This window comes from Ovis canadensis, chromosome 11, assembly GCF_042477335.2.
Source record: "Ovis canadensis isolate MfBH-ARS-UI-01 breed Bighorn chromosome 11, ARS-UI_OviCan_v2, whole genome shotgun sequence".
NCBI classification, from domain to species: Eukaryota; Metazoa; Chordata; class Mammalia; order Artiodactyla; family Bovidae; genus Ovis; species Ovis canadensis.
Window position 1 is genome coordinate 41,496,546 of NC_091255.1, and position 51,029 is coordinate 41,547,574.

Consider the following 51,029-nt stretch of genomic DNA (forward strand, 5'->3'; position numbering starts at 1 on the left):
GTGATAAAAAGCGTAGATGAATGTAAAATGGGAGCAAGGGCAAAGGTGGGAAAGTTCAGCCTGAAGAAATCCAGACAGACGTCGAGGAGGACCTGCTCTGACTTCTTACCACACACCCTGGGTCTGTTCAGACTTCTGGGCTCTCTCCCCAGCATGACATCTCAGTCCTGGCATCTCAAAGCTGGACAGACCACGTCCTAAGAAAACATGCACCAGGGGCACTTCCTAGGTCAGGCAGGAGTCAGGGATCTAGGTTGTTGTTCATTGTTCAGTCGCTAAGTGGTGTCTGATCAAGGCAGAATGTGCCTTAGGTCTGCAGCTCCGACCACAAACAGGCAAACAGGGCTTCCACTGACCCTGAGGTTATGTGCTCCCCTCCCGCTCTGGCTTTGTGTGGGTGCCTTCTGGATCGGTGTCAGGTTTGAAACTGGATCCTCCCTGGGACCCATCCTGACACCCATATGAACCTATCTTTTTGTTCCCTTGAACTGAGCATAGGGGTTTCTGAAGTTTCGTCTTTGAAATACAGTGTGGCTTCCTCTTAGGGACCAGGGAAAGGGTGTGTTCATTCTGCTCCCATAAACTAGAAACCCATGTGGATCCACAGGGCCAGGAACATCATGTCAGGCCCAGGCACAGAACACATGCCCTCCAGGGTTGCATAAGAGTGGTGGGGATTACTGATGTGAGCAGTGGAGACTTTAGTTCCGGAACCGCTGTTCATTCCAAAAAGTGAATGCATATGTTCCATAGAAAGTATATAAAAAGATCATAGGAGCTGGGTAGGACTGAAGGTCATCCACCCAACAAGGTTTGTTTGCTTCTGCCAAGCTGTTCTATTTGCTTTTCTAACTCATTCAAAACCAGTTACTCATTATTTAAAGGCATGAGGAAGGATCACAATATATTAAGTTTCTTAAAGGTTATATAAAGTGGATTGTACACTAGGAGACTATGTCAAAAAGAACAGCTTTAGTATATGTGTGTCACTGCAGGAAACACAGGTTCCACCCCTGGGTCAGGAAGATGCCCTGGAGGAGGAAATGGCAACCCACTCCAGTATTCTTGCCTAGAAAATCCCATGGACAGAGGAGACTGGTGGGCTACTGTCCATGGAGTCACAAAGAGTCAGACATGACTGAATGAATGAGCAAGCAGACCACATCTACATGTAGACAGCACGAATGAAGTTATTCCAGGTACTCCATCCAGAGATGCATGAAGTTCTTCCAGGTAGTTGCGCTTTCTACCTGGAATGTGCTTTCCCAAATTATCCAACTTTTAAAATAACAACTCATACCATACATTATCATAAAATAGTATTAATAACTTAAAAAAAAAAACCTGTTTGTTGACACGTCCCCTGTGGCAGCTCAGGGGTCATCTTCCAAGGAGAGATGTCCAAGAGTCGGGAATCAGAAGACAAGTCTGCACTCAACTCAGCCACTGGTTCATTAGCCACTTTTGCATGTCATTTGTCATCTAATCCTTTAGTTTCTTCACCTGAAAAACAAGAGTAGGACTTGCTTTGTCTAACTCTCAGGGTTATTGTAAGATTCTAAATTTTAAATCAAGAGAGCATAGCCGGTAACACCACATTGTAAATCAACTACATTTCAATAAAATAAAATTTAATAAGAAACAAGATAATGTAGTAGAAAACTGGGTAATGACTAGACAGCCTTCAAAGGACACTCCCCCTCTTTCTCCTGACTGCCCCGTCTCACGGCCACTACTTTCCCTTCTGCTCTTCTTGCTCCTCTCCCTCTCCCTGGCTGTAAAGACAAGAAATTCTTTGCAGTTCAAGCCAAGATCACTTTCTCTCCCAGCTGATGCTCTGCCCTCAATGAGTACATCCCTTCCTTAACCTTCAGTTACCAAGTGGACAAGTTGACATCTCCAGCTCACACTTTCGGATCTGTATCTCCAACTACATTCTAAATATAAAAACTTGGGATGTCCCTGGTTGTCCAGTGGTTACAACTCCACACTTCCATTGCAGTGGCCACAGGTTCAATCCCTGATCAGGGAACTAAGACCCTGTATGCCATGCACTGAGGCAAAAAAAAAAAAAATCACTCTAAAACCAGCACAAGATTAGATATAACAGAGTCCAAAATTAGACCCTGGGGATGCATGCATTTCATTACAATGGAAAGGCAGGAATTAAGTAATAAAGGTTGTTAGTTCAATTGGCTAGCTGTTTGACAAAATATTAAGTTTTATCCCTAACTCACCCCTTACTCTAAAAGGTCTTGTAGGTCTTCATAGAACCGTTCAACTTCAGCTTCTTCAGCATTACTGGGCAGAGCACAGACTTGGGTTACTGTGATATTGAATGGTTTGCCTTGGAAATGAACAGAGATCATTCTGTCATTTTTGAGACTGCATCCAAGTGCTGCATTTTGGACTCTTTTGTTGACTATGATGGCTACTCCATTTTTTCTAAGGGATTCCTGCCCACAGTAGTAGATATAATGGTCATCTGAGTTAAATTCACCCATTTCAGTCCATCTTAGTTCGCTGATTCCTAGAATGTTGACATTCACTCTTGCCATCTCCTGTTGGACCAATTCCAATTTGCCTTGATTCTTGGAGAAGGCAATGGCACCCCACTCCAGTACTCTTTCCTGGAAAATCCCATGGACGGAGGAGCCTGGTAGGCTGCAGTTCATGGGGTCGCTAAGAGTCGGGCACGACTGAGCGACTTCACTTTCACGCACTGGAGAAGGAAATGGCAACCCACTCTAGTATTCTTGCCTGGAGAATCCCAGAGACAGAGGAGCCAGGTGGGCTGCCGTCTATGGGGTTGCACAGAGTCGGACACAACTGGAGCGACTTAGCAGCAGCAGCAGCAGTGGACCTGACATTCCAGCTTCCTATGCAATACTGCTCTTTACAGCATCGGACCTTGCTTCCATCACCAGTCACATCCGCAACTGGGTGTTGTTTTTGCTTTGGCTCCATCCCTTCATTCTTTCTGGAGTTATTTCTCCACTGATCTTCAGTAGCATATCGGGCACCTACCCACCTGGGGAGTTCATCTTTCAGTGTCCTATCTTTCTTCCTTTTCATACTGTTCATGGGGTTCTCAAGGCAAGAATACTGAAGTGGTTTGCCATTCCCTTCTCCAGTGGACCACATTCTGTCAGACCTCACCATGACCCGTCCATCTTGGGTGGCCCCACATGGCATGGCTTAGTTTCATTGAGTTAGACAAGGTCTGTGTGATCAGATTGGCTAGTTTTCTATGATTGTGGAACAACAGACTGGTTCCAAATAGAAAAAGGAGTTCGTCAAGGCTGTATACTGTCATCCTCCTTATTTAACTTATATGTAGAGTACATCATGAGAAACGCTGGGCTGGAAGAAGCACAAGCTGAAATAAACTTTGCTGGGAGAAATATCAATAACCTCAGATGTGCAGATGACACCACCCTAATGGCAGAAAGTGATGAAGAACTAAAGAGCCTCTTGATGAAAGTGAAAGAGAAGAGTGAAAAAGTTGGCTTAAAGCTCAGTTCAGTTTAGTTCAGTCACTCAGTCGTGTCCAACTCTTTGAGACCCCATGAATCGCAGCACACCAGGCCTCCCTATCCATCACCAACTCCCGGAATTTACCCAAACTCATGTCCATTGAGTAGGTGATGCCATCCAACCATCTCATCCTCTGTCATCCCCTTCTCCTCCTGCCCTCAATCTTTCCCAACATCAGGGTCTTTTCCAAGGAGTCAGCTCTTCACATCAGGTGGCCAAAGTATTGGAGTTTCAGCTTCAACATCAGTCCTTCCAATGAATACCCAGGACTGATCTCCTTTAGGATGGACTGGTTGGATCTCCTTGCAGTCCAAGGGACTCTCAAGAGTCTTCTCCAACACCACAGTTCAAAAGCATCAATTCTTCTGCACTCAGCTTTCTTTATAGTCCAACTCTCACATCCATACATGACTACGGGAAAAACCATAGCCTTGACTAGATGGACCTTTCTTGACAAAGTAATGTCCCTGCTTTTTAATATGCTGTCTAGGTTGGTCATAACTTTCCTTCCAAGGAGTAAGCGTCTTCTCATTTCATGGCTGCAATCACCATCTGCAGTGATTTTTGAGGCCTAAAAAATAAAGTCAGCCACTGTTTCCCCATCTATTTGCCATGAAGTGATGGGACCAGATGCCATGATCTTAAGTTTTCTGAATGTTGAGCTTTAAGCTAACTTTTTCACTCTCCTCTTTCACTTTCATCAAGAGGCTTTTTAGTTCCTCTTCACTTTCTGCCATAAGGGTGATGTCATCTGCATATCTGAGGTTATTAATATTTCTCCCGGCAATTTTGATTCCAGCTTGTGCTTCTTCCAGCCCAGAGTTTCTCATGATGTACTCTGCAGAGAAGTTAAATAAGCAGGATGACAATATACAGCCTTGACGTACTCCTTTTCCTATTTGGAACCAGTCTGTTGTTCCATGTCCAATTCTAACTGTTGCTTCCTGACCTGCATACAGATTTCTCAAGAGGCAGGTCAGGTGGTCTGGTATTCCCATCTCTCTCAGAATTTTCCACAGTTTATTGTGGTCCAGTCAAAGGCTTTGGCATAGTCAATAAAGCAGAAATAGATGTTTTTCTGGAACTCTCTTGCTTTTTCCATGATCCAGCAAATGTTGGCAATTTGATCTCTGGTTTCTCTACCTTTCCTAAAACCAGCTTGAACATCTGGAAGTTCATACTTCACGTATTGCTGAAGCCTGGCTTGGAGAATTTTGAGCATTACTTTGCTAGCGTGTGAGATGAGTGCAACTATGCGGCAGTTTGAGCATTCTTTGGCATTGCCTTTCTTTGGGATTGGAATGAAAACTGACCTTTTCCAGTCCTGTGGCCACTGTTGAGTTTTCCAAATTTGCTGACATATTGAGTACAGCACTTTCCCAGCATCATCTTTTAGGATTTGAAATAGCTCAACTGGAATTCCATCACCTCCACTAGCTTTGTTCGTAGTGATACTTTCTTTTTTTTCTTCAGTCTCAGATACTTTTATTTTTAACACTAGAAATTACAAACACTGTCTGCATACAGGCATAAATTTGCAGTTGAACTAATGCAATGTAAAGTTTTCATTACGTTAAAAACTCAAATTCTAGAAGAATTAAGAATGTCTGCTCTTATTCCAATGTGAAGAGAAATAGAAAAATATGCACATACCAATGAAAAGGCTGCATGTGTGGCTACTTTAGAAACTAAAATATTTTTGTTTAATTCTTGTCTTTCCTCATTAATAATATCCATACCTTTACAAAAGATCCCCAAAATGAGGATTAAGAGTATTTAATCAATTATGAATCTGCCACTTTAGGTAGAGCTTTTCAATTAGCTCTCTCTCTCTCTCTCAAAGTGGATCATAACTCCAGAAAGGGGTTAGCAGTGGTTTTCCTGGGGGTGGGGTCTGCTGCTGCTGCTAAGTCGCTTCAGTCGTGTCCGTCTCTGTGCGACCCCATAGATGGTAGCCCACCGGGCTCCCCATCCCTGGGATTCTCCAGGCAAGAATACTGGAGTGGGTTGCCATTTCCTTCTCCAGTAGTGATACTTTCTAAGGCCCACTTGACTACACATTCCAGGATGTCTGGCTCTAGGTGAGTGATCACACCATCGTGATTATCTGGGTCATGAAGATCATTTTTGTATAGTTCTTCTATGTATTCTTGCCACCTCTTCTTAATATCTTCTGTTTCTGTTAGGTCCATACCATTTCTTAAAGCTCAACATTCAGAAAACTAAGACCATGGCATCTGGTCCCATCAGTTCATGGCAAATATGGCAATCAGATGGGAAAACAGTACAAACAGTGGCTGACTTTATTGGCGGGGGGGGGCCTCCAAAATCATTCCAGATGGTGATTGCAGCCATGAAATTAAAAGACACTTTTCCTTCCGTGGAAGGAAAGTTATGACCAACCTAGACAGCATATTAAAAAGCAGAGACATCACTTTGTCAACAAAGGTCCATTTAGTCAAGGATATGGTTTTTCCAGTGGTCATGTATGGATGTGAGAGTTGGATTACAAAGAAAGCTGAGTGCAGAAGAATTGATGCTTTTGATCTGTGGTGTTGGAGAAGACTCTTGAGAGTCCCTTGGACTGCAAGGAGATCTAACCAGTCCATCCTAAAGGAGATCAGTCCTGAGTATTCATTGGAAGGACTGATGTTGAAGCTGAAACTCCAATACTTTGGCCACCTGATGTGAAGAGCTGACTCATTTGAAAAGACCCTGATGCTGGGAAAGATTGAGGGCAGGAGGAGAAGGGGATGACAGAGGATGAGATGGTTGGATGGCATCACCTACTCAATGGACATGAGTTTGGGTAAACTCCGGGAGTTGGTGATGGACAGGGAGGCCTGGCATGGTGCAGTTCATGGGGTCTCAAAGAGTTGAACATGACTGAGTGACTGAACTGAACTGAACTGATCACCACTTACTCAAAATCAAAATTCAGACAAAGCAATAATAAGCAAAACATATAAAGAGCTACTTCAAATTGATTTTTCTAAATTGAATAGAAAATTGGGAAATGTACTGATAAACATTAGAAAATATTTTAAAAGATATGAAAAAAAATCCAACTTCAAAAGAATAATACAATAAAATATGAATTAAAGATAATCAAATATTGAGGACTTCCATGGCAGTCCAAGGGTTAAGATTCTGCACTTCCAATGCAGCAGGCTCAGGTTCCATTCCAGGTCAGGGAACTAAGAGGCCATATGTCACACAGCACAGCTAAAAAGTAAAAAAAAAAAAAAAAAGACAGTATTCAATATAGATATTAGATACTAATGGATACCAATATAGGTGAGACTATGGGGAAATGGATTCTCTCTGGCACTTTGGAGCACAAATCAGTGCTTCTGAGTCATCAAGATTCTACCTTTTATGCACTCTGACTCATCACATTTCTGGAACCTATCCTGCAGCAATAGCAGGATAATCACAGAATTGTTTGCATTTGGAAGAAAGGAAAAAAAAACTGGTAAGAACTCAAGTGCCCATCAATAAGTATATATATAAATAATTATAGTATTTATAATATAATTTTATATATAATATATAATAATATGTTGAGAAAAAATGAGTTGTAAAAAGAAACAGTACAATACTGGTGACATGCGTGTGTACATACATATATATACGTACACAGACACACATACATGAGGAAAGATTCTGAATAGGTACACAGATTCAAACTCAATTCTTTTTTATTTTCGGCTGTGCTATTTTATTTTTATCTTCGTTGCTGTGCGCAGCCTTTCTCTAGTTGTGGTGAGCAAGGGCTAGTCTCTAATTGTGGTGTGCAGGCTTCTCAGTGCAGTGACTCCTCTTGTTGCAGAGCATGAGTTTAGTTGCCCCGCGGCTGAGATCTTCCCAGACCAGGGATAGAACCTGTGTCCCCCCGCACTGGCAGCTGGATTCTTAACCCCTGGACCACCAAGTGAAAGTGAAGTCGCTCAGTCGTGCCCGACTCTTCGGGACCCCATGGACTGCAGCCTACCAGGCTCCTCCGTCCATGGGATTCTCCAGGCAAGAGTACTGGAGTGGGGTGCCATTTCCTTCTCCAGGGGATCTTCCTGACCCAGGGATCAAACCCAGGTCTCCCACATTGCAGGCAGACGCTTTAACCTCTGCACCACCAGGGAAGCCCTTAGGGCCACCAAGGAAGTCCCAAACTCCTTTCTTTAAGGGTAAGCCTTGCAGGGGAACAGAGGAACCCTTATATTGTACTTTAAGATCCCCTGGAGGAGGGCATGGCAACACACTCCAGTATTCTTGTCTGGAGAACTCCATGGACAGAGAAGCCTCGTGGGCTATACAGTCCGTGGGGTTGCAGAGTCAGACACAACTGAGCCCCAGGAGAATGCACCTGGGGCTGGCGAGCGCCTGTGATCTAACATCTTAGCAGCAGGCATGACTGCCACCTGGTGGTCATGTGCTGCCATGGCATGCCACCAACCTGAGGGTTTCTCAGCCTTGCACTGTTGCCATTGTGAGGGGGTAGGGGGCTGTTTTGTGCACACTATGGGAGGCTCAGCAGCACCCCATGGAAACCAGCACCTTCTGGAAACCAGTGACACTCTCTCCCCCAGTGGTGACAGCAAAAATGTCTCCAGACACTGGCAATTGTCCCCTCTGGGGGCAAAACCACTCCTGGCTGAGAACCTGAGTCTCGTGAATGCAAAGTAAATAACTAAACTGTTTGTTCATTCACTCAGGAACAGCTCACGTTAGGCAAAGGCTTTTGTTCCTAATGTCAGCTGGAAGGAGTGAGCTCTTGGCCAGGGTCACTCACACACAGAATGCTTCTCACAGCTTTGCGAGATTCTGAGCTTTAAATTCGGGAACAAGAAAATCCATTCTTACCCAGTGACTCCCCACCTGCCTCAGGCAGAAATAACAAGCATGGTGACTCCTGGCACACACACGACCCACACTCAGCTCAGACCTCCGGTGGGAACTCGCAGTGGACCACGCTGCAGCCTCATCATGGCACTTCAGCCAGCAACTGCCACCTCACCCAGACAGAAAGCTGCTTTACCCCTTGGACTTGAGTCTCCTCTCCCCCACCTAGAGCTGAAGTCAGGGTGAAGTGGGGGATCCTACTTGAGAACCCTCTTTGTCCCCCACAAACCTGAGACTCCACTAACCCGCAGAGAGAAACCAGGCTCCAGGTGGCACTGGCAGAGGTCCAGGAAGTATGCTCTGTCCCAGACGGTCCTGGGAGTCCCCACTGCCCCCCGAACACACACACATACACAAACACCCCTAGAGACACCGGCTGGCTGGGTGCTACTGGTACTGGCAGGGAGGTGCCACCAAACAAAGCACTCTCCCCAGGAAGTTCCTCTTCCTCACGGGCAGACGATCCCCTACCCATCCAGTTGCATTCCCTTTCCACCCACTCAGGCAGCATGGGCAGGGACCAGGTAGAGCTCCAGCAGCACCAGATCAACCAAGCTGACCAAAATAGTACTACAAAGGCTCTGAAGATTAAATTGCCATTGAAACCACGGTCCACAAAACTACACCGAGACCTACTATAAACAGGGTGACGATGCCCTAAAGCAGAAGTTTTAAATAGCACCCTCAGTTACATGAAAGTAACACGTAAAAGCCTAGATTGAAAGCTTTATCTTTTACAATTTGAAAAGATCCTTTTCTTTTTGTAGTCAGTGCTACTGACAAGTCAGATTTACTCAGTCAGTTATTCACTGAGGGACCACAAAATGCCAGGAACTGATTTTTTTTTAATTTTTTTAATTTAATTTTGCCTGTGCTGGGTCTTCATTATTGCCCACAGGCTTTTCTTTAGTTGTGATGAGAGGAAGCTACTCTGTAGTTGTGTGTGGGCATCTCATTGGGGTGGCTTCTACTGTGGAGCACAGGCTCCGGAGCACAGGCTTCAGGAGTTGTAGCACCTGTCCTGCAGGCATGTGGAATCTTCCCAGACCAGAAATCAAACCACTGTCCCCTACATCGCAGATGGAGTCTTAACCACTGGACCATCAGGGAAGTCCCAGGCATTGCTTTTGACACTGGGGTTTTAGCACTCATTGAACAAAACAAATCATTCTTTTTTTTTTTTTTTTGGTCTTGTAAGTGATCCATGTTTAGTCTTTGAGGTTGTCAGAAGTTCTTCTTTGTTATTTATTGTTAGAGGACTTCAACAAGAGGATGTGACCATTGGTTGACCCAAGAGCCGTTGTTTAGTTGCTGCTGCTGCTGCTGCCAAGTCGCTTCAGTCGTGCCCGACTCTGTGCGACCCCGTAGACAGCAGCCCACCAGGCTCCCCTGTCTCTGGGATTCTTCAGGCAAGAAATCTGGAGTGGGTTGCCATTTCCTTCTCCAATGCTAGTTGTATCCAACTCTTCACCACCCCGTGGACTGCCAGGCTCCTCTGTCCATGGGGTTTCCCAAGCAAGAATACTGAATGGGTTGCCAGTTCCTTCTCCAGGGGATCTTCTCCACCCAGGAATCAAATTTGTGTGTCTTGCATCTCCTGCGCTGGTAGGTGTGTTCTTTACTAGCTGAGCCATCAGGGAAATCAAAGGAATTTGAGTTATTTTCAAAGCAGAGAATCCATGGTGTTAAAATATGGTCAAGACCACTCCCCGTTTATCACCCTCTTCCTACCTGATGATCTTATATAATAATAAATCTATTTTCACCTCTGTTTTGCAGTAATCATCTGGCTGACTGCATGTATGTTCCTGCATGTGCATACGTATTTGGGTATTCATGTGGATCAGGGTGGGACAAAGGTGAATAAAACCTTTGGAAGTGGAGCTGCTTGTATCTGTTAGTATCTACTCCTCTCCTAGCCCAGCTATAAGGTTACCCTGTGCTATGGTGAGCGGACAAAGATTTCCCCAGAGTAATGTCAGAGAGAGTAGAAAGGAGCACACAAGACATCAGAAAGCACCCCCACTCCCAGAGCACATCCCTGAGTCCCCTCGTGGCATCTGGAGCTTTTCATCACTGCTACCATTCCATCCCCATCTAAACACACCACACACACACCCTAGGGCAGACTGTAGCCATCTGTCTCCCAGAGGGTCTCCAATCCATTTCTCATTCATTTCTTAATTCAACAACCTCCCTCCTTCCAGAGGCACCTAGGTTGGGTTTGGGACAAGGATCTAGCCATGTACACTGGGATGCTGTGTTAGTTATCGTTTTCTATCTAACAATATTACTACATACTGAGTGGCTGAAAATGGCACACATTTGTTATCTCACAGTATCTGTGGATGAAGGTCCAGGCACAGCTTAGCTGGGTCCTTGCAGTGGGCTGTCAAGGTATCAGCCAAGACTGGTTTCTCATGTGAAGACTCTACTAGGGTTGATCCACTTCCAAGCATCTGGGGGTTGTTGGCAGGCGTTAGCCCTCATCTGTCTTTCTGGGCTGACAGTTTCTTGTCTCGCAGATTTCCCCAATATCATACTTGTTTCACCAATGCCAGCAAGGAGGATTCTCCTAGCAAAACAAGCATTAGAATCGTGTCACCTTTGTTCCGTTTTATAGGTTAAAAGTAAGTCAGAACTCCTACTCACACTCAAGGTCACAGAGCGGGTAACACAAAGGTGTGAATACCATGAGGCTCAGATCATGGGAACCACTTTGGAAAATGGGAACTGGATAAGGAGTACCTTCTTCTTCTTTTTGCCGTGTCTTGTGGATTGCAGGATCTTACTCCCCCTACCAGGGACTGATTCTGCGCTCACTGCAATGGAGGTGAGAAGTCTTAACCACTGGACTGTCAGGGAAATCCCAGGGGGTGCCTTATGGTAGGAACTAAAAATCTTTTCCCCAAAAGTTTTTGAAAACCATTGAAGGGTTTTAAGCAGGAATGTAACATCTTATTCTTAACTTTAGAATGATCGCCGGCCAGAACATGTGGCTAACAGACTGGTGGGAAAGCAAACTTGACTTACAGAAATCAGCTAGGAGGCTGGTACCTTAACACCAGAGAAACGTCAGTGTCTAGAACTAAGGTAATGGGGCTTCCCTGGTGGCTCAGACATTAAAGAAACCGCCTGCAATGCAGGAGACCCAGGTTTGATCCCTGGGTCAGGAAGATCCCCTGGAGAAGGGAATGGATACCCACTCCACTATTACACTAAGGTAATACTGAAGGGAAAAGAGAAACATGAACAAACTGGAGAATGATTTAAAGAACACAGTGAATAGGACTTGGTGATGAATAAACAGTGAGAGTTGAGGATATTCAGGTTCTGGCTTTTGCAAATGATTTGTAAGCAGTGATATTATTCACTGAGAAGAAGAGGGACAGTGTAGACAAAAGTTTGAAGTGCCTAGGTTTGTCCAATAACAGAAAGTGAAAGTTGCTCAGTTACATCCAACTCTTTATGACCCTCCTGCTGCTGCTGCTGCTAAGTCGCTTCAGTCGTGTCCGACTCTGTGCGACCCCATAGGCGGCAGCCCACCAGGCTCCCCCGTCCCTGGGATTCTCCAGGCAAGAACACTGGAGTGGGTTGCCATTTCCTTCTCCAATGCGTGAAAGTGAAGTCGCTCAGCCGTGTCCGACTCTTGGAGACCCCATGGACTGCAGCCTACCAGGCTCCTCCGCCCATGGGATTTTCCAGGCAAAAGTACTGGAGCGGGGTGCCATTGCCTTCTCCATATGACCCTATAGTCCATGGAATTCTCTAGGCCAGAATACTAGAGTGGGTAGCCTTTCCCTTCTCCAGGGGATTGTCCCAATCCAGGGACCGAACCCAGGTCTCCAGCATGGCAGGCAGATTCTTTACCAACTGAGCTATAGGGAAGCCCATTAACAGAGACTAATCGTGCTCCCTTGAGGGAACACCTCCTTTGATAAATTTAATTTTTATGCTTGCAGAGAACCTGTTGCTCAAATCTGTTGAGCCAGTTGAAACTGGTTGAATCTTTTCAACTCACCCATCTCACATGTGTGAATTTTCAGTATTACAAGTAGTCTACGAACGCATAAACATCGGTCTGCAAATACCCCTTTCACACTGTTTGACGGCAAAGGATGAGTTTGGGAGAAAGGAGACGAATGTGGGGAAAGCCAAGTACTCTGAACATCTTACATTGGAGTGTCTTAAGTGGGACGCCTCAGCAGCGCCCCCTGGAGACAGAGCGCGGGACTTGCAATATCTCGGTTCTGCCGTTTGCTCTTTTGCGTGTCCGCGGGATCCCGCATGAGCTAAGCGCCCGCTACTCTCGCGAGACGGAGGCAGCCCGCGGCTCCTAGGATTCCCCCAACCGCGCCACGCGTGCTCCCACCTGCTAAGGAGCGGGAGTCTGGCCGCGCCCGGGGCCTTCTGGGAAGCGTAGTTCCGGGACCGAACGAGGCCCGCCAGCCTAACCCCCCTGCTCTTGCGCATGCGCGGTCCCGCTGGCCCGAGAAGTTCGTAGCCTTTGTGAGGCCGTGGTGGGAGGTGAGTTGTCGCTCAGGTACCGCTTCTCTCGCTCGGCCTCGGCGGTGCCCCTTGGGCAGCTGTCTGCACCGATCAGGGCTGGAGTGCGCGCTGGAGGAAGGGGCGTCGAGGGCAGGAACGAGGCCCGGGGGCGCGGGACGGGCTGGCGGGTGGGGGGCTTGGTCTGCGCGGCGGCCCCTCGGCGGCGGCCCGGGCGCTGGTGCTCCGGCCGCGCGGTCCGGGAGCGGCAGCGCGAGGCGCTAGCGCCCAGCCTCAGGGATGCTTGTCCCGGCTTTCCAGGTGCCAGCTTCGAGGGCCGAGCCGGCTCGGGACGGAGCGAAACCTTTTGGAGGAGCCCCCCGAGGGGCGGCGGGAAGGAGGACCACGAGGCCTCGGGGCTTCCCGCCCCTCCGCCCCGAGCGGGCTGCTCTGGGGGGAGAGCAGAACCTTCGCGGCCGGGAGGAGGCGGTGGCCATGGAGACTAATGTGGCCGAAACGCCCGGGAAGAGAGGTGAGAGGGGCTGGTGTTGAACTTGTGCTGGGGGCCGGGCCGAATCCTTCCTGATGAACGGGAGTCAGTGTTGTCTGGCTCCTTTGTCTGGGGACGGACGGGCTCTTCGAATGAGAGTGGAGAGCTTGCTGTGGGATCCCCTCTCTTCCCACTCCAGCTGGGTGCACAGGAGACCCTCCAAAGCCTCCCTCAAAATGTGAGCGAAATGTTATTAATTGCTGCTGAGGCTTGGGCATAGCCTCTCACTTAGTCTCACACCTTCTTCTTCTCCTGGGTGGTTATACCATCCTAGCTTCATCAGTGGGTCCGACGGTTTAGCTTTTTGGTTAACAAAAGTATCTTCCACATCTTCGCAGTTGGCTCAATGGTAAAAGAACCCGCCTGGTAATGCAGGAGACACAGGAGAGAAAAGCTCGATCCCTGAGTCTTGAAGATCCCCTGGGGAAGGAAATGGCAACCCACTTCAGTCTTGTCTGGGAAATCCCATAGGCAGAGGAGCCTGACGGGCTACAGTCCATGCGATCGCAGAGAGTCGGACACGACTGAGCACGCATGCATTTTCCACTCCTATTTTTCCACTTTGCACAAAAACTCTTTGATTTCGATAGAGCAGATCCTTTGTCTTACAGAGGAGACACGAGGCATAGGAGTCAGTGACTGGCTTCCAGTTCTGCTAAATCAAGGCTTTCTTGAAGTTTTCTCTGTGACCTACATCAGATCTACACTCCTCCCCCACCCCTGCTTGTTGGATTTCTAAGTTCTACCCCAGTCTCAAGTAATAATAATTATTTGGAGGTGGGATCCAGCAGTCTACCTTTGGACTAAGGTTGCAGAGTGATTTCTTTCAGAGCTGTTGAGCCTAATTTTCCTATATTAATTTAATGTAGATCAAGCCTGGGGTGGGGGTGGGGGGGGGTCCGTGCAGCGGGGACTTTAATTTCCAGGCTCAGAGGATGCTGTCTTCCAGGATCTGTTAGGGTAACAGCAGCTGAATGAATTGAAGCCCCGAAGAGCAGCGTTCCTGAGTTATTTCCAGATTGGGATCCCTTCAGTAGCAGTGTCTGTAAGGAGCACCAGTAGTACAGAGGCAGGAGTTTTAAACTTGCAGATCTGCATCACGAGATATATTTGGGTCCTATCATGACTGCTTTCTTGCCTTTAGCTCTGCCTCCCCAGGATTCTCCCTTTTCCCAAGAAAACTGCACAGAAGAGGGAGAAGTGGCAGCTTTGCGCCTCATGGCCAGGTCGCAGGTGAGTGGAAATCTCTGCTGATTATTGAAATTCACCTTATCTCTCAGATCGTGGACACACTCTCTTCTGTTTGAAGTGGAGTTTCTGTGTCCCGCTAGAGCCCATCTGGAGAGCTGAGTTCTGATTCTAAGAGATGGCTCGAGTGACTAGTGGATTCGGTGAGAAATGTTTTCTACTTCTTCACAGTATCTTGTGCATCTAGTTTTATCACTCAGCAGGCATGGAAGGAGCTTTGCCCTTCTTGAATGTAGCGGCTAATTTCTGTGCCTGGTATTTGGAAATGATTTTAAAAGATAGTGTGGTGCACTCTTCTTAAAATGTATGTTTCAATAGGGGGAAACAGCATATATGTGACTGTTAAGTAGGAATTTAAGAAAGCACCTTAAGTGCTGAAGTGAATTATGAACATAATTGCTCAGATAGTTCAAAGAAATACCGGAAGAGGAAGCCTATAGAAGGATTCTAATCAGCCCTCCAAGATGATGAATGCTCAGGTATTTTAGAGGTGAAGTGTTATCAAGTTGCAGCTCACTTTCCAATCTCTCCCTTCCCCAAGGGCTGATATTAAGAATTGTTAATTTGGGACTTCACTGACAGTCCAGTGGTTGAGACTGCTTCCACTGCAGGAGGCTTGAGTTCGATCCCTGGCCAGTGAACTGAGATCCCTCATGCCCTGTGGTGTGGCCAAATATATATGTATTAGAATTGTTGGATATAAGTGATAGTTGTAATATATGGGTGATTGGTATAATAGTCTTTCAACTTTCTTTGCGTGTCCAAAAATTTTTAATTTTTATTAAACTTGGATAGGAGAAAAGAGTTCTCCCTGATGCGTGTCATACCACAACCCAAAGATTCTTCCACTAGCCTCTCTCTTGGCTGCTTCAATCCAGAGTGTGAAAAGTGGGCCTACCACATTCCTACCGTTTAGCAAAGTGATTTCTCAGAATCCTTGTGTACTTGGTGGCATCCGTTGGTTTCTTGAATATCTTAAATGAATATTGAAGATTTTATCACTCAAGAAGCTTTTTAAGTTGCAGCTAGTGAAAACTCAATTCAAACAGGCCTAAGCAAGTTTATTGACAATTATAAGGGAAAATCCAGGTCTGACTAAAATTAAGTTCAGACAGTGACATTAGAACCTGTCTTCTCCATTTCAGCCACCTTTTCCTTTCTCTGTGTTTTGCACTCAGTCTTTTCTTCTAGTGCAGGCTGACCCCTAACAAATTTAGGCTTACGTCTTTCCATGTTGAAAATCAGAGGAAAAGAACATCTTCCTTTCTGGTCGTTCCAGATTCCAGAAGTACTGAAAGTTAACTCTAATGGGTATTATACCCTTCCTTGGGCCATTATTCACCAAATCTGAGTGTGATGATCAGAGTATAGACCTGAGCACACACATGTAAACCTGTATCCCACCCGTGGGTTAGAGGTGAGCTACGACTGCCTGAACCGTGTGGACTAAACGTGGCTAGGCATGGCAGCCAGAGGACAGTCAGGGTATAAAGCACCAGAAGAAGGGTGAACACTTAATACATTTCAACAAGAGACTAGTTTCGAGAGTTGTTACAGCTTCAGGATGGATTAAACCTTTTATGGAAATTTTGAAAATTCTCCGTGTGTCCTTTTTGTATTGCATTTGCCTGGGCTGTGGATCTTTTACTTATCAGATTTTTTTTTTTAATGTTGTAAAATTTTCCTCACAGTAACCAGATGAAAGGCACAGACATGTGTAAATATAAAGGTATATTATGTGTACTAACCTCACCAAATTGTTTGCTACCTCTCCCTACTGAGGATAACAGTTTGGTGTATATTTTTCCATATGTTTTCATTGGACTTGAACTACTGTATTCAGACATGTAGTATACTATGTTTCCTTCCATTTCCCCAGCCACCCACCCAGTCCCCAACTTTGGGGGTTTTGTCTGGATCTCTTTCTCTGTAAAGAGGATGTGTCTGTTTTAAGAAACCTTTTTATAAGGGAAGTGAATTTATTCATATTAATATAATTACTTGTGTGTTTCACATTTTTGTTGCTGTGTGATTTTTGTAATTCTGTTTACTGTGCTTTCTCCTATATTTTTTCTGCCTTTTGTGCAGTAGTTTGCATTTTGTTTTTCTGATTTTTTTGTTTGTTTGGTTTTCTGATTTTTTTTTTTAATGGTTTGGAAGTTAATTTCCACTGTCAGTTTAGCTATAGATAGGGAGATTGGAAGATCAAAGTCATTTTTTCTCATAGTATCTTGTCTACTTAGTAGCTGATTAATGATTTTTATATTTTCTAAGGATGATTCCTATATTTTTTTAAGTCTCTAAGGTTAGTTCCATTTTGGGAAACTTTACTTGAAATAATTTGAGACTTATGTAGCAAGTGGTAGAAAGATTTCTCATATATGTACTCCATTCAGATTCTCCAGGATTTAACATTTCACTTCATTTATTACTTTCTTTTTCCAGAATCAGGAAGTTAATGTTGTTATAGTATTATAACGTACTGCTCTTACTCATGTTTCCCAGTCCCTTATTTTTCTTGATTTTCTTCCCCTTAATTTCTGCTTTTATCCTGTAATTCCTTCTGTTTTCCCTCATTCTGTCTCTAATTTGACTTGTATGCTTTGTTCACTTAATTCTACTAATTTTTTTTAATGAAATGGAAGTGTTTCTTCTGAGTACAATTTTAGCCTTATGACATTGATTTTTGCCTTCTGTTTCATTATTTTGAAATTTTAATATTTTTGTAATTAATTTTTTCAATTACCATCAGTTATTGCTTTTTCATTTCTTTTTTGGAATTTATTAACATTTACTTCGTTACTTTTGCAAATGCTTTATGGATATTTAAATAGAAGTGGTTTTCTATCAAGTTATAGCATTTGGTATATTTATTTCAACAATGTGGAATATTATTCCCATTCTCTATCACTTAAAGAGAAACGTTCAGTACTGGTATGTGTCTTTTTCTAATGAGTTTTTGTATTTTGTGTGTTAGATAAATTCAGTCCTAAGGTGTTTACATATGAACATTTACATTTTATATCTGTACCCTTTCTTAATCTGTTGCTGTCATTTTCCAGTTTAATGCTTCTTGCTTTGAATTGATTCCATGCTTCACTGAGCTTGTCCAGTCACAAGTTCTGTGTAAATATCTTTCAAATTTTTTATTGAGGACTCCCAAGGAGAATTATACAGATGTGCTTTTTGTCTCTGCCTATATTTCATTTACTTTGCCAAACTGTTTTGTTGATTCATTGGTTCCTGTTTTAATTCTTTATTCCCCAGAAAAAATGATAGTCTCTTAGTGCAGAAACCATGGTCTCCTTTTGACTCCCATGTTGGGTCTTGGACAGTGTGCCTGGCACGTAATTGTTACCCAGCGACTTTATATGGAAAGTCCAGGACACATGAGAATGGTTGTCTCTTACTGCAGTCATTCCCCCTGTTGAATACATCTACACACTTACTCCAGGACCAGCAGAAACTGAGAGGTGATAGGGAGACTGCGAAGAGACGGATGGTAAACAGAAGTATGTTTTGTGTCTTAGGCATCAGTGACCTTCAAGGATGTGGCCATGGACTTTACCCCAGAGGAGTGGGGGAGGCTGGATCCCGCCCAGAGGGACGTGATGCTGGAGAACTACAGGAACCTGGTCTCACTCTGTAAGGACAGACTCTCGTTGTGACTCCTGACCTGCTTATGGGGACCTCATTGTTTTATTGACAGTGAAGTAGCTTAACAAAGCCAGAAAAAGTATTGGTCCCTTTGGGCCCAGAGAGAATCTGTATATGCTCTAGGGTCTTGGTGAAAGGTCTAGGCTTGAGTCTTTGGATTCAGGTGACAAAAACTGAATTCACACTAGCTTGGAAGGGAATCAGGTACGGTGTCAGGAGTCTCTTTTACCTGCTTATTTTTTAATGACATGCCATAGGTTTTCCCGAATCTCCCTGTGGGCAGAGATGGCCTTTAGCCCCTCTAGTGTTACGTCCTTCCAGTTACAGAGCTGAGGAAAGAAAGAGGGCTTCTGTCCTGGGAGTTTCAGCAGATAAGCTCATGTGTCCATCATGAGACAGTTACTCAAGCCAGGGAAATAGAGAACACTCTGGCCAGTTTGGATCCTGTGTCCACCTCTGTGTGGTGTGTTTGTGTGCAAGTGTGTGCATGCACACACATGCATGTACATGTATGTGTTTGTATGAGTAGTGGAAGGAACTATCTTAGCTCCTCCCAAATCTCATGTAATAAATTCAGTAAGAAAGTGGGTTCTAGTAACTGAAGAAAAAAGAAAGGAAAACATCAGAAACAACTAGTCATAGACCCCCAGGCTCATGGTGCTGCTGCAGGGGTCCCACTTCACCCAGCTCTTTCCCTGAGCTGAGGATTGATGAGCAGTGTCTCTCTGGAACTCCCGTAATAAACAAGTGAGAAAATCTTTTTTTTTTTTCTTTCCATTTTTTACAGGCTAAATGTTTGTCTTCTCAAATGTGTGTGACTCCTTACTGTGCCCAGACTCTTGCTGCGCATGTTTTAAGCTTCATTTATAGGCTTCCACCTCCCTTATTCCAGAACTTCCTATGGTGTCTTGTCTTTGTGGATCCAGGGGTTGGGACTGTGCTCTGGGACACAGCTTTATACCCATCACCAAGAGCTAAGTTCCTTTTTTTTTTTTTTTTTTAAATTTTTCTAATGAGCAGGGCTTCCAGTTTCCAAACCTGAGAACCACAGTTTGGAGAATGGAAAAGAACCACTGCTGCTTGAGAGAAAAGCCCCCAAAAGCAGCTGCTCAGGTGAGTCAGATAGATGGGGATCTCCAGAAAGAACAATCCCATGGGATGCTAAAGAAGTCAGGACTTCTTTAGCATCTGGTGGTCCAGTAGTTAAGACTCCTTGCTTACAATGCAGGAGCCATGGGTCCAATCACTAGTCAAGATACTAAGATCCCGCATGCTATCTCTACTTGTTTATGTCAGAGATGCTACAGTACAACATGTCGAAAACTGAATGCCTGGTATGTGCCCAAATTCTTCATCCCCCTAACAGGATCCTCTTCCAATAATTGTATTAAGGCACTTGCTGCTTATCAAATTGTACATGTCAGAAATCTGAACAATCTTTACATAACCCCTTTGCCTTTATCCAGTTCATCCTTGTGTTTATCTGATCACTTCTAAGTATTTCCTCATCATTAACATCTCTCTGTCTCCCTTTCATCTGAGGTCATCTCCCTGACTCCACCCTTACCCCTATAAACTCCATTCTTTATGTGGCAGTGAGTGATATTTTCAAAATGCAAGTCTGATGGCGTCACCCTTTTGCTTAGGGCTTGTCCGTGGCTTCCCGTTGCTCTTAGGATGACCGCCAAAATCCTAGAGGCCTATAGACACTTATAAAATCTGACCCTTACTCATAATATCCAGCCCTGCTTCATACCTACTTTCCCTCTGATTTTGTACCTTATCTTAGCAACTCTTAATGGTTTTAGCGTCATTGAACCTATTTAACTCCCAAAATTGTTGAGAATCTTAGCATGCTTTTGTTTATGTGGGTTATATCTACCAGTAGTTACCATATTAGAAATTAAAAGTGAGAAAGATTTTAAACTATTGTATGATAAATTTAGAAATAACAATTATAAACCCATTACATGTTAATGCAAATAACACAATTTAAATAAAAGTTATTTCTCTACAACAAAAATTTATTGAAAAGAATGGCATTGTTTTACATTTTTGCAGGTCTTTTTGTATATGGCTAATAGAGGACAGCTTTATAATTACATCTGCTTCTGAATGCAGCTTGATGTGATGCATTGTTTTGGTTGGCCTGTATGAAGAATATTGCCTCATGCCAATATTTAGTTGGAAGAAGTAGGAGTATTTTATAGCCTTTTGAGATAATTTTGGCTTTTCTCCTGATTATACACCAAAGTGGGGCAAGTAGTAGTTTCCTAAAGGGTTAGGTGCAAGGTGCATCTGAAACCATATCCATGAACTTTTCATACTCTTAAAATCTATTGATCTTTTGGAAAATTTTGTTTACTGAGTTAGGCAGATCTTCCAAATATTGACACATTATGGAATATGTTAAAAGCACAATTTTCAGTATCACCACTGATCTTATCAGAAAAGCCTTTAAGTATTAGGAAACTATGAAGCTCTCAGTGGGAGGTAAAAGTTTTCCAAAATTCTAATTTCTGCCTAAAAGCTCACATTTTTTCAAATACTGCCAGTTGTTTTCTTTGAAATGGTAGGCTCATCTTTTTTTCAGTTTTGAGAGAATATCTGCCAGATACCCAACATAGATAACATAGTTTGTCAGTCATTCTTTCAAGTAAAAGTGCTAGTCTATTTAAAAAGGAAAAAATGACTGATTCCACAATGGATGGTTTTCCTCAAGCACCATATTTTTATATACGTGGACTTGCATTATAAATATTTCCTATTTCATCATCTAGAATGTTAAAAGGCATGTAGTCAAAGTTTAATAGATTAAAATTAATTTATTAAGTTAATGTTGTTTCCATAGACATTTTTAGGTGAAACTGGCTCCCCCCTCCCCTTAACTGAGAGTACACAGCAGGGGAAAATGTAACAGCTACTGGTACATCTGGTGTTTTGTCCTGATTTGTGCCTAAGTTGTGGGCAGTTTCACCACCATTACTTTGCAACATAAATGCAAATTTCAAGACAGTGAAAAAGGCCAATAAGATCTAAGTATTATTTTGAAAACAGTTTTGAACCTAGAGACTCCCAGAGGTCCACAGACCACACTTTGAAATCACTGCCCATACTAGCCTTATATCAATTTATATTTTACAAACAACTTATGTAGCACCTATGCTATATTAGGGTCCTCAGTGTTTTATAAATATCCTCATTTAATGCTCCTTGAGGTAGGTGTTGTTTTTATTCTTCATGAAGCAGGTACTGTTTTTGCCCCATCTTACAGATAAGGAAGCTAAAGTAGAAAGTTAAATAACTTGGGCCAGGTCACATGGCTGGAAGTGACAAAGCTGGTTTTAAATTCATGCGTTCTGATTTCAGAGTCCATGCTGTCAACTGCTGTGCTCTTCCTAAGCGCTGCCTCTCACCTTGGGGCTTCTATACATATCATTTCCTCTACCTGGAAGGCTCACCTCTTCCTCTGTACCTGTTACCTGGAACACTCACCCGGACCCCAGCCCCACTTGGATTTCAGCTCAGTGATTTACCTTCTCAGGGAGGACCCCCACCCCCCATGCCCCTGGATTCCCCTTATAATCTTTCACAGCATCATTTGCCTTTTATTTTTTACTAAGGTGCATTTTTTATATGTATTCATGGATGTCAGACTAAATTTTTTTCTCCCCTTGTGTACATAGGGACTGTTTGTTTTTCCCCAGAGCCTAGCATATCCAATAGATAATCATTGAATAAATGGATAGACGAGTAAATAAATGAACAAAGTTCATCTGGCTGTGTGGAATGAGGGACAGGTCTAACTTGTCTTCAAATGTTTAATGAGTCACAGGACCATTTCCTTTAAAAACCAATTATCTTTAGTTCACTGACTGAAATTCCACCTTTGTATTGTCCTTAATTCCTTTATATACTTGATTTTGGTTCTGAATTGCTCTTCTGTTTCATTTTTTGTTGTTTGTTGTTGTTTAGTTGCTAAATCATATCTCTTTTGCCACCCCATTAACCCACCAGACTTCTCTGTCCATGGGCTTTCCCAGGCAAGAATACTGGAGTGGGTTGCCATTTACTCCTCCAGGAGATCTTCCCAACCCAGGGATTGAACCCGTGTCTCCTTCATTTCAGACAGATTCTTCACCACTGAGCCACCTGGGAAGTCCACCTATCAAGCTGTCAGACTTCTTCTACCACACCTTTTTTTAGGCAACCAAGAATTTATCTGGTCAAATGGATTTCACTGAACTATTTATTTATTCTTTGGAACTATAGTCTTTATACATTATTTTGGCTTTATAATTTCATATTGAACATAAAAATTCTAATAGATATATAGTAGATAATATTCAGAGAGGTTGGCTACTGTCCCTGCTCTCTTGTATTCTGGTGCTCTCTCTGTTAGTAATCTTATTTTCTAGTATTTCATGTATCTGTCCTTGATTTTGGAAAATGTAACCAAATATGTCGATAATATCTCTATCTCTCAAAGTAGCAAACCAAACACACTCCTTTCCAGTTTGCTGGAATTTTTTGTTTTGTTTTGTTTTGTTTATTTCACTTTAAATATTGTATTGGTTTTGCCATACATTGACTTGACTCCGCCATGAATGTACATGTGTTCCCCATCCTGAGCTGGGGTTTTTTAAGTCTATTTAATGTATCCTGAAGATCACCTCCTAGCAATTAGGTAGTGATCAATGTACTATTTTTTTAAGTTCCACATACTCCATTGTGTATATACACCATGATTGAATCAGTTCTCTATAGTAGAATATTTGAGATGTTACCAGTTTTGCTACCTCAATTAGTGTTGTAATGTTTAGCCTTGTGCAGGTATCAGTTCAGTTCAGTTCAGTCACTCAGTCATGTCCAACTCTTTGCGACCTCGTGAATTGCAGCACGCCAGGCCTCCCTGTCCATCACCAACTCCTGGAGTTCACTCAGACTCATGTCCATCGAGTCAGTGATGCCATCCAGCCATCTCATCCTCGGTCATCCCCTTCTCCTGCCCCCAATCCCTCCCATCATCAGAGTCTTTTATATTTGCCATTATATCTTAGGGAGGTCATAGATTTTTGAATAGGGACATTATAAATGCATTCTTAGGAGAGATTTTAAACTGAAAATGGAGTGCATAGTAGGATTGAGTAAGGCTGGGTGACTGGAAACTTAGAAGTCATCGCTGTGCCTGCACCAAAGTGGTGACTGCCTGGCTATATCTGATAGACAGCACTTGATGTTCTGTTAGAGGTTGTTCCTCCCCTGTCCTGATCTGGGATACTAATTTCCTGCTCAGCCAGCAATATAGCACTTCCTCTCCATCCCTCTTCTTGTCTTTTTGGTCATCTTTTGCCTTATTCTGCCTCCTGGGTCAGATTGTGTATGGATTTATCTGCATAGCTCTGTACATTCGTTCCCCTCCATTTTCTTCTCTTTGCAAATCATCTTCCAAGAGTCAAATCCACTTCCTCATTGAAGCCATGCTTTTCACCTTCATTAACTCTGACCCATTACAGAACTACCATTTTGTCAAACTCAGAAGACAAAAGAAATTTACATTTCCAATTTCTTTCAGACTCAGAGACTAGTCCCAGAAGCAAGGATTCAACTTCAGTGCAAGATTTTTGCAAAGAAGAATCATGCCAAGTTGCAATCATAGACAGGCTGACAAGGGACAGTGTCTGTATCTCCAGCACAGAAACAACTCTTGACTGTAAAGACTGGTTGGAGAATCAGCAGGGAAGTCAGGAGAGACACTGGAGAGGAATGTTCACCCACATGAATTCACTCCCAGAAGAGAGAGCCCCTGAGCACGACGTTTACTGGAAAACCCTAGGCCAGAAGTCAGTCCTTCTCACTCAAGACAGAATTCCCAAAGGACACTATGCTTTCCACACCCTCGAAAAAAGACTGAAACAGAAATCTACCTTAATGAAAAAGCAGAGGACCTATAAGGAAAAGAAACCTCATAAATGCAATGACTGTGGTGAACTCTTCACTTACCACTCAGTGCTCATTCGACACCAGAGGGTCCATACGGGGGAGAAGCCCTACAGCTGTGCAGACTGTGGGAAATCTTTCAGCCACAGGGCTAATTTAACCAAACATCAGAGAACGCACACAAGAATTCTCTTCGAGTGCAGTGAGTGCAAAAAAGCCTTCACCGAAAGCGCATCCCTTGCCATTCATCAGAGGATTCACATTGGAGAAAGACCATATGAGTGTGGTGAGTGTGGGAAAGGCTTTAATCGAAGCACCCACCTTGTGCAGCACCAGCTGATCCACACGGGGGTGAAGCCCTATGAATGTAATGAGTGTGATAAAGCCTTCATTCATTCCTCAGCACTCATTAAACATCAAAGAACTCACACCGGAGAGAAACCTTACAAATGCCAGGAGTGTGGGAAAGCCTTTAGCCACTGCTCGTCGCTTACCAAACATCAGAGGGTTCACACCGGAGAGAAACCCTATGAGTGCAGTGAATGTGGGAAGACTTTCAGTCAGAGCACACATCTTGTCCAGCATCAAAGGATTCACACAGGAGAGAAACCCTACGAGTGTCATGAGTGTGGGAAAACCTTCAGCCGGAGCTCCAATTTCGCTAAACATCAAAGAATTCATATTGGCAAGAAACCATACAAATGTAACGAGTGTAGCAAAGCCTTCATTCATTCGTCAGCCCTTATTCAACACCAGAGAACTCATACTGGTGAGAAACCCTACAGATGTAATGAGTGTGGGAAGAGCTTTAAGTGCAGTTCATCCCTCATCAGACATCAAAGGATTCACATGGAAGAGCAGCCCTGAAAAATGACTTGAGTGCTAAGGAATGTAAGTTGGTGTTATCGCTGTGTTAAATACCTGAGTGGTTTAGGAGGAAGACCCAAAAAATGCTGCCTGAGAAACAGTTCTGTGTGCATCTAATTCTACTCACATAACACAATAGTTTTGAGCCATAAACAGAATGTTTCTTCTATCCATTGATTTGATGATTCTGAATGCTTCCAGCCAGAAATCTCAAAGGTTGATCCCTAAACCACCATCCCACTACCCATAATGCTCTTTTGTAGAAATTCAGAAAGTCCTTGGGAGTGGGTAGCAATACAGTCATTGTGAAGTCCAATTCCCCCTCTTTGTCACACCAAAGCTTGTTACTGCCTCTCACTGTGTAAGAATGTCCTTGTAGGTGAGGCTGAGGGTTCATATCCTCAATTATCAGGAAGACACAGAGCTGTTTATTTTCAAATCCAAAGTGGACACCCAGCTATCTGGAGAATGTTGTTTCTTTTACATTAACTATAAAAATTTAAAGATTAGAGTTGAAATACACTCTGGCTTCCCTCCCAGTCCCAAAGGCTGCTGTCTCAGTTGATGAACAATGGGGTTTGAGTTATGCCCACATGGATTAGGCTGACGCTTAGATAGTTATTACCCCTCTGCTGGATACATCCTCACTTCACACTTCCTTGGAAGTGACCTTGAGATAAAGAGTTGGAACCTTAACTGTAGTTTTGTTTCAGGTCCCTCTTTCCTTATCTTTGACATTGAATGAATCCTTGGTTTTCTGTACTACAGAATTAGGGAGATTTCACTCCTTTACCTCATTCTGCTGTTTGTAAAGTAAGTTTTGTCACTTTGAGAAAAAGCCCCTGGGATATGGAGAGTCTAGAAAGTTGACTGATTCAGTGTGCTGTTCCATTTAGAGTCCCAGGCAAGAAGACGACCTGGAGCAGCTCCGAGGCACAAGAAATGTATCCTCAGACCTCACACGATGCACATTTTTTGTCGTCGTTCTTCTGTGTATTGGTCTTTGTCGTATCCCAGAGCCCTGGAGAAGGTAGAAAAGGCACAGAGCCACCCTGATCTTGACATAAGTTACATGGGTGACCAAAGACCTAGTAGTGGGATGGAAATACAAAAGCAAGAGTTCAAATAAATATTTAGCAGGACACCACACAAATGTCTTGTTACAGACTTTTTATTTATTGTTACAGAGACTAACAGAGACTCTGAAAAGACTATAGAAAAGAAAGAGGAAACATTTGCAGATTTCCTCTCTCTTCTCCTAAATTCTGTCCTTGATGAACACTCAACAGCCAGCGCACGCTTTTCCCCTCCACATTATCCCCATTACTCCTTACAGTCCTCATTGTTCCCTCCGTATACCTTAGTTCTATCGTTGAGGAAAAGGAGAGGAAGAGTTTAAAGTGGGGTAATAGAGATCAAGGTCAGGTCTAAACCCAGCAATAATGGAAACCAAAACAATAGGAAATAGAGTGTAAAGGACTAAGGAGAGGCTTTGAAAAGAATTTTTAAAAAAAGAGCTGGAACTCTAGGAGAATGGCTGACATAGGACAAAATAAAAAGGAGCTCAGCCCTCATCACTTGATACTCGGATTAACAACCTGAAGCAGGAATTGACAAACTGGCCTGGACCCACCACCTTGTTCTGTAAATAGTGTTTAATTGGAACTGGGCCTCGCTCATTATTTACATGTCATGTATAGCTGTTTTTGTTCTAAAATAGTGGAGTTAAGTAGTTAAGGCAGAGATTTCATGTCCCAGAAAGCCTAAAACACTTGCTGTTTCTCAACATTCCAGGTGTTTGAGTGAGAAGTTCATTCATCATTTGGCGGCCAATACTTGGCTAACACAAGATTAGTGGGCTTGAATTCTGTCACCTCCACTTGGCAATTAATTATGTGACTTTAAAAAGCTACTTCTTTCTGAGCCCCAGCCTTATCTGTAAAATGGAAACAGGTCATCCCTCTCTCAAGGCTGTTGTGAGGATAAGACTGCAGGTAGAGAAACTGGCACACAATTATTCTTTTCTCTCATGAGTTTCCAGGAGCCCCCACATAAGCTAAAATCCATGGATGCTCAAGTTCCTTACAGAAAATGATGTAGTACAGTTGGCCATCTGTTTCTGAGGCTTTTGCATTCTCAGATTCAACCAACCGTGGAAATTTTCATCCACGGTTGGTTGAATCTGCTGATGCAAAACAAAACACAGGGCAGGTTGTATTTATTAAAAGCACGCATGTAAGTGGACCTGTGAAGTTCAAACCTGTGCTATTCAAGGAAGGATTGACAACATTTTAATGAAGTGGTGAGTCAGTTTAGTCTGCTGTAACGAAATGTCACTAAGTGATTTGTTTATAAACAACTGTCTCACAGTTCTGGAGACTGGAAAGGCCAGGGTCAGGACCCTGGTGGGATGTCTGATGAGGCCCCTTCCTGGTCCACAGATGGCCATCTGTTTGCTGTGTCCTTCCATGGTGGAAGGGCTGGGGAGCTCTCTGGGGCCTCCTTCATGAGGGCATGTTTGTGAGTCCATGTTTCATGAGTTCTGTTTGTGAGGACTGCCCTTATGACCTCATCACCTCCTAAAGGTCCCGCTTCCAGATACCAGCACTTTGGGGATTAGGTTTCATCGTGAATTGGGGGGTGGGGGTGGGGACACAATCATTCTGTCTATTAACAAGTGGCTGAGCATCAATCAGAAGTTACTTAGTGTGTTTTCCATACCCTTTGTTTATTGATCTGGAGGTAACCACCCTGCTCCTAGCACACGGTAGAGAAGGGCTTCACAGCTCTCTGCTCTTTCTCCATCCCACACAGCCTCCTGGAGATCTTGTGGAATCTGTCTTTTTTCCTTGTAAGTATCACATAACCAGGAGGTGTCCCGTATGTCTGCTAACTGCAGTTTAGCATCAAGGGACTTACTCTAAGATAGTTTTACTAAGAGCTCTGGCCCTTTTCATATCAGTATTTGTTCCTTTTATGTTTAAGAGTTTAATCTGACTGCGTGTTTGTACTTCCACAGGAATCTTGGAAGTTTTAGTGTCCTGCTTTTCAAATGTTTTTGATAATCTGTAAACTAAATTTGATTGTTCTTATTGGCCCACTGTCAATAAAGATATTGTTTGTATATTTGTTGTCAGAAACTTTTGTAAAATGCTTTTAAATTCTCACTTAAGCATGTTTTGAGAGGTAAAGACCAGCTGTAAAATATCTCCACATCATTCAGGAAACCAATTGCACTTCTAATTGTTCACCTAGGCTTAATAACCTCTATCCTAGAGAAGGTGAAAGAGCCGAGGAAGATTATTCCTACCAAGTCGTGCTCAGGCCAAGTATATCCCTCACTTCAGAGTGATGGGGAGACCAGGGAGGGAAGGACTTCATGTAAAAAGTACAACTAAAACTAAGCCAAATACATTGTTGGGCCAGACACAGAATAATCCATACATACTAAATGCACACATTTATAACACACAGGATACTAATCTGTAGGGTTGGAAACTAGATGATCCTTAGCTTTGGCAGGACAGAATGGGTAGTGTTTATGGAGGTTGAGGAGAGAAGCCTCTGAGTTGCTAGTTTTATTCTATTTTCTTACACTGTGTTGTAGTTACAAAGATATGTTCAGTCGCTCAGTCGTGTCCGACTCTTTGAGACCCCATGAATTGCAGCATGCCAGGCCTCTCTATCCATCACCAACTCCCAGAGTTCACTCAAACTCACATCCATTGAGTTGGTAATGCCATCCAGCCATCTCATCCTCTGTCGTCCCCTTCTCCTCCTGCCCCCAATCCCTCCCAGCATCAGAGTCTTTTCCAATGAGTCAACTCTTCGCATGAGTTGGCCAAAGTACTGGAGTTTCAGCTTTAGCATCATTTCTTCCAAAGAACACCCAGGACTGATCTCCTTTAGAATGGACTGGTTGGATCTCCTTGCAGTCCAAGAAGTCTCTCAAGAGTCTTCTCCAACACCACAGTTCAAAAGCATCAGTTCTTCGGTGCTCAGCTTTCTTCACAGTCCAACTCTCACATCCATACATGACCACAGGAAAAACCATAGCCTTGACTAGACGGACCTTTGTTGGCAAGGTAATGTCTCTGCTTTTCAATATGCTATCTAGGTTGGTCATAACTTGCCTTCCAAGGAGTAAGCCTTTTAATTTCATCACTTGGTAATAAATCACTAAGCAGTGGAAGTATGATTTCTGTCCTTTTTGCTGTATGTTATACTTCAAATAATGCACTTGAATACATTTTGTAATTAAGGCAAATAATACAAATTATAATAAGGCTTTGCAATCTTATTTCCGTTTCATGAAAAACAGTCACCAGAAGGACTCCAAGATTAACTACCGTGGGCCCAGGGTTCAAGCCCTGGTCGTGGAGCTAAGATGCCAGAAACTGTTGGGGAAAAAAGGGGTGGGGGGGGGGGCGGAGGTGGTATTAGAGTTAACAGTCTCACATCATTGAGGGAAGCTGCTCTAGAAACTTTGAGGATTCTGTGTGACCCAGTGTGGAAATATGGCCTTTGGGCATCAAAACCGTGGAACTGAGGCAAAAGAAAGAAAACGTGCGTTAAATAATACTGTCAGCATTTATTATTAGGATGAGCCAAGGAAACTTTCAAAGATCCAGAAATTAAAATGAAGGCATTATGATTTTTCGGCCAAGAAACTGAACGAGGCAGATACAGGCGGACACGCAATCCCCAATTCCCCTGCCCCTAACCCCCAACCCCCGCGCGCGTCTGGGGTTTTAATTAGTTGTATGAGGCTTCCCTTGTGCCTCAGATGGTAGAGTCTGCCTGCCATGGAGGAAACCTAGGTTCCATCCCTGAGTTGAGAAGATCCTCTGGTGGAGGACACGGCAACCCACTGCAGTATTCTTGCCTAGAGAATCCCATGGACAGAGGAGCCTAGTAGGCTACAGTCCATGGGGTCGCAAGAGTCTGACATGACAGCGACTTGCACACTGTTCTCTCATTGGCTTTATTTCTTTAGTCAAATGGAAGTGCTCAGAGGCAAGGGCTGTGTCATTCTTTGTATCACTAGTTTTAGTGCTCGACACACAGTCGTGATCTCTCAACGTGACCAAACTTCTTAGGTCTACAAACTGTCTGCGACGCCAACTCCCGCAACTCCCGCACCAAAGCAGAAAGGAGTTGCAAGAGCAGGGCGGCGGCGCGGAGGATTCTGGGCGCCGTGGTCCCCGCCGGCTGCGCAGGCGCACTGCCATCCGCGGCCGCTCCCGCCGCCGGCGCCATTGCTGGAAGCGCTCACGCCCTGCCCTAGCGCCTTGTCCTCAGGCGGCCGCCAGGTATTAGTTGCCCTGGCGCCTGGCCGGGTCCCCCTCACCCCTCCCTCGGCGCTCGGCTCCCGGCGGCGTCAGGGGCGGGGCCGCTTCCGTTGGGGCCTCTGGCCTGGAGCTGACCCGCCCGCCTCAGAGGCGGCCGGGGTCGGGCTACCTCAGAAGGCAGCGACCTGGAGGCTCTGGGAGAGGGAGCTGGGCTGGGCGGGGGCGCGGCTGGACCCTCCCTTCTTCCTGGGGCCGCCCCTGGACTGAGGAGGAGTGGGCTGAGAAGGGCTTTGAGGGGAGCAGACGGGTTGGAGGAAGGAGAATCTCTCCGTCCTGGGTTTGGCAGCGTGGAGGGACTGGGGTTCGATAGCGGAAACCTGACAGATGTCCCCCTCCTGCCTTTGGGAAGCGGAAGCAGCTTTTCCTGCCGGCGCAACTTCCAGATACCCAGCACAGGTTTTTTTGTCTGTTTTTGTTGCTGGGGTAACTTCAGTTCAGTCTCTCAGTCGTCTCGACTGTTTGCGACCCCGTGGACTGCAGCACGCCACGCCTCCCTGTCCATCACCAACTCCCGGAGCTTACTCAAACTTGGAAGACCTTAGTTCCCCGACCAGAGCTTGACCTGGGCCAGGGCAGTGAAAGCCCGGAATTGTGACCACTGGATCCCAGGGAATTCCCAGAACGCAGTATTGTTAACTCTGGTCATGGTACTGTGCGTTGCAGCCCTGGTTGCTTATTTTATTTTATTTATTTATTTAATTTTCTTGGCCGTTCCATGCAGCTTGTAGGAACTTAGTTCCCCAACCAGGATTGGAACCCGTACCCCTGCAGTGGAAGTCCCGTGTCTTAATCACTGGATTGCCAGGGAAGTCCCTTGGACTTAACTTATTTTGTACCTGGAAGCTTGTACCTTTTGACCACCTTCGCCAACTTCGCAGCTACCACCCCCCACCCCACCCCCCAAACCATCAATCTGTTCTCTGTATCTGGCAGTCTAGGGTGTTTTGTTTTGTTTTTAGATTCCACATTTAAATGAGATCCTATGGTACTTAATTCACTTAGACTTAATCTTTTTTAATGTGGGATAAGTTAGTAGTCCACTTTCATGCTTTTGCAGGTCACTGTCCAGTTTTCCCAACACTATTTTTTGAAGAGACTCTTCTTTCCCTGTTGTATATTCTTGGCGCCTTTGTTGTAAATTAATTGCCCATTTATGTGTGGGTTTATTTCTGTAATCTTTTCCATTAATCTGCATCTTTCGCAACATCATACTGTTTTCATTACAATAACTTAGTAACATAGTTTGAAATCAGGAAGCATGATACCTCCAGCCTTGTTATTTCTCAAACTTGCTTTGGCAATTTGGGATCTTCTGTGGTTCTGTACAAATTTTAGTATTATTTGTCTCAATTCTGTGAAAAACACTTTGGGAATTTTGATGGATTTTGAATCAAATCTGTAGATTACTCTAAGTAGTATGGACATTTTTAACAACAATAATTCTTCCAGGCTTTGAGCAGGGAACATCTTTCCACTTAATGTCTTCAAGTTTTCAATGTATGCAGGTTTGTCCCTTTCTTGGTTAAATTTATTCCTAAGTATTTCTTTTTTAAGCAATTGTAAATGAGATTGATTCTTAATTTTCTCTGTGGTAGTTCATTATTAGTGTACAGACGCACAACACACTTTTTTTTTAAGTTGGTTTATTATTTATTTTTGGCTCTGCTGGATCTTCATTGCTGTGCGAGTTTTTCTCTAGTGTGGTGAGCAGGGGCTACTCTCTGGTTGTGGGGCGCAGGCATCTGATTATGGTGGCTTCTCGTTGCAGAGCATAGGTTCTAGGGCTCTCAGGCTTCAGTAGTTGTGGCTCCCAGGCTCTAGAACATAGGCTCAGTAGTTGTAGTGCACGGGCTTAGTTTCTCCGTGACATGTGGCATCTTCCTGGATCAGGAATCAACCTGTGTCTTGTGCGTTGGCAGGTGGATTCTTTACCACTGAGCCACCAGAGAAGTCTTGGATGTGGATTCTTAATGAAAGTATATTATACATGTAAAGGAGGGACATATTCAGCATAATTCAGCATAGATCCCTTTGGGCCTCCAAAGTTCTGCTGAATGGTGAGAATGTCAGACTGCCTGGGAAGCTCTTATTCAAAAGTAGAATTTCACAAGATATGGAAAGCTCAATTCTCTCTGTGTTCCTGCCCTTTTATTTGCCTTGCAGCATCATTCCACAATTATGCACTTGTTAAGAAAATGTTTTCAAACCTCAAGCTCTTGTTTTCAAACCAAACTCAACATCAACAGGGCCATATCTTTAACCAAAGACAAAAAGCAGAATCAAAAAGTGCCTCGGGTATCTGAACAAGATCTCTGCCACTTTGCTTCTCCACAGTGTAAAGCCTTTATTAGGCATATAACATTTTCAGTATAAGAGGACTACTGCTCAGTGCTTTGTGCACTGGATTCCACTTTGTCTTATATCGTTATTACTATCCTGCTCCTTATTGTTTGGTTTTGTCTGATATAGAAAGGATAGATACTTGAATGTGAGATTGAGAGAAGCATGTCAGGGTTTCTGATATCTTTAAGTTTGGAGTTGTGGTGTTCTTTTTACATGAAGCTGAGGTCTGTGAAACTGTTAGCAAGTTGACTCTTCATAGGAAAGACAGAAAGAGATTATTAGATTATTTCATTGTTAGGTAAGGAGGTGATTGTGGCAAGGAAAGATTGAATTGTTCTCTTTCACAACACACAGCAAGTTGATGTAATGGAAAAAGTGTGGGCATTATAATTAGATTGATTTGGAATCCTACATGGCATTGTGTAAAATGGTGTAATTTTTCTAGGCCTCGATTTTCTCATATGTGAAATGGGAATGTAGTTTCTGTTGGATGATGTGAAGGTCATTGAGAAAGTAGTTTAAAAGCTGCTTGTACCATGTTTGATATGCTAGCTGTGACTACATTTAGTAGTATTAAGAGCTACACTAGTAAGAATAGTATTCCCTCACTGATCTTGGGGGTTAACTTGTAATTTTTAGAGAGGTCATACTAACTTGTAATGTCAGGATTTCACCTTAGTACATCTGAGATTTCCAAGGCAAGATTGGTTTTCATGGCTTATTTCTCTTTCTTAGATTTGTCTTTGCAAGACTCCCTTTTTCCAGAGAGGGGAACCCAGAGGAAGAAATTATGGCTGCTGTAGTTTTTTCAGTTGGACCTCTGGTAAGTTGAGGAAACCTCCTCTGATCTGACCTATTGTCCTGGTTTGAAAGCACGCCTACTTTTCCCAAAGTTGTGTGACTTCTCTACCTCACCCATACCCCTTTTGGTAACTGAATCAAATTGTTTGATCCATGAAAATTGAGTTTATCATAGTAAAGCTTGTAATCTATAGGGAGATTCACTATGCATATTGAAACAAATATCAAGACACCAGATCTTGCATACAGTATATGCACTATCTTGAGATATGATAGGAAGTCTGGGAAATTTACGTATGATGTTAACTTTGTATTGTTCCCAGGAAATTTGAGTTATTTATGCGATAGTAGAATAGAGTATTTTCCAATTGGAAAATTTTGTTTAGGAAACTTTGAAAAAAGAAAAATGTACACATATGCATACATACACACACCTTAATTCATAGGGACTGTTCCCCTTGTGCCCACTCTTAGTGTTCTCCTCTTTTCTACCCATAAGAAGTGATCAAGCTTAATAGATGACATGGAGAGAAAGAAGATGTTTAAGACACAGTGCTTGGCTGTAGGGAGCTTACAGTCTCACTGAGGTAAGGCTTACAAAAGAAACAGTTACATAATTTATTTAGGTGAATGATAGTTGTTGAGCAGTATGATAAAGTTGATGAGTGATATGTAAGAAAAGAAATGGGATATTAGTATGGGCTAAATCGGTCATGGAAAGCTCAGGAGGACGGTTAGATTTAAGCTGTGACCCAATTACAAGTGGGATTTAAATCGTCATAAATTAATTGTGAGGGTACTTCAGATGAGAAGGCAAGGCTCTGAGGCAGAGAACAGTGAGTGAGCTAGCGATTCGAGATATTTGAGAAAGATAGGATTGAAATTTAGATATTTAAGCTGAATCTTTTCATGTTTCTCTGAAAACATTTAAGTGTAGATATGCATGTGTGTGTGTGTGGGTGTGTTTGAGGTGGGTAATAATGTATTAAAGCTGTGTTTTAGAAGTGACATTTTTAACAGGAGAGACAGAAGAAAAGTAGTCCCAATATAATTTGTTATAGTAATGATTCATAATAACCTGTAGTGGTGATCTTTTATTCTTGATAGCAAGAATATATAACATGTAAATAGTCCTTAAGACAAAGCCTTGAAAAGATAAAATGAAAATTAAAGTGTTTCACTTTATTAGTAGATCTAAAGTATTTGTCTAGTATAGGCCTGATCAAACCCATCTCTAATTATCAGAAGTTGAGCTCACATCATCATTGATTTTCTAGAAGCTGAATATTTGTATTTTTAACATGAAAACTTGAAAGGGAAGAACTAAGATGACATTTTTCTCAATGAAATTTAAAGATAGTTCTGTTACCCTTAATTTTTAAAAATGGCACAAGATCCAGAATCATTAAGTACTACTAGAAGGTATAAAATTAGGTCCTTATAGGCATACAGTGTCTTAAGGTTTGGAAGAAAACAGTGTTGTGAGAGGTCCCTGAAATATTTCCTGAATGAGTATGGAGACATGCCCTCCAACGCCCAGGCATGGTAATGATTTTCCAACTGTAGAAAACAGATGGTGTTAGTAGTGTTTGAATATTATTCTTGAGTAAGATAGATAATTTCTGAGAAACAGACTTCATCCTCATAGGAAAAAGAATTATGTGGCATCTAAGACCCCTTATATGTTTATTTTTGTTTTGATAGGTTCTTTGTTAGAGCCTTTAAAACCTATACAGTTATATCTTTCTCAGTCTTGTGTGTGTCATTGTCTCAAACAAAATGAAAGAAAGTTATGATTGGATGTTGCTATGGACCTTAATTTCATCCCTAAATAAAACAGTAGAAGAGATGTATATACACCACATCTGCGGTGGACTGGTGGTGCTTGTTGAGGCTGTGCTGTATGTAACAGGTAGTCATGGAGTGATCTTATCCTGTGTCCCCTCAGAGTCCTCAAGTTTTCCAGCCAGAGGAAGATCTTCACCTTCAGGCAGAAGAGCCAGAATTGGTAAAGGTAATACTTGGCATTGTATCTTAAGGGGAATGAAGTGACAGCTCCTCTTTTACTGCCCTAATTCTTAATGTTCCAATACCATTGCAGGTTCACCATGCATACTGTCTTGCTTGATCAATGCAGTAATCCCAGAGCTAGTAGCATCAGTTTGACAGATTTTGTTTCTCTTAGTGGTGGCAGCCCTAATTTGACAGGTGGTCTTGTTATAATTCCTGATGAAAAAGTAGCCTGTGCCACATACTTCACTTCTTGCTCAATCATCTGATTCCATTTTATTGCTGTGCAAACTGGATGTTTGCATTGGAAAAGAAGGGCAAGGGTTGATTCTTTCTCTTTACCAGTTTCCAGGAATCCTCCAAAGTTGATCAATGAGTATCCTTTTAGTTTTATAATGAAATAATAATTTTAAATATATTAGATATTTTTGAAATCCATTACAGTTATTGTTCTTACTGATGCTCAAGTCTTCCCATCTTTGGCTAGTGGGAGCCTCTTTAAGTTGTCTCCAATATCTTAGATATTGTCCTCTAGTCTTTGAGAGTTTCCTTGCTTTTAATTATGACAGAAAGTTCCAGGTCCTTGTTTTGTTTAGTGGAATCTGTAGAGGTCACAGTCTAAACTGCATAAAAGTGCCTTTTTGGTTATCATTTCTAGACCTTTTCAGTGGACAAAGCTAGGAAGTATGATGGGATATTTTCCTTAAACTACTTAGTGAGTTTATACCAATATTTCCAATTCAGTTTTTAATTTCTCGAGTTTATACATAATCTCATTGATATTGAATCTATATGTTCTTTCTCCCATGTCAGATTTATTAACTCTGAATGATACTAGTATTCTAATTTGCTTTATCCAACACTGCACACACAATGTGGGTAAATACTGTGGCTCAGATGGTAAAGAATCTGCCTGCAGTGCAGAAGACCTGGGTTTGATCCCTGGGTAGGGAAGATTCCCCTGGAGTAGGAAATGGCAGCCCACTCCAGTATTCTTGCTGGGGAATTCCATGGACAGAGGAGCCTGGCGGGCTACAGTGCATGGGGTGGCAAAAGAATCAGACATGACTGAGCAACTAACACACACACAACAGTTACAAAATAGCTTAGCATTTCCATCACTGCCACCAGCAATAGGATTATTTACTGAAAATGTGCTCTTTTTTACAATTCTTTTTCTCCTCAGAATGTATCTCTCAAGAGATATACAGAAAAATTACTGTGTTTTAAAGATGCCCAAAATAGTTCCTCTCTGATGAATGTGTATGCTACCAGTTGATTTCATTTTACTTTTAATTTTTAGGAATTGCTTTTTTAAATTTAGTTTTTCTTTTATAATAATATAAAGTATTTGTATGGATCAAAAGTCAAATCTGTAAGGCAAGAAATACAAAAGGAAATCTAGCTTCTGCTCCAGTTCTCTTCACTCTGTTCCTCCTTCCTCTAATAGATAACCATTAAAACAATTTTATAGCTCATTCTTTGATTTTTTTCTTTACAAGACGCATATACATACATTTTATAACCTGACCGGAAAAGCTCCTCAAGGTCCCGTGATTTCTTATTTTTCTTTGTCAGACAGCTTATTCTATAACTACAATCTGAATGATAAACTATGTATTTTATTAAGCCATATTTTATAGAATAGAAATGAAAAAAAGTTGATAATATACATATGGCAGGATTTTGAGGAAGGAAACATTTGGGTGGAAACTGCTAGTTTTCTTCCCCAGTTTTGTATGTATTAATCTACCTAATAGATCTAACTGTATAGTCCCCTGAGGGATCTCTGTATTTATTTCAGGAATCAGTGACATTTAAAGATGTGGCTGTAGACTTCACATTGGAAGAGTGGAGGTTGATGGACCCTATGCAGAGGGACCTGCACAAGGACGTGATGCTAGAGAATTATAGGAATCTTGTCTCCTTGGGTAAGGATAAGCTCTGTGCATATGTACCTGACACTGGACCAGATTTACTGAAGATAATAGATTCTCTAAAATACTTAACTGAATTTTGGGTTAGAATTTAAGCATTAAAATCTCAGTCTTGGGGGCATATTGTTAGGAGTTATAGTGTCTCTTGCTCTTAACTCAATGGTCTGCCAATTGTAGAGTAAGAAATATGTACTTCATTGTAATCTTAGAGAGTGTTGACAGTCCCTCTGATTGAAGACTAAAGTTTTTTCCAGTCATTTCCAGAGTAAGAGTTATCAGTGCCTCTAGAAAGAATGAACAAATATGTTTATTTTCTTTCTAAACAGATTATTTCCAAACCTAGGATTACAGTCTAGAGCTTCTTTGAGGTACCTTTGTAATTCTCTACAACACTGCTGTACAGTAGGATGTTCTCCTGTGATGGGAATTTGCTGCATCTGTGCTGTCCAGTATGACAAGCAGTAGACACTGTGGCTACTGAGAACTTGAAGTCTGGCTAGTAAAATGAAAAACTGAATTTTAAGTTGTATATAATTTTAACTAATTTAAATTTAGAGTTAAGTAGCCATAGGTGGCTCTTGGCAGCTGCCTTGGACAACGCACCTCTAGAACTTCTCATAGCCACTCCACACAGGAGATAAAGAGCAGTTGACCCTGGTTCTTGCTCATAGGCACAATCAAATCCTATTCGTTTTTCTCTGAGCAGGGCTTGCAATTTCCAAACCAGACATGATATCTCATTTGGAGGATGGAAAAGGACCATGGGTAGTAGTGAGAGAAATTTCAAGAACCTCCTTTTCGGGTGAGTTAATAAGAAACTGGAGGATGAGATTTATTTAAAGTCAGTAGGTCTTGGATGGAGCAGAATATTTGAAATATCTGGGGGATATCTTTGTTCAAAGCTGTCTCAGAGGAAAAGATTCTCCCCATCTCATCCTCTCTCCTTACTCCTCCCTCCTGCTTTTTCTCCCTCTCTCCCTTTTTCTCTCCTTTTCCTTCTCCCTCATCTCTGCCCTGTACTTGTAGTCCCCATCCCATCCTATTTTATTTTCTTGGGAACATGATTTTCATAATTGTTCTTTCATTTCTTCTTCATTCTTTCAATTCTCTCCTCTCCAGTTAACTTAATATTTTTCTCATTTGTTTAACTACTGTGTATCTGATATCTCTTCTTTCATTTTCCTGAAAGTGCTTTCTTAAGGATCATCATTGATTCCTTTTACGCTAAACCTGTTGACTGATTATTTAACTTTCTTCAGTTACAAGCCTGCTGAACCCCTCTCCACTCTTCCAGGATCTTAACTTATTGAGAATATGAACAATAAATCAGTTGGGAATCAAAATACAGTATTTATCTATTTAGCCAATATTTACCCTTTTAACTAAGATTATTTTTCTTCTACTTAAAGAACACTGTTCAACACTCTCTTTTATTCAGATATGCTGGTGTCATATTCTCCCCATTTTTCTTTTTCCCTAAAAAAAAAAAATCCTGTCACCTTAATTCATTTAGATATTTAAATCATCTGGGTTTTAGTCCTTGGATTCTAGAGTGGTCTTTTTTGGTGACCCTGAATTCAGACCTGTGTCTCACCCTGTGAATTCATTAAAACTTCTACTTAACTTGAGTTTTAAAATCATTGAACCATTTCTTTTTTCATAAAACCATTTTACTAACCACAGATTTTGATTCCTTTTTTTTTAAATTTAGATGTGATTACTTGGAAATAAATTTAAAATTTTCAAAAAGTTTGAAAGTGTTTTAAAAAGTAAAATATTAAGTTTGCATATACAAATAAATTATAAGACCACCACCACCCAGTATAATTGTTTAAGAAAATTTTGAAACTGTCAGAAATTTTCTTAAGACCCATAAAAAGGTTGCAAAACTACTCTTGATAAAAGTAATTGTCATTATTTGTAATATTCACAACTATATTAATTTTGACTAGTTCAGCCTACTTTCTGAAAAATCAGTGTCTTCCATAAATGTTGTGTAAAAAGATACAGAAAAGAATATTAAAAAAATAACATATGTATGTATAACTGAATCACTTTGCTGCACAGCAGTAATTAATACAACACTGATTAATAAAATCAACTGTACTTAAATAAATACAATTTTTAAAATCAAAATTGAGAGCAAAAAAAAAAGATACATATGAAGACCTGAAGAAGCTATTCTGACAAGGAAATGTCAGAGAAAGCCCTCACAGAAAAGCTAGTGAGCAAATAATGAGAACAAGTGGAAAGTATTGTTGGGGGTGAATATCTGGTTTGTGGAGTAAATGGAAATCAAGGAAGTAGTTACAGCTTTTGAAGAAGCTCTCTAAAGAATTTGACTCTAAAAGGAATGAGAAAAGGAAGACATATTTGAGAAACTTGGATCGTAGAAGGGTTACCGGGAATAAATTTTTTTTAATAGGAAGAAAACTCCTTGAATTACTACTATGGTTCTTTGCTCAATCAGCCACCCTTAACCCTACCCCCTTCTTCCTAGAAAACAAGGCCAATTTGCAAGCGGTTAAAAACATATGTTCATTATCAGTTCAGTTCTCTTATGTTATCCTGTTAGTACAATCTCCTCAACCTAGGAAATAGGAGTCATTTGACTTTTCTTTTTTTCCTCCCAGAGTTGGAGACCAAACCTACAACCAAGAATATTATACCAACAGAGGATTTTTCTAAAAAACATTTATCACAGAATGCCATTGTAGAGAAACTCACAGAGAATGGTCTATGGGACCCCAGAATGGGAGGATTATGGAAATGGGGCGACAGGATACTGAGACTGCAATACAGTCAGCAGAGTCCTGTAGGCCAAAGAACAGTTAAACACAAGAAAATCCCCACTATTCAGAAAGGCTTTGGGTTTGGATCTGTTCTTCTTCCAGAACCAGAAGTTATCACAGAAGAACCCCATGGCAAATACCAAACACATGATGAAAATTTTACAGAGGGTTTAGATTTGATCACAGATACCCATCTGAGGAAGGAAATTTGCAAGGATACAGAAGGCAGCAAAGTCATGAGCCCTGCCTTAGAACTCACTTTAGAGAAAAAACCCAGTAATAAAGAAAAACCCTATAAATGTAGTACATGTGAAAAGGCCTTCCGTTATAGGTCATTACTCATTCAACATCAGAGAACTCACACTAAAGAAAAACCTTATGAATGTAATGAATGTGGGAAAATGTTCAGCCAGCCTTCCTATCTTAGTCAACATAAAAAAATTCACACTGGAGAAAAACCCTATAAATGTAGTGAATGTGGAAAGGCTTTCATTGCTTCTTCATCACTTATGGTGCATCAGAGAATTCATACTAAGGAGAAACCTTATCAATGCAATGTCTGTGGAAAATCTTTTAGCCAGTGTGCACGCCTTAATCAACATCAGAGAATTCAAACTGGAGATAAGCCCTATAAATGTAGTGAATGCGGGAAAGCTTTTAGTGATAAATCAAAACTTGCAAGACATCAGGAAACTCACAATGGAGAGAAACCCTACAAATGTAATGATTGTGGGAAAGCCTTTAGGAATAAGTCATATCTTAGTGTACATCAGAAGACCCATACTGAAGAGAAGCCATATAAATGCAATGAGTGTGGGAAGTCTTTCAAGAATACCACAATCTTTAATGTTCATCAGAGAATTCATACTGGAGAGAAGCCCTTTAGGTGTAATGAATGTGGAAAAGCCTACAGAAGTAATTCCAGTCTTATTGTGCATATCAGAACTCACACTGGGGAAAAACCCTATGAATGTAATGAATGTGGGAAAGCATTCAATCGTATTGCAAATTTCACAGAACATCAGAGGATTCATACTGGAGAAAAACCGTATAAATGTAATGAATGCGGGAAAGCATTCATTAATTATTCATGCCTTAGTGTACACCACAGAATGCATACAGGAGAGAAACCTTATAAATGTAATGAATGTGGAAAGGCCTTCATGCGTTCTTCATCTCTAATTATACATCAGCGAATTCATACTGAGGAGAAACCTTATCTCTGTAATGAATGTGGGGAATCTTTCAGAATAAAATCACATTTAACTGTACATCAGAGGATTCATACTGGAGAGAAACCATATAAATGTACTGACTGTGAGAGGGCATTTACCAAAATGGTAAATCTCAAGGAGCACCAGAAAATTCACACTGGCGTGAAACCCTACACATGCTACAACTGTGGAAAATCCTTCAGAACTAAGTCATACCTTATTGTACATCAGAGGACCCACACTGGAGAAAAACCATATAAATGTAATGAATGTGAGAAAGCTTTCACTAATACATCACAGCTTACTGTGCATCAGAGAAGGCATACTGGAGAGAAACCCTATAAATGTAATGAATGTGGGAAGGTTTTCACAAGTAACTCAGGCTTTAATACCCATCAAAGGACACATACTGGGGAGAAGCCATTTAAATGTAATGACTGTGGCAAAGCATTTAGCCAGATGGTACATGTTACAGAACATCAGAAAATCCATAGTGGAGAGAAACCCTATAAATGTGATGTCTGTGGAAAAGCCTTCAGGAGAGGTTCATACCTTACAGTTCACTGGAGGACACATACTGGAGAAAAACCCTACACGTGTAAGGAATGCGGGAAAGGCTGTATTACTCTATCACAGCTAACTCTGCACCAGAGAATTCATACTGGGGAGAGGCCCTATAGATGTGAAGAATGTGGAAAAGCCTTCAGAACTAACTCAGACTTTATTGTGCATCTGAGGATGCACACTGGAGAAAAACCCTATAAATGTAGTGAATGTGGAAAAGCCTTTAGGAGTAGCTCCAGCCTTACTGTACATCAAAGAACACATCAGAGAGAAATTCAGTTAATATAGAGAACAGCAAATCATTGTTCAGACAGTAACAAGAATCTTATAAACTATATTTTATGAATGTGGGAAAACATCCAGGAGCAATTCACCAGAAAATACACACTGAAGAGATGCTTTATAAGAATGTAGAAAAGTAGTTGGTCATCTTAAATCTTAGAAATTATAAGAAAATTCATAATAAAAAGGGCATGTGAAAGCCTTCATCCAAATTTCATATTTTATTCATTTAACAAGTTGTCTTCAATGATTGCTGATATATATATATATATATATATATATATATATATATATTCCTATTGGCCTGTCTGTATTTCTTAGGAATCTAGAGGTGCTCTTAATGTATTTGAGATATTAATCCTTTCTCATGTGTGTTCCAAATGTTTTTCTTAACCTAGTATTTGTCTTTGTATTTTTTATATAGTAAAAGATAGTAAGTCTTTAATTTTTTATAGTAAAACATCTTTTCCTTTTTATAGTCCTGATTTACTCAGTTAAAAGGACCCATGTAATATATAATCTCTTAAATTTGTTTCTAAGGTTTTTATAATTTTATTTTTTACCTTGAGGTTTTAATCCATCTGGACTAGATGGCTGTTCATAGAAAAATAACTCCAAATGCATTAACCTATGACAGTGTTATGAATCTAAATAGTACTCAGGGAAGTACATATTAAAACAACCCATGAGATGTTAACTTTCACTTTGTGGAGTTGGCAAAAATTAAGAGATGTTTTGCTAGTGGAGTTTGGTAAACCATGTGCTCTTACAAAATGGTTATATCAACTTATATTTCCACTTGCAATCCAGCTATATATTTTTCAGATTTTTAAGTAAAAGTTTAAAAGCATTTTGACCCAGCAATCTCACTTTGAGAATTTGCTGCACAAAAATAGTAGCATCAGTGAAAAATATATGCATAAGCAAGGATGTTTGTTAGAGTATTATTTATAGAGACAGAGATGAAACCCAGCTGGAGACAAAGTGAATGCCAACTAATTGGGGAATGGGTGAATTAACTGTTATATAGCCATACCATGGAACAACATGAGAGTAATTTTTTTAATGAGTTATATTTACAGTAGTTGACTAACAGGTGTTACCACAATTTTTTGGTAAGTAATTGCTTTACTACAGAGATGTATATGTACAAAATTTCATTTTTAAAGTAATGATCACATGCATTTGTGTGTATATGTGTGCATGTGATTAGATGAGCATGGAAACAGGTAACAAGAATATACACCAACCTGTTAATATTGGTTACCTTGAAGGGGGGGAGAAAAGGGAAGTGTGAGATAAGTGCAGGGAAAGACTAGGATAACAGAAAAATGTAAATGCAGTGTTTATGGTATAAAACTACTATGTATTTGTGTAAACATTTGATAACCATGAATGAAGGGATGGTCTCCTAAAAGTTAATGACATTCATTTCAGATTTTTTTGAGAATCTACTGTTTTTTTTTGTTTGTTTTACCTGTGTTTTTCCATATTTTTCAGTTTTTCTTTCCAGTGAGCATGTAATATTTATGTAAACATGAAAAACCTATTTTTCTGTGAAGCTAATTTTTTCCCCTGTGGACACCTGTCATGTCCCAGGAGTTACCCTGGATGCTGAGTATACCTTGGCAGAGCAGGAGTGGTCATGGATCTTAAGAGCTTGGGAACTGGTTTGGATGCTTCCTAGATTCCAAAGAAATTATCCAGCGTTTCACCACCACCCCTCACTCTCTCACTTTCATTTGGTTGATTTAGCTCAGAAATGGTTTCTTCCTCAGCCTTCAGAATCAACCCAGCTGACTCATTGATTTCAGCCTTTGAGACCTGAGCAGAGAATCCAACCTCACTGTGCTTGAACTCCTGACCCACAGAGCTGTGGGCTAATAAACAGTTGTTGTTTTAAGCCACTGTTCCCATTAATGCATTATGCAGCAGTAGAAAGCAAATATACACGATATATGTCTTTCCCCTATTTTTTACTTTTAACCTAATCTGTGACCTTATATTTACAGTATGTCTCCAGTAAGCAGCATCCATTTAGGGTCTTATCTTTATCTAGTCTGACAATCTCTGTAGTTTAATTAGTGAGTGTAATCCATTTCCACTTCATGTACTTACTCATTGGGTGTAAGTCTGCTTGTGTTACCTTGTTTCTTCCATTTCTCCTTTATTGCTTTTTTTGTATTAATCAAATATGCTTCATTATCTCATATTCTACTCTATTCAACTTAATTATAATTCAGTTATTATTTTGGTTGGTACCCTAGAGCAGCAGGATTATTTTCATAATCTAAGGCATTATTTACCTTTCTCTTCTAATTTTTCATACTCATTTTCTCATGAGTATAGATTACTGTTTTTCAGAAGCTGCATGGCATGAGATATTGCAAAATATTTAATGCAAAAGAAGATCTCAGAATTCAGCTATCTTCTATTGAGCCACTGTTACTGAGTGAACTGTGTCCCTCACCCCTCAAATTCATGTGCTGAGACTCTGACTCTCAAGTGCCCAAGAATGTCTGCTTTAGGACATAGGCCCTTTAAAGAGGTGATAAGTTAAAAGCCACCTTTCTACAAGGAGGCTTTCCTTGTGGCTCAGATGGTAGAGTCTGCCTGCAATGCAGGAGACCCGGGTTCAATCCCTGGGTCCAGAAGATCCCCTGGAGGAGGGCATGGCAGTCCACTCCAACATTCTTGCCTGGAGAAGCTTATGGACAGAGAAGCCTGGTGGGCTACAGTCCATGGGGTTGCATTGAGTCAAACACGACTGAGCAACTAACATACAAGTTAAAATGAGGCTGTTAGGGTGGTTCCTAAATGAAGTCTGACTGGTGTCCTTAAGAGGAAGCATGGATGAACAGAGATTCCACCAGTAGTGCACACTCAAAGGGACAACCATGTGAAGAGGCCCCAGGAGGGTAGCTACCAGCAAGCCAAGGAGAGGGGCCTCAGGAGAAATGAGCCTTGCAAACACCTGGCTCCTGGACATCTGTCCCCAGAACTGTGAGTAGATAAACTGTCATTTAAGCCATTTCATCTGTGGTACTTTTGTTACAGCAGACCTCGCAAACTATTCCAGTCAGGCATTAAAAGAGATTTGCAAAAAATTTCAAACACCATCACTCTTAGCACTAATTTTTTGTTTTGAAGTTTTTTTTTTTCAAAAATATATTTCAATATCATATTGTAAGTTTAGTATTTTTAATCAATAAAACAGTAAACATTTTTCCAATTTTAGTTTCAAATACAGTAAATATTTATGTAATTTATAAAAATAAAAAGTCTTTGGTTTCCTTAATTTTTAAAATTGTAAGGTTGTCCTAATATTGAAACATTTGAAAAATCATTACCCCTAAAATGTCTTTGACTCATTGGAGCACTCTTGAAATTAGTCTTTCAATATTTCAAAGCAATGAAAAAAACTAATGGTTTAATTCCCTTGATACTCTGCCTTTTGTTCCATTGTAGTCATATATTTTATTTCTGTTTTAAACTCCAGAAGATATTATTATCACTATTTTAAACAGTGTTTACTCATATTTATTCACGTATTTGCCTATTCCTGTGTTCTTAGTTCTTCCCTGACTTTCCTCATTCTAACTGGATCATGCTTCCTTTGCCTGGTTATCAGAGCATCCAGTGGCTTATCTCAGCTTTTGTCTTTACTGTATCTTTTTTTTTTTTTTTTTTTTTGTATATTTACTTTGCATTCACTTAGGTAGGATATTTTCACTGGGATAAGGGTTCTAATCTGGCATTTGCTTTTCATTATAGTTAGTTTTGGGGATCTTTTTTATAACCTAAAATAAAATGGCATTCTACTGTCTCTCACTGTGGTCCAGGTCTCTCTTAAAGCTTCTTCTGTCTCCCATCTCTTTATTCTTTGTGTGCATCAAACTATATACCTCCACTATCTTAATCTGCTAATAAACCCACATTTTGAATTTCTAACTTTAGTCAGATTTTCTTTATTTTTGGAATTTTTGTCCTCTCTTTATATGGATTGTAGGTATCTGCTGAAATTCGCCATTCTTTTCTCCTGAATATATTAATAATATTCATTTCAAGTCCTGGGCAGTTAACTACAGTAGCTACACTTTGGAACCTACTCCTATGTCTGTTGTTTTTCTTGCTATCTAGTCAGCTGTTATCTTTTTTTTTTAATGGAGGATATTTACTTTATATGATTTTTTAATACACCTACTAAATATTAGTAAAATATTTCATTTGATGCCAGCTATTGTAAGTATAAAAATTGCAGAGATCCCTGGTTTATCTTCCTCTAGAGAGAATAAGGTTTTATTTTAACAGAGTACTAGTGGATCACGTTAAAGTTGGTCTGTCTCAGTTTTGTCCTTGCTCTAGAGCATGGTACTCTTGGAGTCTCAGCGCAAGCTCCAAGGCCTTTACCAAGCCCGTCTAACTTAGTAGAGCTTGATCTTGAACTGTAATCTCTATCTTCCCTGTACTGTGCCAGCTGCTGAAATCAGCTCATCCATTTAACCTCTCCTCACCTCACTTTGCCGACTAAGGTCCATCTAGTCAAGGCTGTGGTTTTTCCAGTAGTCATGTATGGATGTTGAGAGTTGGACTGTGAAGAAGGCTGAGCACCAAAGAATTGATGCGTTTGAACTGTGGTGTTGGAGAAGACTCTTGAGAGTCCCTTGCACTGCAAGGAGATCCAACCAGTCCATTCTGAAGGAGATCAGCCCTGGGATTTCTTTGGAGGGAATGATGCTGAAGCTGAAACTCCAGTACTTTGGCCACCTCATGCGAAGAATTGACTCATTGGAAAAGACTCTGATGCTGGGAGGGATTGGGGGCAGGAGGAGAAGGGGTCGACAGAGGATGAGATGGCTGGATGGCATCACTGACTCGATGGACATAAGTCTGAGTGAACTCTGGGAGTTGGTGATGGACAGGCCTGGCGTGCTGCGATTCTTGGGGTCTCAAACAGTCGGACACTACTCAGCGACTGAACTGAACTGAACCTCACTTTCCCCGGTGGCTTCCCCAGTGGCTCAGAGTAGAGAATCTGCCTGCAGTGCAGGAGACCTGAATTCGATTCCTTGGTTGGGAAGATCCCCTGGAGAAGGAAATGGCAACCCACTCCAGTATTCTTGGCTGGAAAATCCCATGGACAGAGGAGCCTGGCAGGCTACAGCCCATGAGGTCACAAAAAGTCACAACTGAGCAACTAACACACACACACAACCTCACCTTAAAAAGGTGCTGCTTTTTACAGGGTTTCTCTTGTTTCACAGCTTGGAAGTCAGCTAAAGGTTTGAGGGGAAATAACAGTAAACCTTTCTCCTCTAGGATATCACCCCTTTGTCTCCCAGCAACACCCCTAAATTCTGACAGTAAGAGAGGAATTTTCTCCCTGCTCTCCATAAACAGAGGAAAAGTCAGGTAAATGTAAGCCCAGCTCCTACACTTCATTTCTATCCAGGATCTAAGTTGATGTCCGTCAACTTTTGTTCAGTCGCTCAGTGCTGACAACACAAGCTTAAATTTTGAAGCCCTGGTGGCAGAGATGGAAGCTCTGCATATATGCGCATCATCCCAAGCTGACCCTTCCCAAGGCTTGTTCACTTTCTGCAACTGCTGACTGTCCAGCCTTCCAGCCACAGGCTCCTCAGTGCTAGGTCCCTAATATGGTAACCACCCCACTAGGAGACCAGTCAGACACTTGGTGGCAAGTTAGTGCCACTGGATCCCTTCTGTTATGAAAACAACAGCAATTCATATGACTGAATCAACTCATATTCTAGCTATGTGCTTTCCTTTCCTGCTTACAAGGTCTCAGACAAAACCACTCACTATCTTGGGGCTCATAGAATGTTTGATTCATCCACATGACAACATCCACATAATAAACAAGGAGTTTTATCCTTGTTTATCCTTTATCCTTTATCAAACTTTACAGCAGAGGAGGTTAATGCAGTGTGCATATTTCTCACAGGATCCACTAGTCGTATCACCAACCACGTCCCCAGAAGCTTCCAGGGTGATGGACATTGGAACTGGAATGGCCTGTTGAAGGCATGCCATAAGTGCCAGTTTAGGCCACACTTTGTGGAACAGTTAATTCAGGAAACACATTGATAGTCATTGATAATCCCTTTGAGATGTAAACTGCAGCTGCTGCCAGGGGACCAGGCAACAACAAGAGGAGCCAGCACTGCTACAGGGATATCTGATCCTGATCTCTAGGAGAGGGTGGGGCTGTTACTGCAGTGGGGGAAGGGAGGCATATGTTTGGCACCCAGGTAATTCCCCATTGTCTTAGAATACCTCCTAGTACCAACTCACCCATCTTGGTGGTGAATAAGGAACACAGCAGTCATAGCCTGAGGAGCGCACAGCAACCAGGGCCCCAGGGATGGATGAATGAGTCTTGCCACTGGGTAAGGCACCAAGATGAGTGCAGGTGCTGGCTGAGGTTGAGGAGGCAACAGTGAATATAAATTAAAACCTTAAGACCAGCAGCAGAGGGAAAGGAGACTGTAGTTCATCCCCCTTGTAAGTTTCTTCGAGGAAAACAGACCCTCCAGAATCCTGGTGTTTCTTTTCCCAAAAGTCATATGAAGTGAATCCAGATGATGAAACAGTGGGCTGCCCTGTCCCCACTTTCAGAACTGAAGTGTTTATTCTACACACCCTAGACATACCCTAGACATGCTGTTGGCAGCCAGTCCTGAGGTTGAGAGTCACCTCACCCCTGAAGCAGACCCATTCCCGGGATAGCCCACATCCAACAACTAGTTGACCCAGGAGTAGAAATCTGGCCTTTCCACTTAACGCTGAGGCAGTTGTGAACTTGGAGCTCTTCATGGGGTCAGTTGATGTGTTCACTGAGTGTCCTCTCTCTATCCAGTCCTGCTTCCTTCTCTTGTGATCCCAAAACCCTCCGTGCAAAGATCCACTCAGAGTCAGCTGGGGAATCCAACCTGGAGTATTCTTCCTCCTTCCTCTCATGTTTCAAAAATCTAGACTCTGCTTCTGGAAAGGAGCAGCTAAAACTGCTGCTAATTCTTCACTGTTATAAACAATTTTAATAACCCTACAGGAAAATCACTGCAAATATGCTTAACTGTTTTCCATGGGGTCATAAAAATGGAATTTCTGGGACAAAGTGCACATATTAATAAGGCCTTTTAATACACATGCCAAATGCCTTCTAAAAGCCCTGACTCTGACCAGTCACATGAGGGTGCCTCCTGCCCCGTATCTTTGCCAATACTGGGCAATTGCATCCTTTTTAATAATTGTTATTTTGACACTGCCTTTACCAAGTTGGAGAATTTTTGCATCCCATACAAACTGGAAAAGGAATCTCCATGTAAAATCCTTTCCATGTAAAATCTCTATACATTCCATTGAATTCTCCAGGCCAGAATACTGGAGTGGGTAGCCATTCCCTTTTCCAGGGGATCTTTCCAACTCAGGAATTGAACCCAGGGTCTCCTGTATTGCAGGCAGATTCTTTACCAGCTAAGCTACTAAGGAAGCCCATGAAATATCTAGAAGAAGGAAATGAGCTTTTGAGAACAGCAAAATAACAGAGGAGAGCAGGATCCCAATCTTCAAAAGGAAACTCTCAACTCCTGCCAACCCATCTGTACCAGGGATTTCCCCGAAACCACTATGTGAGCAGAGCACCACCCTGTCACTTTAGTTGATATTTTCACTTTAGAAAATCCTGACGTTCCACATCCCCAGGCAGTAGATCCACCAGGAAACCCAGGTACATCCAGAAATGTGATAAGAGGATTGGTGCAACAGCAGATTCTGGACTCGAGTCTCCTGAGGAGAAAGCTGTTGTCTCCCTCACAGTGGTTTCTCTGTGGGGCCAGTGCTCATGGCTTTACAAGGCAGAAGGGAAGGAAGTTAGTGTAATCGGGCCAGAGCTTCTAAAATTTACATTCATCATCCACATTGTCCAGAAAAAAATTAAAAGTTAAATCAACATTCACCAGAGGGGAAAATTGGTGAGCAATAATAAACGAAACAGTCAATAGAAACAAGTCCAGAAATGACTCAGACCTGGAGTGAACAGTCAAAACTGCTGTGATTCATATGTTTAAAAAGCTAGAAGGAAAGGGGGTTACAACTGATTTTTAAAACATCTGGGGTAGAATATTTCAAAACAATTAAAATCTGCCAGAAATCAAGTGGACATTTTAGAACTGCAAGATAAAATATTTGAAATTCATATTACTAAACAGAAACAGACGGACATTGAGAACAGACTTGTGGTTGCCAAGGGCGAAAGGAATGGGGAGTGTTGGATTGGGAGTTTAGGATTAGCAGATGTAAATTATTATATGGGGCTTCCCTGGTGGCTCAGCAGCAAAGAATCCACCTGTAATGGAGAAGAGGTGTGTTCAGGCCCTGGAGAAGGAAATGGCAACCCATTCCAGTACTCTTGCCTCCAGGACTCTTCCATGGACAGAGGAGCCTGGTGGACTACAGTCCATGGGGTCACAAAAGAGTCGGACACGCCTTGGTGACTAAAAACAAAAACAAGTGGATTACTACAACCTTCA

At 41.9% G+C, this 51,029-nt stretch overlaps 1 protein-coding gene across 6 annotated transcripts; it reads left to right on the forward strand.

Moving 5' to 3' along the window:
- The first annotated feature begins 12,746 nt into the window (after positions 1–12,746).
- LOC138447536 (zinc finger protein 624) lies at positions 12,747–42,689 on the forward strand. Of its 6 annotated transcripts, XR_011259879.1 has the most exons (8): positions 12,747–12,963; positions 13,243–13,453; positions 14,616–14,704; positions 18,250–18,364; positions 19,397–19,489; positions 23,952–25,207; positions 25,897–25,996; positions 26,080–28,307. XR_011259879.1 is itself a non-coding variant. In XM_069603595.1 (7 exons), the coding sequence occupies exons 2-6, from the start codon at positions 13,417–13,419 to the stop codon at positions 25,181–25,183; spliced, it is 1,566 nt and encodes a 521-aa protein (XP_069459696.1). In that variant the 5' UTR covers positions 12,747–12,963; positions 13,243–13,416; the 3' UTR covers positions 25,184–25,207; positions 26,080–28,307. The 6 variants fall into 6 exon arrangements, 4 of the variants coding, with proteins under 4 accessions (XP_069459696.1, XP_069459694.1, XP_069459693.1 ...); XR_011259878.1 differs by having other exon boundaries at positions 23,952–25,996; positions 26,080–26,336; XM_069603595.1 differs by lacking the exon at positions 25,897–25,996.
- Positions 42,690–51,029: the final 8,340 nt, after the last annotated feature.

Excerpts from the sequence above, each read along its gene's own strand:
- LOC138447536 (XM_069603591.1), top strand. The coding sequence starts at position 33,668 with ATGGCTGCTGTAGTTTTTTCAGTTGGACCTCTG. Across the intron at positions 33,701-35,626 it reads TTTTTTCAGTTGGACCTCTG|AGTCCTCAAGTTTTCCAGCC; the intron begins GTAAGTTGAGGA and ends GTGTCCCCTCAG. Across the intron at positions 35,693-37,492 it reads AAGAGCCAGAATTGGTAAAG|GAATCAGTGACATTTAAAGA; the intron begins GTAATACTTGGC and ends TATTTATTTCAG.